This window comes from Chelonoidis abingdonii, chromosome 10 (genome assembly GCF_003597395.2).
Source record: "Chelonoidis abingdonii isolate Lonesome George chromosome 10, CheloAbing_2.0, whole genome shotgun sequence".
In the NCBI taxonomy this organism is placed as follows: domain Eukaryota; kingdom Metazoa; phylum Chordata; order Testudines; family Testudinidae; genus Chelonoidis; species Chelonoidis abingdonii.
In genome coordinates, this window is record NC_133778.1 from 30,693,336 (window position 1) to 30,765,424 (window position 72,089).

The window sequence follows — 72,089 nt, forward strand, 5'->3', positions numbered from 1 at the left end:
CCTCAGTCTTGTTTTGGTAAAACCTAATAAAGTTACTTAGCCTCACTATGCCTCAGTTAGCCCACTTGTAAAGTAAGGATTAATATTATTAATCAGGTTTATTATGGTAGTTCCTAGAAACCAACCAAGAAAGGGCCCTGTTGTGCTAGGCACTGTACAGAATAGTAATCAGTCTCTAACCCAAAGAGCTTATCCCAAAGGAATAGTTACTGACATCACTGGCATAGTAGGAGACCTAACTAGATAAGGCTTGTAAAGTTTAAGACCTTCCTAAGGTCACTGGTTGGAAGAAGACAAATTCTATTCTAATCTATCTTGTATACATTCTTATACCACACTTATCACCATAATATCTGAATACCTTCCAGAAGTGCATTATGATATGTTTGCACTACAGTCAGGAAGTGTGATTACAGCATATGTAGATGTATCAAGCTAGCTTTGATCTAGGTTGCTTGAGCACCAATATTGCGGAAGTCACGGCAGCACACGTGGCAGCTTCTTGAGGGTCCTGGGTGAGCAAGGCTAGCCAGTACTGCAGCAATTTCACTACTAGTGTTACTCAAGGTAGCTTTGAGCTAGGGTTTATCTACACTTCAAACTGGAGGTGTAACTTCCAGCTCAGGCAGACATATGCATGCTAGCTTTGATTAGACTAGCATGCTAAAAGTAGAAGTGTAGCTGCAGCAGTGCAGGTGGCAGGATGGGGTAGCTGCCCAACTAAGTACTTAGGGTCCCAGGTAGGATTGTACTTGGGATATCTAGCTTGTCCCACTGCTTGCATCTCCAGGGCTACACTTCTAATTTTAGCATGCTCACCATAGGGGATTTGGTAGCCACAGATTTATGAAATGCAGGCTTTTCTAAAACATTTGCTTTGATTGTTTGCCAGGTTTGGACCAAAGCATGACATCCAACATTCCACTCTACTGTTATATCACATTTGCATAGGCACTGCATCTGAAGTTAACACCAGACTTTTCATATTGAACGTCCATCAGGATACATTTTCAAATATTCTCATTTTTTTTTAATATGTCCAGATTTTTCAAAGAATAGCAAAGGTTCAGCTACTTTTAGTTTTCTTTTAAATGCGAGAATATTTTTTGTACCAGAGTATTTTTCCCCATTCTTCCATAACTCAAAAATGGCTGAATACATTTTGCCTGTAAGTTAATACACAACCACCTTTGCACAGAGACCAAATATAGAAAATGCCAGCCAAATAGGGCAGTATTTCCCAAACTTGGGATGCCGCTTGTGTAGGGAAAGCCCCTGGCAGGCCCGGTCAGTTTGTTTACCTGCCACATCCGCAGGTCCATCTGATCGTGGCTCCCACTGGCCGCAGTTTGCTGCTCCAGGCCAATGGGAGCTGCTGGAAGCAGCGCGGGCCGAGTGATGTGCTGGCCACTGCTTCCCCCAGCTCCCATTGGCCTGGAGCAGTGTACCGTAGCCAGTGGGAGCCGTGATCGGCCGAACCTGCGGACGCGGCAGGTAAACAAACCAGCCCGGCCCGCCAGGGACATTCCCTACACAAGCGGCATCCCAAGTTTGGGAAACACTGAAATAGATGAATGTTTTGGAAATCTGAGCATATGAAAACAAAAGGAAACTGTTTATCAGTCTTATTGTTGAAGTGAATTGTGTGCTTAGGTCTTGAGGTCTTGGTCCTTGACTGGGGCCTTTAGTAGCTACCATGTACAAATAATAAAAGAATAGCATACAAAATCAAGCAAACACTATAATATCTTAAGAACAAGTTGTTCAAACATTTAAGTTGATATTTTGGTGTGCCCAAAGTTTGTTTCCTGTACAGTCAATACAAACAAGGATCCAGTTTTCAAACACATCCAAAAGGTTGATTCCCAGCTGTTGGAATCTTGTGTTACCAAAATTATAAATACAGACAACAGAAAATTATGATCATGCTTGAAAAAATCAGAGCTATTTTACAACTAGAGAGTAATTGTTAGAGTTAGTTACACACATTTTTGTTGGTTTGTATAACTTTTACATCCAAGCAAATTGAACATACTGCTGGCCAGAAATATTGATACAAACATAAAACTCTCCTTTATGATTGATTCAGAGCAAATGTGTTTCTGTAAGCAACTTGCAAAGCTAAAATTTACAAAAATGAGAATCTTCCTATCTGAATTAGCAATTATAGTTCATCCCCTTAAGTTCACACTTATGTCACAAGAGCATAGAAAAAGAGCTACTTTTTATTATTCTTACAAAGTTATTACGTAGTAACAGGGAGCAGGAGTAGCAGAGGACACTGGGGATACAGAGCTGGCAGTCTGTGGTCTCCTGCTGATCCTCTGGAATCTGTGCAGGCAAGACTCCAGCCTGTCCTACCACTAAAAGGAGAGCAGTATCTGCCTGCCTCCCAATGGAACAATTCTAAACCGAACGCTGTCAGATATGCTCACAACATACTTGAGCTAATATTGACACAAGATGGTAGGAATTGTAATATCATCTGAATAGATACAATTCCATCGTAATTACTTTCCTGTACCTTCGGAGAGGTGATGAGCAGATGGTAAGAGAGATTAAATCACTATCTAGCTACAAAGAGGTCTATTATTTTTGTTGTTGTTTATTTTTCATTGAAATGGGATAAGCTGTCCATTTTTAATATTATTGGGTAAATTGATTACATAAGGATGCCTAAAGTATGAGATTGGTAATTAATCTAAAAGAAAGAGATACATAAAATAAGAACACTAAACAAATAATGATCATCAATATTTATGTAAGGACTAAGGAAGAAACAAAGTGCAACAGTTCCCCCTGTTGGCTCCACAAAAAACAGGTTACTAACCAATACTGTTCCCAGACCAACACTCACATTTCATTATATTACTGGTACATAAGCATGAAAAAATTAAATACAAAATACCAGATTAATTTCAGCTGCATAAGAAAATAATCAAGTTTTGCCAAATGTAGAGGACAAAGTGTTATCTTCAAACTTTTGAGGAAATGCTGCAGACAGTGAAGAGTAAAAATAATATTGAATAAACCACTTAGAGTTTTTAGGTTTATTTTTAGTTACTCATAATAAAGAGAGAAATATAAAAATAATATTAAAGAGAGGTAAAGAGTTAACACAGGATTTCAACTAAGTTCTAAATTAGGGCTGCTATTTTTGGGCCAGTTACCTATGATGATGTGAATGATTTTGGCACAAGGCAAGTATGCACTCCCTCCCACCTGATGTTGTAAACACTGCCCCTGACCATTCCTTAGGTTCTGCTGCAAACAAGCATCCCTTCCTTATCCAGGTTGAACTGCAGCCAGGTCACTTCCACCAAGCTTTTACTTCAGTGAAGCAGACTCTGCAGTAAGATTATAAAAAGGCAGAGTTAGTGAAGAGAGAGCTAAGGCCAAACATTAATAAAGCTGCAGCAGAAGACATCTTACAATGGCCACGAAAGATTAAACAGAAAGGATAAAGCCCACTGGTGAAAGGCCCTGCAATAAAAGAGCAGTTACACACTGGGAAAAAGGGTTTGGATGCTGCTCCATAAATCCCCATTATCTACTTGCTTGTTTGCTCCAAACCCCTCCCAGATGCCCCCTGAAGATAAATCTATTGTGTGGGAGGCTGTGGGATGTTGTGGTGGTGGTGATGGGTCATAGTTCTACTTATATGTGATTTTTTTTTTACAACTTTGAAATAACACAAAATTAGATGAAAAAAACCTGGCAGTGGAGTCCCAGCTAGGTTGACCAAATGTCCCAATTTTATAGGGACAGTCCTGATATTTGAGGTTTTTTCTTATATAGAAGCCTATTAGCTCCCCACTCCCTGTCGTGATTTTTCACACCTGCTGTCCGGTCACCCTAGTCCCAGCACTACTCTGGTTTGGCCTGGCCTCTGCCCCTCCAGACAGGCCAGCACCAGCCTTGAGTAGTTAGGGTGAGCAGCCACCAAATGTGAAAAATTGGGACAAGGGGTGAGGGGTAATAGGAGCCCATATAAGAAAAACCCCAAATATCAGGGCTGTTCCTATAAAATCAGGACATCTGGTCACCCTATGAGCGGTGCTGCAAGCCTGTGCACCAGGTCACAGCACCCAGGTGGGGACCGAGCCAAGTCTCTGCCTGCGGACAGTGTGGGTGGATTTATTCTCCAGCCTCCGAACTTGGAATTCTGTTTTAATCCCCCAGAGCCCAGGACACGCCCCTAGCCTCTTATCCCCGGCGGGGCAGGACCTGACCTGACCACCCCCCACCCCCAGGGCAGGGCCTGGCCCAACACGGGCAGGTGATAGCATGAATTAACACGAATTTCCCGAAGAACAATCGGATCAGTCCAAGCCCCAGGGAGTTGCGCGGCTCGCCACAGCAGCCCCGGGGCCGAGCACGGGCAGAGACCGGACCGCGCAGCACGAACCCCCCGTGGCCTGGAAGGGCTTGCGGCTCTGACCCGGCCGCCGCGCGACACACCAGCAAATAACGGCTCCTATGGAGCCAAAGGGCCGCGCGCGTCACACCCAGTCAGTCCTCCTCCCCGCGTCGCTTTGCCCCCACCCCCACGAGCGCGCGCCATGCTCGCGGGGACGCGCCGTTTCTATGGGGACTGGCATCAACGGCGCAGAGTCTGCGGCGGCGGTTTTGGCCCCTCCACCTGCTCCCAGCCATGTCCCGGCGGCGGTGCGCAAGCGCCGGGCTGAGCTGGCAGCAGGACCGGGCGCTGGGCAGCACCATGCGCATCGTGCGGGAGCTGGGCCCCACCGGCTTCGTGCTGCAGGAGGAGGGGGGGCCCGCGCACCGGGTACGGAGATCGGGGGTGCGGGTGCTCTGAAGCCCGCGGTGCTGAGTGACCCCCCGCCCGCAAAGGGCAGCGAGCCCGGCCGCCTGGGTCTGCCGGAGAGTCAGTCAGGGGCGCCAGCCCCCGCTACCAACGCCGCTGTGTGTCTGTTTCTCCAGGTGTTCCTGGGGGAGCCTCACTCCTGCACCTGCGCCACGTTCCTGAGGGAGAAGGACCTGTGCAGCCACATCTGTTGGTAAAGGCGCTGTTCGGGGGCAGCTCCCCCTCTCCACCCACCCAGCCCTGACGCCTTCCTTTCCTCCAGGGAAGAGGAAGCACTGGTCCAGATCAGGTGTCCAAACAACCACACTTACCTTTTAGCTTCATAGTATAGGTGAAAGAGCAGGGAAAGAAGCTAAGAATTAGGTGGCTGAAGTGCTCGCAAAAACGTGCAATTTCGCATTAAAATTACCAGTTTTAAATGTAGAATGGAAGGTAACAAACTTTGTAACTATCTGGAAGAGAGTAGTAGGAGTGAATCTGGAAGTTACAGACCAGTGTCTTACTTCAGATTCAGGTAAATTACAAACCCCCTAGGTTAACATGAAATGTTGGGGACACACTAGCTGTGGCTGCTGTAAAGGAAATTGGTTGCTGTCTAATTTATCAGTTTGCTCTAGCACCTCTTCCTTGATACCCCGATCCCTGAGAGCACTTCATCTTTATTACCAAGAGAATGTAGGCTCAAGATAGGTATCTCCACCCACATCCTCCATGCTGAAGACTGATGCAAGGAAATGATTTAGAGTCTCAGCAATGTCCTTATGTTGCTTAATTTCTCCTTTTAAGTCCTGGTGAGTCAGCAGACCTATCAATTTTATGAGAGGCATCATAAAAGAATTTCTTGATGGCTTTGACACCTTTGCATATTTGCTCTTCAAAATCAATTTGAGCCTCTGGTTTCCCTCTTTTTACCTGCTGTAACTTGTGTGCTTTTTATTGGCCATTGGTCAGATTTCCAAGGTTTGAAGGATTTTTATCTAGCTCCAATGGCTTCTCTAACCTTGCCATTGAGCTAATTGGCTCATTCCTCGCCTGCTTGGTTCCTTATTTGTTCTGCAATGCACAGGCCTTCTGAGATTTTTAAGCAGCATTAATGCCACCTCTAAGACTTTATTTGCAACGTTAAGGCCTTTTTGCTTAACAGTCTCATTTTATTTAACTGACTTTAGAAACTTTAGAAAGGGAATTATGTTTGGGTATCATATTTCCTCCTTCCCCTTAGGGTGTTACTATTTAACGCCTATTTCTACTTTTCAGATTAATGCTTGCGTGTCACATAAGACTCAATCAAAAATAGTTTCTCCTCACGTTTGCTCTAGAATTAACTTTCCCAAGAAGCAATCCCTTAAAGCATGAAATTGTTTCTCTAAATGTTGTACCGGTGTGCAATTTAACCAGTTAGATGTAGTCAATTATGTATTTCCAATCTAAGAGAATTCTTTGACTGTGCAAACAAAATAGGGGATGAAAGAGAACAGGTGGATATAATTTTAATTTGGATTTCAAAAATGTCCCTCACAAGAGACTCTTAAGGAAACAAAATAGATCTGGGGTAGTAGCTAAGTATTGGCATGGATTAGAAAATGGCAAAGAAATGGGGAAAGTAGTAGAAATAATTGGTAATTATGAGGCTTTCAAACAACTGGCAGAGACACAGAGGACCTCAGTTTGGATAAGAATGCATTTGTAACTTAGCAGTGTAAGCTTTTGTTCTTACAGTTTTAGTCCTAATATTTTCTCTCTGAAGTATTTAAATGACTGTTAAGTATCAGAGGGGTAGCCGTGTTAGTCTGGATCTATAAAAGCAGCAAAGAATCCTGTGGCACCTTATAGACTAACAGACGTTTTGGAGCATGAGCTTTTGTGGGTGAATACCCACTTCATCAGATGGCTGTTGTCCATGAAATGTAAATGTGACGGGTTCAGTCACAGAGACCCCCTTGGGACTGTCACTTGATGTGCTGGAATTACCTCTGAGCCCATTTTCCCTGCAATCTTAGGACTCCAGAACCCTGCCTTGTTGAGCCAGACACGCTAGTGTGCTGCAACATAAATCCAGGTCTGGTCCACGCCCCCCAAAAATGATTAGACTCACAGATTAGACTCCTTTCTAGTCTGGGCCCAATCCTTTCCCTGGTACAGTTCTTGTTAGTTCCAGAAGACATCTTAGGTAGAAACTAGGAGTGTTTTCATGACTGGCTGCCCCCTTTGTTCTGTTCCATCTCCTTTTATAGCTTTGGCACAAGGCGGGAATATTTTGTCTCTAGGTCTCCTCCCCTCCTTCTTAATGGAAAAGCACCAGATTTAAGATGGATTCCAGTATCAGGTGACATGTTCACATGTCCTGTGAGACCCCAGCCTCCATTTTTCCAGGGCTGGCCTACAGGTACCCAGAAAAGTTTGCAAGTAAACAGTCATTTACAACTAATTGTACTAGTCAATAGGAGCCATCAAGATTCTAAATCACCATTAATGGCCCACTCTGCACAATTAGAATAGGATCCTAGTTATAGTTCATATTTCTAGCTTCAGCTACAAGAATGATACATGCATACAAATAGGATGAACACACTCAGTAGATTATAAGCTTTGTAATGATACCTTACAACAGACCTTTTGCCTAAAGCATATTCCAGTTACATCATATTCACACTCATAAGCATATTTCCATAAAACATTATGGAGTGCAATGTCACAGTAAAGTTGAAAGTAATAGCCAGTAATTAGCTTTAGCTGACATCCACAAGCACCACCTGATGGTTATCTTATCATTGTTAGGATATTGTTGAAAAAATTCAGAATTCCAAGAAACCATGAATGTAAGTATAATTATTTTTGCTTGCTTGTTTTATCTTGCACATAGAGTTTAAATGTACAAAGGCAAAGTTCTCAGGAGGTTGGATAAGATCATCTTTTAGATCAATGACTGTTTTCCCCTAACTAGCATATCAACATGTTAATGCTTTGGGACATTGTCAGGATTCTGAAATATGACACCTTTTTCATATCTGTAACACTGCTGCTAAAGGTACAACTGTAAAGTACTTAAAGAAAATAACAGTCATTTGCAACACTGTCAGGGCCTTAAAGTAGAAGATCGTGTGATTTAATAAAGTACCTATCCCACTCAGGGTATCATAAAACATTTTCAGATCCAAGTACTTTATTGATTTGGCAAATGTATAATCCATTTTGCACTTGGACAGATTCTGCACTGCACCTCGTACTACTCATTACAGAAAGTGCAACTCCCTTCTAGCCATGTTTGTGCCACACAGATTCTGGGGATGATGGGTCTCCTCGAATAAATTAATAGCTGCTATTTGGGGTTGCTTCTGATCATAGTTTAAACATATACACCACCATATTTTGGTAGTGTTTCAGGAAACCTGACTTGAGTTCTTATAGAAAAACCTTTGAACCAATTTTGCCATAAAGATCAGTTTTAGATGTGAAGTTGTACATGCAAATAAGAAATGAAGATATACAACATTTCTGGCACTAGAAGCACTGACATCGTTAGTTCACTGCAGATGATTTACCCTGAAAGTTATGATAGCTGAGTATAGTAAATGTTAAATTTTTGCCAAAGAGCTTTAATTTGAGTTTTCTGTAGATGCTTTTCAGCTGGGTCTTCTGGAAGGAGAGATCAATGATATTCTCCAGCAATTACAGCAAGAACAGACAATCCCCCCAAGAGCAAACACTCTCTCCACCAAAACATTACAGAAAGAGGATGATGGATACATTAATCAGAAAGAAATTGATGCAGAGGATGTCTGTCCTATTTGCCAGGAAGAGCTACTAAAGAAAATGTTTCCCATCACTTATTGCAGGTTAGATGTATAGTTTTTCTAGTTTGTTTTCATAGTGGAAACTCAGAAAAAGTTTTCTGTGTTAGCTAATGATAGAAAGTTTCTGCACAGTTAATGGTGCAGGGATCCCATTGGAGGGCTGGTCTTGACATGTAAAAATTGTAATTTTAAATAATTAATTTTTAGGGATTTTTTTTTTATAAATGCTCTTTGAAACAAAGCAGGGCTGTTGTGTTGTAGCTGAAAAACTATTGTATTAATGATACTGGGTTTTCTAAATGTTTATGGACAGGGTACAGTAATTGATGCCTGTTTCAGATCTTGTCTACACTCAGTAGTTTTTTTTGACAAAAGTCAGCTTTCATTGACAAAACAGTGGAAAAGACGGTTACTCACCTTTATAACTGTTGTTCTTCGAGATGTGTTGCTCATATCCATTCCAGTCAGGTGTATGCGCGCCGCGTGTACGTTCGTCGGAGAAACTTTTACCCTAGCAACACTCGGCGGGTCGGCTGGGTGCCCCCTGGAGTGGCGCCGCTATGGCGCCGAATATATACCCCACCGGCCACCCTTCAGTTCCTTCTTGCCGGCTACTCCGACAGTGGGGAAGGAGGGTGGGTTTGGAATGGATATCAGCAACACATCTCGAAGAACAACTGTTACAAAGGTGAGTAACTGTCTTTTCTTCTTCGAGTGATTGCTCATATCCATTCCGGTCAGGTGATTCCCAAGCCTTACCTAGGTGGAGGAGTCGGAGTGAGATGTGGCCGTATGCAGGACCGCAGCACCAAAGGCTGCATCATCTCTCTAGATTGCTGGACCAGCGCATAGTGCGAGGTGAAGGTGTGGACCGATGACCAGGTCGCAGCACAGCATATCTCCTGGATGGGCACGTGCGCCAGGAAGGCGGCTGAGGAAGCTTGAGCCCTTGTAGAATGCGCCATGAGGGAACATGAGCCAGGTCATAGCACGTGCGGATGCATGCTGTCACCCAGGAGGAAATCCTCTGGGAGGACACTGGCAGACCCTTCATCCGTTCCACGACCGCCACGAACAGCTGGGGAGACTTCTGAAGGGCGTCGTCCTTTCAATATAGAAAAGCGAGCACTCTAACGCACATCTAAGGAGTGTAGCTGCTGCTACCCCGTCGAGAAAGTGGGGCTTCGGAAAGAAGACCGGGAGGAAGATGTCCTGGTTGGCATGGAAAGCAGACACTACCTTAGGGAGGAACGCCGGATGAGGTCGCAGTTGCACCTTGTCCTTATGAAAGACAGTGTATGGGGGGTCAGAGACCACCTGAGCGCTGTCTCAGCTCAGAGACTGTCTTCCCATGACAGGTAACAAGAGCGAGAGCAAGTTGCTAGTGCTCAAAGGGCGGTTGCATTAGTCTGTTCAGGACCAAATTGAGATCCCAGGTAGGGGCAGGGCGACGCGTGGGGGGATAGAGGCGCTGTAGGCCCTTAATGAACTGAGAGACCACTGGGTGGGAGAACATGGAGTGACCACCTTCGCCTGGATGGAAAGCGGATACAGCCGCTAAGTGCACCTTCAGAGAGGATGTTGCCAGGCCCTGCTGCTTAAGGTACCAGAGGTAGTCTAGGACCGTGGGAATCGAGGCCTCCGAAGGAGTAACGTCCTGTGTCGTGCACCAGCAAGAGAAGCGTTTCCACTTGGCCAAATACGTAGAGCGGGTGGAAGGCTTCCTGCTACTGAGGAGAATATGCTGCACCGGAGCGGAGCAGTGTAACTCCACTGTGTTTAGCCATGCAGGAGCCACGCCGTGAGATGGAGAGCTCGCAGGTCTGGGTGGCGAAGCCTGCCGTGGTCTTGCGTGATCAGGTCCGGAAGGAGAGGGAGGGGAACTAGGGTGGCCATGGACAGGTCTAGCAGGGTGGTGTACCAGTGCTGTCTGGGCCACGCAGGTGCAATCAGGATTATATGTGCTTTGTCCCTGCGGAGCTTCAACAGGACCTTGTGCACCAGAGGAAATGGAGGGAAGGCATATAGCAAGTGGTGCCTCCATGGCAGGATGAATGCGTCTGTGATCGACCCCAGAGAGAGACCCTGAAAGGAACAGAACTCCTGGCACTTCCTGTTCGAGCGGGAGGCAAACAGATCTACTAGGGGAAATCCCCACCTCTGGAAGATCGAATGGATGACATCTGGTCTTATTGACCATTCGTGACAGAGGAAGGACCAGCTCAGCCGGTCCGCCAGGGCATTCCGGACCCCCGGGAGAAAGGACGCCACTAGGTCCACTTCGTGGGCTATACAGAAGTCCCAGAGTCGAATGGCCTCTTGACACAGGGGAGACGAACGGGTCCCCCCCGTTTGTTGACATAGTACATGGCTGTTGTGTTGTCCGTGAATACAGAGACACAACGGCCGTGAAGATGTTGCTGGAACGCCTGGCACGCGAGGCGGACTGCCCTCAACTCCCGGACGTTTATGTGGAGCGTTAGCTCCTGGGGTGACCAAAGGCCCTGGGTACAAGGGTGACCTAGATGGGCCCCCCAACCGAGGGATGACGCATCCGTCGTCAAGGTCAGAGACGGTGGCCGTGGGTGGAACGGCATCCCTGCGCATACCAGGGATGAATTCAGCCACCAGTCGAGGGAGCGGAGGGTGCTCGGAGGAACTGTGAGCAGGATGTCGATAGGGTCCCTTCCCGGGTGGAAGACCGAATGGAGCCACGTTTGAAAGGGGCGCATGCGGAGCCTGGCATACTTGGTTATGTAAGAACATGCAGCCATATGCCCCAGTAGGCCTAGGCAGGTGCGAGCCGAGGTGATTGGGGAGGCCTGCAGACCCCGGATGATTGAGACGATCGTCTGGAAGCAGGGCTGGGGCAAGTAGGCCGTGGCTTGAGTGGAGTCCAGGGTTGCTCCAATGAAGTCCAGCCTTTGTGTAGGGACCAATGTGGATTTCTCGGTGTTGAGGAGTAGGCCCAACCTGGAGAATAGGTCTGCGATTATGGTGACGTGCTGTTGGACCTGAGACTGAGAGGTCCCCTTGATGAGCCAGTCGTCGAGATACGGGAACACATGTATCTGCTGCCTGCGGAGGTGGGCGGCGACGATGGCCATGCACTTTGTGAACACCCTTGGGGCCATGGAGAGGCCGAAGGGGAGGACTGTGAACTGGAAGTGTTGGTGGTTGATCATAAAGCGAAGGTACTTCCTGTGCGGCGGAAAGATGGCAACACGGAAGTACGCGTCCTTCGTGTCGAGGGCGGCGTACCAGTCCCCAGGATCCAAGGACGGGATAATAGTTCCCGGGGAGACCATGCGGAATTTCAACTTGAGCATCCATTTGTTGAGCCGTCGCAGGTCGAGAATAGGTCTGAGGCCTCCCTTGGACTTGGGAATCAGGAAATAGCGGGAGTAAAACCCCTTCCCCTTCTCTTGTAGTGATACCTCCTCTATGGCTCCTGCAGCGAGGAGAGACTGCACCACTTGTAAGAGGATTTGCTTGTGAGAGGGGTCCTTGAAGAGGGACCGGGATGGGGGGCAGGAGGGCAGGGGTGAAGCAAATTGGACGTGGTAACCTTGCTTCACCGTGCGCAGAACCCGAAGGTCCGAAGTCAGTTGGGACCACGCCGGGAGGAAGTAGGAAAGACAGTTGGAGAAGTGAGGGAAAGGATCCTGCTTTGAGATTGGTACGCCGTCCCCGGGCGCCTTAGGCCCTGGTGGTGCCTTCGAGGGTCCCTGGTTCTGGCCCCCTTGGGGGCCAGATTGGCACCTATGGCCGCTCCGCCCGCACCTCCTACTGAGGTCCTGTCTATTCCTAGGCGGAAAGTACGGGCGGCGAGGTTGGGGTCTGAAAGGTCTGCGTTGGGTCACTGGGGTGTGCATGCCCAACGATCGCATGATCACCCTATTGTCCTTCAGGCTCTGCAACCTGGGATCAGTCTTATCCGAGAACAAACCCTTGCCCTCAAAGGGTAAGTCCTGGATAGTGTACTGCAGCTCGGGAGGCAGGTTAGAAACCTGGAGCCAGGAGATACGCCTCATGGTGATGTCTGAAGCCAAGGTCCTGGCCGCCGAGTCAGCCGCGTCCAGGGAGGCCTGGAGAGAGGTCCTGGCCACTTTTTTGCCTTCCTCCAGGAACGCGGTAAATTCCTGGCGTGAGTCCGGGGGTAGCAGTTCGGTGAATCTACCCACCTCTGCCCAGGTATTATAGTTATACCGGCTCAGTAGAGCCTGCTGGTTGGCCACTCGGAGCTGGAGGGCCCCCGCTGAGTGTACTTTACGGCCTAGTAGGTCCATCCACCTAGCCTCCTTGGACTTTGGGGCGGGTGCCTGTTGACCATGGCGCTCCCTCTCATTGACCGACTGGACCACCAGTGAAGAGGGGGGAGGATGTACATACAGGTACTATGTACTTTCTCTCAACTTCCTTTGCCGTCGGTGGAATGGAGGCTGGAGACTGCCAGAGAGTGTCAGCAGTGGCCTGGATAGTTTTAATAAATGGCAGCACCACTCGGGTGGGGGCATCCGCGGCCAGGATGCTCACTACAGGGTCCTCAACTTCCGGGACTTCCTCCACTGGGAGGTTGAAATTGAGTGCCACCCTGCGAAGGAGGTCCTGATGCACCCTGAGGTCTATCGGTGGAGGCCCTGAAGATGAGGTCCCCACCACAGCCTCGTCCGGGGAGGAGGAGGATGATACCCCGGGAATGAGAGGGTCCTGGATAGCCCCTTGCTCCTGGGGTGGTTCCTGCTCCAGCTATCCCGGGGAATCCGGAGGATGGGCCGTGTGCTCTTCTGACTCCGCCGCAGAGGGGCGGGAAATGGTGACCTCTGGTGCCCGATGTTCTGAGGCAGCAGAGTGGGTCTGGACTAGGGGAGCGCCCTGGGCTTGATGGTACGCCCAGGGTGTCCAAAAGGACCACTGTTGAGGCCCTATGTCCTGAGGACGTGTGTCCTGAAAGACCCCCGTGGGCACCTCCGTATCACGGTCCTGGTCGTAATAGCTGTCCGCCTGGGAGGATATGGACGTCTGTCTGGATGGCCATGGGGGAGCAGAAAACTCTGGAGCTGCGGTGCCAACAGATCTCACACCCCGGGACCGTGGGGACCGGTGCTGGTATGCAGAGCAGTACCTAGAGCGAGACCGGGACCTGCTACCGGGCTGGTGCCGGGAGGTCGACCGTGATCTCGAGTATCTACGGCGTGATCTGCTCCGGGAGAAACGGTGCCTGGGTCGGTGCCGGGAGCTGGAGTGGTACCGGGAGTAGCGGGATGAGGTGCGAGATATTGATCGGTGCCGTGAGGTTGATCGATGCCAGGAGCTCGATCGGTGTCGTGAGGCTGATCGATGCCGGGAGCTCGACCGGTGCCGTGGAGAAGATCGGTGCCGAGAGTTAGGAACGACGTCTCGACCTGGAGCGTCTGCAGGATCATGACCGAGAGCGGTGCCGTTCCGCTACACTGACAGACGACGGTCTAGTCAGGGCCGGCTTGCCCATGGAAGGTGGTACCCGCACCGGCGGTGCCGGGGGTAGGGGCGGTGCCAACTCGGTCATGGCGATCAAGTCTTCCGCCGCAGAGAACGTCTCCGGAGTAGACGGCAAAGTGAGCTCTACCACGGCAGGTGCCGGGGAGCTGTCAGGCACCGGACTCGACAGCCATCGCAGGGCTGGAGTCGACGGTGCCGGTTTAGGCGGTGCCGCGGCAGGTGTGGTGCCGGGCGGTCCAACCGAGGTGCAGTCTCTGGCTGCGACGCTGGTGTTGTCGAGCCCATCTGAGCCTTCACCGTCTTCGACCTCGGGGAGAGGGAGCGGCGCGAGGTCGATTTTGGTGCTGGCTGTGGTCGGTGCCGGGAGTCTTTAGGCGTACCGGCGGTGCCTGGTGCCGTAGGGGTGCCTTTGCTCACCGGCTGGCTCGAGCTCGATGCCAAAGGCGAAGGCATTAGTGCCGCTTCCATGAGGAGCTGCCTTAACCTAATGTCCCGCTCCTTCTTAGTTCTAGGCTTAAAAGCCTTGCAAATTGAGCACTTAGAAGATAAGTGCGATTCCCCGAGGCACTTCAAACAGGAGTCGTGGGGATCTCCTGTTGGCATTGGCCTGTGACAGGCCGAGCACTGCTTGAAACCCAGTGAGCCAGGCATGAGCTCCGGCCCCGGGTGCGGAGACGGGGCTACTCCCCGAACCCCGCTACAATTACTAACAAACTATGACTATGAACTATAAGTGAATCTAACTAACTATATATATAAGAACAATTAACAACAACTATGAATACAACAACTAGAGGAAGAAGAACTACGAGTAGCTAGGGAAAGGTGGAGGTCAGCTAAGCCACGCTCCACTGTTCCAATGACCGACACGGGCGGTAAGAAGGAACTGAAGGGTGGCCGGGTCGGCTGGGGTATATATTCGGTGCCATAGCGGCGCCACTCCAGGGGGCGCCCAGCCGACCCGCCGAGTTTTGCTAGGGTAAAAGTTTCTCCGACGAACATGCACGCGGCGCGCACACACCTGACTGGAATGGATATGAGCAATCACTCGAAGAAGAAGTGTACACCCTGAAATGCTCCTCCCCTGATGTAACTCCCCTGCTATGCAGACATAATAAAAGCACCTCAACAAGAGGTGTAGAACTTATGTCGGTGTAGTTAAGATGATGCAGTGTGTGTGTAGACACTGTGTTCCTTACATTGACAAGAAAGCCCGCTCCTGGCCCCCCAGCCAGGCTGCTGCCCTGTCTCCGCTCCAAGCTGGGTTGCTGCCCAGGCTCCCTGTTTCCCGCTGGGAGCCCTGCTGCCACTTGGGGTCCTGGCTCCCCGTAAGGAGCCTGGTTTCTAGGCACGAATCTCCCCACTAGAAGTGAGAAGCCCCTCGTGTCTGTTCCCTCCCACCCCCTGCTCCCAGCTGAGAGCATGGAGGTGAGAAGCCCCAGGTAGCAGCTGGGCTCCCTGTGTGTGGAGCTGACAACTCTGACTCTCAGTTCTCCACACTGCCCCTCTTCCGTTGGTGGAAGCACTCCTGCTGAGGACATGTCCACACTATCTTCCTTCTGTCGGTGGTGCATCAGCCACTGCAGCAATTAATGTGATGGTTGTAAGTTGACCAAAAGTAGTTTGACTTAAGATTGTATTATAGACATAACCTTACTTTCTGTAGGTATGGCTGTGGAAACAATGTTCACATCACATGTATGAAGATTTGGGCTGATCACCAGGGTGAATTAGAGAGTGACTCTGTGGTAAAGTGTCCCCTCTGTAGAGAAGAATTTGCACCATTAAAGCTCATTTTAGAAGAATTCAGGAACTCCATTCAGCTTGTGACTGCAGCAGAGAAAGTGAGACTTGACAAACACCTTGGACTCCCCTGTAATAACTGCAGAACATTTCCAATTGAGGGAAAATGCTACAAGTAAGTACTTTTAAAGCACTTTTAATTTAACAGTACAATTCCTTGTAACAACCTATAAATTACTACTTATTCCCTTTTGTCTTTACTATAACTATACAAACAACGTTTCTCTATGGGATAGATTACATTGGTTCTTATAGCTCAAGTCTAATTATATTGGTGCTGATTTCTGGTCAATTTACATTACGGTGATTGGTGTAACAGATTCCTAATGGGATCTTTAGCTCAGTGATATATGAGGTTGAGTCAGCACCTCCGAATTCCTTAGTGTAATGCATTTCATCTGAAGACGTATGGCTATATTCACTAAAAGCACACAGGTAACTTTACTCACACAAGAAATCGCATTGCCAGTGACGTGAGTAAAATTATTCATGTTTGTGGTGGCTGTAGGTCAACCTAACTTAAGTCTACTTAATTTTATAGCATAGACATGTCCTTAAAAGCAAGTAAAATTGAAAACACATCTAAAACTTAATCTAACTAGGTACAGGCTTTGTTCAAAATGGTTGTCTCTCACCAGTATTCTTCTCAGTTATGACTGACTTTTCCTCGGTCAGGATCTTCCACAGAAGTATAAGATGCTGGCTACCCTTGTCTTCCTAGGTGAAGGATCTTTGCCTAAACCTATTTTCAGTTTCCAGAGACTTCAACCCCTCCTTCTGTTGGTGAAACAGACCCCCTCCAGGGGTCTGCAGACTACAGGTTGAAAATCACTGTTCTGTGGTAATGACAACTTTTCGCTGACCTCCTTGACATAGTCTGTGGACCCCCAGGGGTCCGCAGACCACAACACCAGCATATACAATTCACTTTTCTATACAATTCAGCCAGAAACAAAGCAAAGCAAAAGGGTTTTATTTTATAAAAAGTTTCACAGATTAAATGGGCTTGAGTTAAGATAATTTTATACTGTAATATGGGACTTCCTGATACTAAATAGTAGAATTTTCAACAAAGGCTTTTCATACATTAATAAGTTATACTAAACTGTTAACATTCCACTCTAACTACCTTATATTTTTATTTTTTAGGTGCACTGAGTGTAGTGAATATCACCTATGCCATGAATGCTTCACTAGCTTTTGCCATCCTCCACACGTCTTCACCTTTCGACAGGTACAACTATATTTTATAGCATCATATCCAAAGCTATCTAATGGTCAGGCATAGAAAACATTTTACGTAGGAATGTAAAGCTGATCTTGTTTTTTAAAAATAAAAACACCATTACAGTGACAAGGATTACCTGTGATTGAATATAAACCACTATGAAATACTTAAATAGCAAGGAAGGAGTAGAACCGTAAACTGAAATGGTACTTCAAAATAGGATCAGCTGTGTGGATGAGGAAGGAGACATGACAGAAATGTCAGCTGCCCCTGTACTATTCATATTCTGTCTTGCTCTGGACCTTTCAAATTACTGTCTGCAGAAACGGAACAAAGAGAATGGGTCATTTCGGGGTAGGGGACTGAATGTTGTCATCCCCTCTCCTGGCCCTCATGTCTGGTGGTTTTTTCTATGGAAAAAATAATACAGAATATACTGTATTAACTTCTCGGTGCCCTACTCTTTGGTAGGATCACCCTTCAAAAATGCTCAGGACAGCCACTAGCTGGAGGATCCCTGTCAACATGGCTGTGTTGGAACCACAGTGCCAGGGGAGTGCTGGGAGCACAGACCTAAATCAAAGGCATGGGGTTATCACTGTGAACTACCTTGGCCTTCCACTGTTCCCTAGTCCCAGGATCTAAAAGGCTTGGGCAGTGATCTAGCCTTTTATCAATTTGTCCACTTCCATAGTTAACTAATTTTTATATCACTAGTTCACTGCATAGAGTCAAGGTACATAAACCATGTGAATGAGGATTGCCATAGCCTCCATAGGTTCAATGGCAGGTTCTGCAGTTTTACGTCTTAAGGCCCAGAAATATTAACTCTTCAAGTTTACCATCCATAAGGATAAGTTTGTTTTTTTTTTTGGTTTGTTAGACATAAGGGCCAAAATTGTCCTGCACTGCTCTGAGAGACAGCACAGCACTTCAGAGCTTTTGCAAAACCTCATACAAGAGAGCCTCTTAAAATACAGGGACTTCAGTCAGAATGGCGATTAATCTGTGTTTGTTGCTACAGCAGTTTCTAGAGAACAAATTTGTTAAATTGTTCATAGTTTCTCTTCATGATTTACAAAACCCATATTTTGGAAATTGGAGGGCTTTTTCTCAGTTACTTCTTGCACCATATTCTGCAGTCTTTCATTAGCTTTTTCTGTATTCAGCAGAAGAGAAATCAGAGGTGGAGGTCACTTGACCAAGTTTCACAATTGTCAACTTCAGGAGGAAATTTAAAAAGCGTTAATCCAGGTGATAATTCTAAAGAAGATCTGTTACATCTTCAAGAGAAGTAAGATACAATTTTTTTCATACTATTTTTAATGTAATCAAATTCAACATACTTTAAAAACAATTTTTTCAATTCATTAACATTCACTTTTGTTTATAGAAATGATCCTGTAAAGGGTAAAAGGAAATGCTTTAGAGAAACCAAATGTATATTAATTTCATATCTTCTTTATCTATATGAAATAAAATTTTAAATGCATCTTGAAGGTGAGCGTGATTCTGCTCACCTGTGTTTAGAAACTAATGGCATGAGCCTTGGAAAAACATTTTAAACCATCACATTATGAACTACTCTTTGAATAGCAGTTAAAAAAAAAAAAAGACAGCAAAAAGCAAAAACTACGCATTTAAAAAATTAAATGTGTTTGTGGAATTTCTGAATGGAAAGAGAAACTACCAGCAATATCGTAAGAAAACGGTATGAAAATAGGCTTACCATCCAGGTTTGCAGATGAAAAAGATTTGAATAAATATGAATTGATGTGCTTATTGAAATCAAACTCTCTGCAGTTCACTGATAACGAAGAGCTAGCATCACGCTGCTTTGTACTAGAACAGAATACTGTTTTAGTGCACTCTGACTGCAACAGGATCCACACATGCAAACAAAACCTGTAATACCTCACAGAAAGTCTTAGTGAGGAAGGATAGCCTTGTGGTTAAGAAACTAACCTGGGCCTCAGGACATAAGAATTAATTTCCTGGCTCAGCACAAGCTCCCTGCATGACCCTGAGCAACTCACGTGACTCCTTTCTGTGCCTTGGTTCTCTCAGAAATAAAAAGGAGTTTATAATCTTTCAACCAAAAGTTATAGGCTTGATGCAAGAATTACTTGAGTGAAATTTTCTGGCCAGTTTAATACAGAAGGTCAGACTAGATTATCATAATGGCCTCTCTTCTGTGGAGAGTAAGGGTCCCCTGATGATGGTTTTGTAGCAAGATCAGGGCCTCCGTAATAGTGGCCAAACACATTAATCTGCTGAACCATCAGCCTGTAAAGTGATAGGACTATCACCAAAACTAGCCTGCCATTTTGAAGGTTTCAGTTTCTATTGCTATTTTCCTACTATGTACTGAAAAAACATGATGTGTATTTTCTATTGTTTAGGTCCAGTTGCATCCCAAAGCACATCGTAAAATCATTACCTCTGATGTTGATTAGAAAATGTAGCAACTTTCTTGCTCCAGGTCTGCAATGTAGGCTCTGCTTGAAGATCTTTTGTCTTGGTCAGTATGCAAGACTCTTGCCATGTAATCACAAGGTAAAGAAAACTAAAGGCTCTAAATTTTACTGAACCCAAAATCCCACTGTTAGCCTGTGTGTTCATGCTTGTGGTTCAGCTCTTTAACATAGTCTAGACACTTAAAATTCTCTTCTACAAAGTTGATGAAAATGTAAGCATTGGAGGGAATATGTGAAGTATGCTGAATGCAGTGTTGTGTAGTCGTGTCAGTCCCAGGATATTAGAGACGAGGTGGGTGAGGTAATATTTTTTTATTGGATCAACTTCTGTTGGTGAGAGACACCAGCTTTCATGCTTACACAGTGCTCTTCTTCAGCTCTGGGAAAGCTTACTCAAGCTATGTCTACACGACAGCTTATGTCGGCATAAAAAATGTTACTCGGGTATGAATAAGCTCTTTCCCATTGGCTTAAGAGCATCTGCACTGCAGCATTATAGCTGATTCAGGGCAGCTGTGCTGCTGTAAGCTCTGTAGTATAGCCGTAGCCTCAGTGTCACAACTATATATCAGATGGAACAGATTGTTTGTTTGTTTGTTTAATATAAGTAGTTAATATATTTCAAGGAACCATTCAGGGTGAAGTGGACTGTTAACACCCTTCCGGTCAGGGCCAGCTCTAGGTTTTTTGCCACGCCAAGTGGGGGAAAAAAAAACACCTCCGAGAGCACAACTCTCAAAGCAAAAAAAAAAAAAAAAAAAAGGTGGCCAGAATGCCGCCCCTAGCATATGCTTGGTTTGTTGGTGCCTAGAGATGGTCCTGCTTCCAGTCATAGGGAGGCAAAGAAAGAGGGGGAGAACAGCTGTGGGGAGTTGTCAGTGGGCTATACATTGTTGTAATAAGCCATAAATCCAGTGTCTCTATTCAATGCTTGATTTTTGGTGTTTAGCAAAGTTATGAATTTTAGGCTCTCAGGCTCGCCTTTTGAAGGTGTTGTGCAGGTTTCCTTTGAGGATGAGGACTTAGAGGTCAGATATAGAGTGATTGTTTTGTGAAAAGTGTTCACTCACAGGTGGTGAGGTAGTTTTGTGTTTTATCACTTTCCTGTTCAAGTTCATACAAGAGCATAGTGATTGTCTAGCCAGTTGCTGTAGGGGCATTAAATGCACTGAATGAGGTATATCACATGTTGTGATAGCTATGAATAGGACCCATGGATCTTGAAAGGTGTGTTGATGGGGCAGCTTCCTCCAGGACACAACAGACTTCCTTCACAAACTCCAACATTAACAGCTGCCCTCAGAACACCATCCTTGTCACCATGAACATCACCTCCTTATACACCAGCATCCCTCACAATGATGGCATAGCTGCCTGCCTCAAATATTTACAAGACAATGAGCAACCCTCAGCTGTCCTCCTCAAACACATCTATTTCATCCTCACCCATAACAATTTAACATTCAACAATAAACACTTTGTCCAAGCCATCGGAACAGCTGTGAGTACTAGGATGACTCCCCAGAATACCAGCCTCTTCATCGGTAACTTTGAAGAATAATTTTTAGACAAATGCACCACAAAAGCAATGATACACCTGAGATACATCAATGATATTTTCATCCTCTGGACAGACAAACTCCCTCAGAGATTTCCACCACAATTTCAACAACCCCTCAGTACTCCATTAAACTCTTTTTGGAACACCCCCACACCAGCATCAACTTCCTGGACATCACGATCAGCTATAGCAATGGAACCCTATATACAAGAAACCCACAGATCATCACACCTACCTTCATAGATCCAGTAACCACCCCAAACATACCAAAACAGCTGTGATCTACAGCCAGGCACTCATACGACAGAATATGCTCTGAGGAGAAAGTCCAGGATATACACCTTAACACATTCAAAACTGCCTTCACCAAACAAGGATACTCTACCAGAGAAGTAGATCACATCATGGAATGGGTCACTCAAATACTCCAAGAGAACTTGCTTCAATACAGAAATAAAACTCCCTCTGACCACACACCCCTAGTTATCAGCTGCCCTCCCACACTGGAATGCATACATGGTATCACTAAACAATTACAACCCATATTTGATGGGGATTCCATCCTGAAATAAATCTCTCAACCCCCGCTCTTCTGGCCTTCAGAAAAAAAACCCCCAGCCTCTCTCTCCAAGTTCATCGTCAGAAGCAATCTCCCCACAGACCAGGACACGCCAACTCAAAGGGGCACCACACCCTTCCAGAACAAACACATCTGCACTGCTACAATGATTAACACCCCCCACAACACACTTTTCAAGATCCATGGATCCTACACGTCTCACAACATAAAGTGTACCTCATCCAGTGCACTAAATGCTTCTATAGCAACTATGTGGGTGAAACCAGACAATCACTACACTTTCAAATGAACTTGCAGAGGAAAATTATAAAAAACAAAACTACCACATCACCTAGGGGTGAACACTTTTCACAAAGTGATCACTCTAAATCTGACCTCTTTGTCCTCATCCTCAAAGGAAACCTGCATAACACTTTCAAAAGGCGAGCCTGGGAGCTCAAATTCGTAAAACTTTGCTAGACACTAAAAATCATGGACTGAACAGAAATACTGGATTTATGACTTATTACAACAATATATAACCCATTAACAACTTCCTTCCACTTGTTTCCCCCTTTCCTTTCCATGTTATGACTGGAGGGGTGCTCACTGCTCACGTCACCTTGAATGGTCCCTTGAAATACAAGTTAACTACTTATGCTAAACAGTATGTTCCATCTTGTATTTAGCTGTGACACTGAGGCCAGGCCTACAGTACGCCCTTACTTTGGAATAACCATGTCGCTCAAGACTGTGAAAAATCCACCCCCATGAGCGACATAGTTATACCAACATTAACCCTCCCTCCCCCGTGTAGACAGCGCTGTGTTAGTGGGAGAGTTTCTCTCACCGACATAGCTACCACCTCTCATGGAGGTGGACTTACTAAGCTGACGGGAGAGCACTGTCCCATCGGCTTAAAGCATCTTCACCAGAAGTGCTACAGCAATGAAGCTGGGTGGAGGGGAGGGATAGCTCAGTGGTTTGAGCATTAGCCTGCTATGAGGGAGGGATAGCTCAGTGGTTTGAGCATTGGCCTGCTAAACCCAGGGTTGTGAGTTCAATCCTTGAGGGGGCCATTTGGGGAACTGGGGCAAAAAATCTGTCTGGGATTGGTCCTGCTTTGAGCAGGGGGTTGTACTAGATGACCTTCCAACCCTTTTCTATGAGTAGACCTAACCTGAGAATGTTTCCCAGACCTGAAGAAGACCCTGTGTAAGCTCAAAAGCTTGTTTCTCTCACCAACAGCAGCTGATTCAATAAAAGGTATTACCTCACTCCCCTTGTCTTTCTAATACCTTGGGACTGACACAGCTACATCATTGCAACCCAAGTTAAAAAGCAGAATTGCCAGGTCTTCATTGCTATTTCAATGCTGGTTAGCTAACCTGTGTTAGGATTTTTTTTTTTCCTGCAGTGAAGACATACTCTGTGTCTCTAACAAATGAGCAAACCCCTTTTCTTCTTTGGAGAGAGGAACACCTCTGACCGGTGCTCTGAGGGGTTTCCTGAAATGGAACCTATAGTATGTCTTGACTTTGGACTGCTTAGACTTGCTACTTTAGAGTTCTCTCAAAATACATTTGTAGAAAGGAGCTTCACACATCTGAAACTGATGCCTTGCAACAAATTGGCAAAGATTTCTGTAAATGCCATGGCTTGGGACTACCTATCTGATTAGACCACTCTAGTACCTTACCACGTGCATTATAGGCAGGTTACAGGAGAAGTTTCTCTTCTCCAGCACACCTAGGAAGCTCATAGAAGACATCCTTTTTCAGATCTGTATAACTGCTGGGGATCTTCTAGTTGACAAACATGATGAACTATTTTTATAGCAATTCACACCATCCTGTAAAAAGAAAAGCCAGTGTTACCTGAAAGTGCACAAATATTAAACGAAATTAGTATCTTTTTATAGATTTCTAGAAAGAGGGGCAAGCAAAGTGCCAGGAGAATTAGGCTGAAACAAAAATACTGAAGTCAACGTTGAGTCTGTAGATCAGTGAACGTAGGTACACCTATTTTCTTCATGGGAGGTGATTAAAAATTTATTTGAAATCTGAAGCACATCAATAAATGTGCTTCAAATGTATTGATTTACAGCAGCCAATCTAAGTTGAGGTAAGGCACTTTCCATAGTAAATTAGAGTTGGCACTTGATACATGAAAGGAGCATGCCAATTATACACTAATCTACCTCCACTGAGACCCAGTGAAAGTACTTGTGGTTTATAATGATAAGAGAGAAGAATCCGGCTCCTCTGAATGTTGCTTTTGCATGCAAGAATAATTTCTTCTATAGTATTCTTGCAAGTTAGATTAATTATTATTATATTGTTGATAATTATCAGGACACAGATCCATATATCTTAACTGACTCTCTTTTTTAAGTTCCACAGAGAATGTATTGACAACTGGTTATTGCACCAAAAAAATGCATGTCCTATTGATGGATATACTGTGTATAATCCATTAACCTGGAAGGATAGATCAGCCAATCGTGATATCAGTCAGCCAGGATCTCAAACAAATACTACCAAACTTGCAAAGCAGAAGGAACCAGAGCTTTTCATACCTGGAATTGGATTGTTCTTCAAGCAAACACTATTAGGCTATACACGTGAAAAATCTCAAGATAGCCTCCAAAGACTTCGTAACAATAAAGATCCACCACATTCTCAACGGGGTTTAACTTTAAATAGTATAAGTGACTTTCATTTAGGAGATTCTGATTGTAGTCAGCACAGCATTGATAGAAATTTAAATCTACAATTTTCCAGGCATGGTAAGGATTTAGCCCATAAGCCTTTCCAGAAAATACTCTCTCAAAAATCCTATTCTGTTACATCTAGAAAAGATGCAATTTCTGATGGTACGAGAGGCTTAAATGGAACTTGTACTAATAAAGAGAAAGGAGCAAAAGTGTGCCACGCTGACCATGCTAACACGAACAAAGTAGTTTCTTTTGAAGACAGGCATAACCATGAAATTTCAGTATGTGTAAGATTTCCTGGGAAATTGAACTTGGAGGATAATTTGGGGGGTACAATTGACTATACGTTCCCAAAAAGGGACAATAAGTATGTGGGAAAAGCCAGACAGCAAAGAAGACTTCTAGCAAGACCACCTAAGCATAAGCCTCTGAGCCTTAAAACTACAGAAGTAGCTTTATTAATGGAAGGAATTCCACTGAATAACAAGTCATAATATAAAGGATGTATGAAATGTTTAGAAAACAGCTATATTTTTATAGTTTTAAACTAATGCTTTTTTCTGAGATTTTATTTTCCATTAGTGTATTCCCTAGAGGCTGTTTCTACCAAGTTTAAAGGTCCTTTACACCACTGGACTGGCTTAATGGAGTCCAAGAATCAGATCCAATAACTAACCTGGGGTGAATAAAGTGAAGCTAAAAGCTAAAGTATTTATTGAAGTATTATTATATTGAAGTATTTATTGCAAAAATACTAATAATTTTAAAACGAATAATTTTAAAACTTACAGCTCTTAGTTGGCTAGTCAAGGATACAATGCAAGTCTTTCCTGTTCTCTCAGAAATTCTAAGTTACTATATTGAAATAAAATATTGAAATTTTAATTGAAAGACTACGAAGTCGGCTTCAGAGTACTGTAAAGCAGATTTGATATACACATCTCACTTACACTAAACATAGAAGTCCACAATACTATTTTTAGTTGCTTTTCGGAGTAGAATTACACCATTAAAGATCAAAGTTTGAGGCACCATTTTTTAACCTCTAATTAACTTCAGCCAAAAAGAGAGGAACTTAATATGCTGCAGGGGGCCAAATATCAGGGTCTTTAGTTTCTTTGAAATTAATGGGAGCAAGTATTTTATCTAGTTATATCAAATTACAGTAACTTCACTTAAACTTGCTCTGCTTAATGTTGTTACGTTGCTGATCAATTAAGGAACATACTCATTTAAAGTTGTGCAATGCTCCACTCTTATGTTGTTTGGCTGCCTGCTCTCTCCACAGCTGGTAGCCTTCCTACGTGCCTCCCTCCCCCTCCCCCCCCCCGCACCTCCCATCTGCTGGCAGACCCGCAGATCAGTACCTTTCCTTGCCTCCTGCCCACCGCTGGCTTGTGGTGTTTTGGAGGGAGGAGCAAGGACTCAGCACACAGGCTCCCTCTCCCTCCCCTGCCTCCCAAATGCCGCAAGCCAACGGATTGCCCTGGGCAGGAGGGAGTGGGGAGGACTCAACGTGCCTCCCCCCTCCCTCCCCTGCCTTCTGAATGTGGCAATCAGCTGGCTTATGGCATTCAGAAGGAAGGGGATGGAGAGAGGAGGAGGCAGGACGCAGAATGTGAAGTAAAGGGGGAGGAACTAGGGGAGGAGAAGAGGCAGGTCAAGGGTGGGGGCTTGGGGGAAGGGGTGGTGTGGGCAGGCTGAGGGTTGAGCCCCCTGCCCCTGGTGCTTGTAGAGTACGGAAAGCTACTCTGGAACCTAACCCCCCATTTACATTAATTCTTATGGGGAAATTGGATTCGCTTAACATCGTTTCACTTCAAATAACATTGTAGTTTTGTTCCTGAAAAATGCTAAGTGAGGAGTTACCGTACTTAAGTAATAATTTCAGTTCTGCCTTTGGCTGCTCAGGAGTCAGGGACTGAGACCAATACAATTGATATAATCGTGGATACAAAAGCTTTTCACCTTTGAAGAAAACAGAAAAGATGAATATGAAGTATCATCCTATCCACGAAAGCACCCATCAGTCACATGAGAACAACACTGTATAAAGAGATATTGTCCCTTCCTAAAACTGATCTTTGCAGCCATATGGAATTTAGAAACAAATTCAAATACCTCTAGCCAAAGTTACACAAACATCAAGTCCTAAACAGCACTTAAGATCAGAATTTCATGGCAGTAATCTGATTTTATGTAAAATGATGGTAATCAATACAGTACCCTTGGGAAGCTGTTGCTTGACTAAAATGTACCACAAAAAATTCAGTTCTCATGAAATTGCTAATTTTGCTCCCCTTCTCTGGTCCTCTTTATTCTTTTCCTAGTTTTATGCAATTTAAGCTTAATTTATATGATGACACACACGCCAAAATCTCTTTAGGATTAGTACCTGAAGCCATCCCAGTGGTATCAGCCAATATCTTGACATTTAATTAGTTACTGCTGAATACAACAAACTAGAACAGCTTAAAGCACATTCTCTACAAATTTGGTTAGGTGAATCAATCCTGCACAAAGACAGCACTCCTTCATTTGAATCCCAAAGTATAACTAAAAAACAATTCTTCACCTGTTAAGCGAGAAAGAGAGAGAGAGAATGAGCATACTGGTACTGAAAAACTGAGTGTTTTCCATTCCTCTGGCCATTGGATAGGTGGTATCCCATCAGAATACAGAGGTTTTTTTTACTTTGCTGTACGTAGGTAAACTCCTCAGTTGATGACTTCAAAAGCTGCAAAATATGGATCGTTGACCCTACTGTCCTAACTCAAGTTACTCATACCAGGCCTCCTAGCTAATAAAACATTTGAGTAGGGTGACCAGATGTCCCAATTTTATAGGGACAGTCCTGATATTTGGGGTTTTTTTCTTATATAGGCACCTATTACCCCCACACTCTGTCCCAATTTTTCACACTTGCTATCTGGGCACCCTACATTTGGGTGAGTCTGTTACTGGTCAGACCACAAAAAAACAAGAAATTTATTTTCCTTATGGTGTAATTGCCAAAGGTTTATGTGGATAGGCCTGACACACTAGTTATTGGTCCAAGGAACCAGAAACCAAGAGCAGGGTCATTGAGGTCATAAGGGCTACTCAAGCTCTTGAAATAGACATGTATATGCTCCACAGATTACATCACCTGGGGGCATTAGATGATTTTCTAGGGGGTTAAGCAAACGAACAATCTAAGGCCATGTGTATATGTACAACAGTGCAGCTGTACCAATGCAACTGCATCGCTGCAGTGAATGTAGTGAAGACACTCTATGTCAACTGTAGAGAGCTCTTCCATCTGCATAATAAAACCACCTCCGTGAACGGCAGAAGCTATGTCAGTGGTAGAAGCTCTCCCACCAACAGTGTGCTGTCCACAGACCTCTTTGGGAGCCGGTAGCAAACATTTGTTTAAAGTTACAACAACAAAGTATGTACCAGAGAGAGCGTGAGAATGAACAGGGTATAGTCTCCTCTAATTTCCATTATAATGTTACATTTGTGCATCAAAAGCACTCTATGCACCTGCTGAAGAGATAAAATATAATTGTAATTTAATTGTTAAATTGTGGGATTATAGCTCATACTTATTTTCCAATTTCATTTTCTCAGGGAAGTGGACTATTATGAAATGAGAAACTGGTTGAGGCCCTGCACTGTCAAAATCTCAGTTCAATTCCCAGCTCTGCTACAGATTTCTTATGGACCTTAGTCAAGTCATTTAATCTCTTCATTCCTCAGTTCCTCATCTGTAAAATGTATTTCCTCTTTCACATCCTGTGTCTTGACATTTACACTGTAAACTCTCGGGATTGTCTCGTACATCTGTACAGTTCCTAGCCCAATGAAGGGTCTGATCACAGACAAAATACATGTGAGAGATGGGCAGGACAAGGGAAGATGTCAAATCTTAGATTTATTGATAAATCAAGTACTTCTCTTTAGGTATTGTCTTTGTGATGTTCCAAAACAATTACAATGTTTTTCTTAGACTTCCAGGTTTGTCAATAAAGCCAGACTATTTAGATAACATTCTGTGGAGTGCATTTCAGATCTTCTTTAATCCTTGTCTTGGCTTGTCTGTGAACAGTCAACATTCCACTGACATTAACAGAAATTAGGGCTTATCCTTATAGTCATGAGCAATCTAGTGACTAAGGACATTTAAAAAAAATTGTACTGACCCCAAAGATGTAACTCGAGACCAAAAGAGAAGGGAATAGGTGTAATAACACGACATAGACTTCAAAGGACATGCTCTGTGCTGGAGGTAAAATCCTGAGATTCTCTGAAGCAGAGCACATTATGCAACCAGGACTGCAATGAGCCAAAAAAATTGGGCTTGGGTCTGAGAATGTTTCTGCAGTTCCCAGCGATGTCAGTAGAAATTGTGGGTCAGCTCCTTTCAGAATCACGCCCATTGTAAGGACTCAGTCATGCTCTAAATATAGTCAGTAGGGGGGTTTATTAGGACATAAGGTCTCAATCCTTTAGTGAGCTCTTTGAGGACACAGTTGTCTGCCTACACAGAGCTTAGGATTTGGAGCCTAAGTAAACAAATTAATAGTAAGTGCAGTTTTGGGGACCCATGACAAGTTCTTAATATAGGAGTGATTTGGTGGGAAAATTTAATTTCTTGTTATAAACCTAGCAAAGAAAGTTCACATGAAATGAGTGTGCTCCTGAATAATATGCGCTTCTTAAAGAAATTCTAAATGTAAATTAAAAATAAGGCAGCAATAACTTTTAAAAACTGTTTTATTATATTGCATGAGCTATAATGTTTTACAAATCTTAATTACATTTTCAGCAATAAATACAGTAGTACTGTAGTAAATACTCTGAGACATGAAGACACCTGACAAAAGGATACAAAAGATAGAAACACTTAAAAAGAGGGATGCAAAATGTCAAGTATGGTTGAAATGGAAAATAAATGTTTACAAGAATATGTATTTGAAAATGATTGCCAAGGCAATGAAGTGCTTGTTCAACATTTAAGGCGCAGTCCTGTAAGATGCTCAGCACTTCCTGTGTCATCAGCTCCATGGGTTTCATCATCTCACAGAACTGGGCTCTGTGAGCTTCATGTGCTAGCGAGCATTAAAAAGGGCCTTTTCCCTAACACAGCTGCAAAGAGGCTGTAAAAATATTGTTACAAAAGACTTGAGATCATAATATGCATTAAAGTCTGACATCATATTGTGCTTTAACTGAATCTATCAGTTTAATTGAAGAATAATGTATCCAAGTACTTGGAAAACATGTATAGAGATTTAATAAATCTTAATTTGTGACTGAAATTACAGAAATTTCAGTTGGTAAAACTAAATTTTTAAATTTTAAAATGTTGAGAACATGAAATTACTGCACAAGCTTTTTTTTTTTTTTGGAAAGGTTTACTACAAAGGGGTGAATGGCTTCAGATTTTTAGCAGGAAGTATTTAATGCTTCTCTTAAAAGTAAATAAAAAAGCTTGGATAAAAGGTTTTATCATTAAAAAACTGATATAGTATCCCAAATCCTTGCAGAATGCAGAGTGGCTATGGCCAAAAGAGTAACACACATTTACATTTTAATACAAACAATTTCAAGAATAGCATCGTCACTTTTTAAACATGACTGGCCTAGTCCTGTATCTCTTGCATGCCCAAAGGCCCACTAAAGGCAACGACTGGGAAGTCAGCAGCAGAACTCTTGAGTATGTAAGCAAGGTGGAGTCAGGCTCAACAGTGTGATTAAAATGAGCTCCCTCATTCTAAGTCATAAAATACCTGTCTCCACGCTGCTTCCACCTCCTGCTAGCCAGGTAGCTCAGCACTTAAACTAGGATGTACAATTTTTTAACTATGTGTACATTCCATTTGAGATAATAAATGTATTAGATCTGATATTGATCTCATTTTAAATCAGTTTTATACTTTGACATCAATGGATTTCAACACATTTACTCCCTGATTTAAGGAGATGAGATCAGAATTAGGCCCCCTGTGTTGAAAAAAAAATCTTGACTGTTGAAATCCCCGAAGAGATGTGATTTCATTGATAATTTCTAACTTCTTTCCAACAAACATTTTCTCAACAATTCCTGAACAGCAAATGTAAAAACATGAGTTACAGCAAACAAGTGTTGTTATCTACATGCAGAAGTCAATGTTCCAACATGAAACACTAGATTTGGCTTTCAAAAACTACAGAAACGACAGTTTTAGCAATGATCTTTTTTGGCTAACAGAAAAAAATTACATGTGCTTTTTATATAGTGGAGTGTCCTACCGATAAAATAATTCTCTGGGAAAAAAGGAAGGCACTTTAGCAGGCTAGTTTAACTTTCTTCAGCTTTTCCATGCTTAGGTTGTTTATTCTATCAGTGTAAAGTGTTCCAAATACAGTACTAGTCATTGAAAGTTATCTTATTACAGAGGTAATTGCATTTTAACTTACAGACTGCTACATTAAAATCTACCATTAACCTACTTTTTCATTAGTTATAATAAAAACAAAGACTGACAATGTGAGGATGAATTCAATTATTGTGGAATATCCACAGGCAATTTCTTCCTCTTTGGTACAAATCACTTCATGTGAGCAAGACAGTGGAACTCAAAGTATTTTCCTTCTTGCGTCATGGATTTTGTTACAAGGGTCTGGTTGTGAGAAGATTCCCCAGATCTGCATTGCTCGAACATGCTCACTGTTTGACTAGTAAATCTGGCCGTACACTTAAGTATTTTTTTCAGGATGTCAGATGCAGACAGGATGCCAAACATAGTTGTGTTCTAATCAGAACCCTCTATGTACATTCTTGAGAACAGTCCCCTCACATCAGGAATAAACAATTCCTCTCCTCTGGTGTTTGTCTATATATGATGGTGTTTGACAAGTTAACGGAAAACTACCTCCATTTGGCTCCTAAGAAAACATCAGTAAGTTTAATATTCTCAGTTTACTCCAACAGAGTCACTTATCTTCATTACAAAGAAGTGCTTCATCTGAGAAATGTGCTATATTGCATTAAAACACATTATGAGTAAATTACCTTTTTTGGGGGGACAGAAGAGATTTGAAACTGGTGTGCTACTCTAAGGTGGGAAAATTCTGGAGCTCCGCAAGTCACACACTGCAGCCACAGGGGGAAAAAGGCTATAAAGTTACTTATTTGAAGTCTGTCCCATGCATCTGACAAAACTTGACCCTCAGGGAAGGGAATAGCTCAGTGGTTTGAGCACTGGCTTGCTAAACCCAGGACTGTGGGTTCAATTCTTGAGGGGGTCATTTAGGAATCTGGGACAAAAATCTGTGTGGGGATATGTCCTGCTTTGAGCAGGGGGTTGCACTAGATGAACTCCTGAGGTCCCTTCCAATCCTGATATTCTATGAAATACAAAGTACATTTGTGCACACACATTCTTAACTCTTTGTGTTTACGCTCAGAGTAAGTGATACCTAGTTTTTCACTACATGAGGCAACAGCAAAAATAATCTTTTGAAGAATCATGCTTCTTCGAGAAAGTGAAGTGTTCTTTTTACAATGCCCAACACTGACCACTCTGATCACAATTGTGAACTCCACTGTCCAGGGGTCATGGAGACTAGAAGCCCTCCCACCTTTAAAACTCCACGAATTTTTGAAATGCCTTTTCTCAATTGTCCATTAAAAAAAGCACACCTAGCAGCTCTCCAATTGGTTATGCCAATTATGCCAGCTACAGGCTCCAGACATGCACCTGCCAGAGTACACAGGAGATATTGGATCTCCTGGGCCTGTGCGGAGAAGAAGCTGTGCAGACACAGCTATAGAGCAGCTGTAAAAATTTGGACAATGACAATGTTTTGTTGATAACTTTAGGGAGCAAGGGAAGGAGGTCTGAATCTCAACTCTCGCTTTCTGTTGTAACTATCCCGACAATGCTGCGTTTTATCTGCAGCTGCTACCACTGCAGCCTTGAGGGGTCCTCCCTCCACACCGCACAGCCGTTACCCATCTGACAGGCTTTTTATAGCCTACACCAGCTCTGCCTTGCAGGCACAAGCATACTGCTTCACTATGGTACAAAGTGGCAATGACATCATTCTTCTCGTCGCACGCAGCCATTACCCATTCTGACAAGCTGTTTATAATGCTAAGTTTACCAGTTTTCAGAGATTGCTGACTAAGGCTATTTTTGTTGAGTTGTTTCAATCTAAGACTCTGGCAACTGCTGTGGCATCATTTCGCTAATACTTTGTGTCAATTGTGTGTGTGTGTGTTAAGTATTTGAGTGTATATGTTTATCATGTGCAAATATGCATGTGTAGGTTGTTGAAATTTGTCAGTGATATTGTCAGTTGTTGTATGACGGAGTATCCGCCATTCTAATTTTATTAACAATAATTGGATACTCCATAGGTAGACTAAAATGTAGATTTTGGATTGAAAGACTGAAGGAAGGAAGTATACGTAACTAAAAAGGGTGTATTTCTGATTACAATCAACACTGCTTAATTTTAAGGAAAAGTCATCTTCATCTCTTAATCGGTGTTTACGTCAAACAGTTAATAAAATTCAAACAGTGACTCATAGTTAGTAAGTGACATGTATTCTCTATCCTTTACTTTTAATAGTGAACAAGAAAAAGAACTGATAGGAATACAATTTCATGTTTTTCATTTTCAGTTGATGCAGCCTCCTGGTAGATAGAGAAAAACTGTCTGGGGCACAATTTTGTAAGCGTAGGCTGATAAGCAAAAAAAGGAAGAAAGCAAGAAGGTTTGTTTCTGAAGTATCTATGTCCTCTGGCCAGAGACGAAGGTAGTCCAATGTCAAAGGATCAAGCAGAGATGGAGGTGGGGATGACAGTTTCACAAGTTAAAGAAAAGTTTGAAGAATATAATTTGAATATTGAAGACGAATCAAATGAGACACGTGAGGATCAAAACTTGGAAGAACGTGAAAGCGAAAATGTCACTTGTTTGAATTTGAGCTTTAGCGATCCTGTTACTTGGGCCAAATACGATGATCAAGTCCGACAAATTTTGGAGGAACATGGGCCAGAACAGGTTCAGCAGTTCGATTTCCCCAAAGATAGTAAGCAAAGAAAATTCTCAACAATTCATTACAAACATAGGCTTGTTAATGGAGAAGAAATGCACAGTCAGTGGCTGCAGTATTCCACATCAAATGATTCTGTCTTTTGCTTCCGCTGCAAGTTGTTTGCCAGTAGTATTATTGGCGCATCATCTCTTTCTGAAAAAAGCTCAAGGGATTGGACAAACATGTCTGCAATTCTTTCAGGGAACGAGAAAAACAGTCAACATTTGACAAATGTTCAAACATGGAAGGAACTTGAACTGCGATTGAAATACAACAGAACAATTGATGAAGAACATTTATGCTTCATTAAGCAAGAAGAAAAGTATTGACAACAAATACTAAAACGTCTGATTGCTTTGGTCAGAGTTCTTGGTATGCAAAACCTGGCCTTTCAGGAAACACAAGAAAAACTGCACACTTCTGGTAACGGGAACTTCCTCAAATTTGTCAAATATCTAGCTTTGTTTGACCCACTTATGATGAGCATCTTTGCAAGATTAAGGACAAGGAGATACATGTACATTACCTAGTGAAAGACATACAGAATGAGCTTATTCAGCTTCTAGTCAATGCCATCAAACAAAAAATCCTAGCATCTGCTCATGCTGCTAAATACTTTTCGATCATTCTAGATTGAACATCAGATGCAGGCCATGTTGAACAAATGACCATGATCATTCGATTTGTGGACAGGCCTACTTCAGAGACAGAAAATGAGACTGAATCGGTATGCATAAAGGAACACATCTTGGGGTTTGTGTCGCTTATGGAGACAACTGGAGCTTGTATGACAGAAACTATTCTTCACCAGTTAGAAGAGATGTCACTGCCTATAGAAAACTTACGTGGTCAAGGCTCTGACAATTGGAGCAATATGAAAGGGAAAGAAAATGGTGTCCAGTGAAGGTATATACAATTTTGAATGATGTGGAGAAAGTAGATAAGGAAAAGTTATTTACTTATTCCCATAATACAAGAACTAGGGGTCACCAAATGAAATTAATAGGCAGCAGGTTTAAAACAAATAAAAGGAAGTTCTTCTTCACACAGGTGCACAGTCAGCTTGTGGAACTCCTACCTAGGAGGCTGTGAAGGCTAGGATTATAACAGCATTTAAAAGAGAACTGGAATAAATTCTGAGGCTAAGTCCATTAATGGCTATTAGCCACGATGGGTAAGAAATGGTGCCTAGACTCCCGTTTGTTTGTCAGAGGGTGGAGAGGGTGGCAGGAGAGAGATCACTTGATCATTACCTGTTAGGATTCACTCCCTCTGGCACCTGGCATTGGGCACTGTCGGTAGACAGAGTACTGGGCTAGATGGACCTTTGGTCTGACCCAGTATATGGCCGTCTTATGAAAAATTGTGGATATTAATCCTGAGCCTTTTTCACTCCTTGAAGTGCACATTCATTCAATTTGTGTGTTAATAGATGCTGCAAGTGTTGCTTGGAGGCAACTGCCTTCTTGATTAGTTTGTGTTTAATGTGTATTCCTCAGTTTCTACACGTGTGGGAAGTTCTAATACACCACATATCACAGTTAACCAATGAGTGAACAAGATGGGAAAGTCGAATTGATGCCTTGAAACCTCTTACTATCCAACTTGGTGAATCTATGATGCTCTGATAGAGATCTATGATGACACTACTCTAAAAGGATCTGGCAATACGTCCGAGTTGATGCAAAGGATCTTGCAAAAACTATTTCTAGTTTCAAGTTTCTGGTTCTTCTTGTGTGGTATGACATATTATTGAGATAACATGACTAACAAACACTTCAGGTGAAAGAATTTGACATATGTGACGCCATTGAATCAACTTGGAGAAACCAAGAGTTTCTTGTAGGCGCGAGAAGTGACGCAGACTTTGAGAAAACATTGACAAATGCAGGTGAACTTGCGGAGAGTTGGAGTGTACCGGCACTTTTGAACCAGATCACAATCCGTATTAGAAAAAAGAGGAAGCAGCTCACATATGAGCAGATGACAAAGCTATTTATATAATCGAAAGAAAAATTTAAAGTGAACTTTTACTTTGCAGTCATCAACACAGCAATACATTCGTTGAAGAAAGATTCACATTGACGCAGCAAATTAGTTCAGTATTGGCTTCCTATATGATTTATAGTTTGCAAATACACAAAGCAATTATGAAACATTGCTTGAATCTGGAGCAAGCTTTGCAACAGGAATCCAAGATATTGATGCCTTTTGACTTGTGCATGAATTGGACGCTATTGCAGGACAAGTCAAAAGAATGCATCACTGCAAGATGTACTGAACTTCAATGAAAATAACTGACAGATAGTGTCCCGTCATAAACAGATAGTTAAGGTTAATGTCTCTTTTACCTGTAAGGGTTAACAGCTCAGTGACCTGACTGACACCTGACCAAAGGACCAATTGGGGGACAAGATACTTTCAAATCTTGGTGGAGGAAGTCTTTGTTTGTGCTGTTTGTTATGTTCTTTGTTCGCTCTGGAGCTAAGAGGGACCAGACGTGCAACCAGATCTGTCTTCCATTCTTTCTAACAGTCTCTCATGTTCAGAACAGTAGTACTGGCAGAAAGGTGAATTAGTTTTATGTTTGTTTTCTTTAATTTGCAAATGTGTATTTTGCTGGAAGGGTATTTACCTCTGTTTGCTGTAATTGTATCTTAGGCTACGGGGAGGGAGTCCTCTAGTCTATGTATAGCTTAGACCTGTAAACATTTCCATCCTGGTTTTACAGGATAATTTTTATTTTTTCTTCTTAATTAAAAGCTTTCCTTTTTTAAGAACCTGATTATTTTTTTTCCCTTGTGTAAGACCCAAGGGGATTGGGCTGAACTCACCAGGGAGTGGTGGGGGAAAGGTTAATTCCTCTCTGTTTTAAAGAAAAAAAAATCCCCCCCCCCAAGGAAAAAAGTTTTTTTTGGATCACAGTGATCTCTCAAGGAAAGTCTGGGAGGGGGAAAGGAGGGGGAATGGTTTATCTTCCCTTGTTTTAAGACCCAAGGGGTTTGGGTCTTGGGTCCCCCAGTGAAGGTTCTGGGGGACAGAAAGTGTACCAAAACACTATATTTTTGGTTGGTGGCAGCGTTATCAGATCTAAGCTAGGAATTAAGCTTAGAAGGGTACATGCAGGTCCCCACTTTCTGGACGCTAAAGTTCAAAGTGGGAATAATACTCTGACAGTCCCCAACACAGTTATTGCTCTTCAAATCCTCTTGAGATAAAGTGGGATGTCTATGTATGTATGTTTGTTATTATGTACAAAGTACAGTATTTGACTAAAATTACGGTCAGCATCCTACATCTGTAGAACGAAACCACTTAAGCCACCTCCAACTATATGACACTATAGTATTGGGTACTTTAATGTACATACTTGTGTTCATAGAATTTGTATTTCTGTTTCTTAATATATGCTTTTAAGATCTATTGTATTAAGGAATATTGGTGCTTTAAACAGAGAATATTTTGTTTTCAATGATTACTGCTTAAGTGTCAATCCTTTGAGCGGAAGGCTGTCTCTCTCCCCCCTAAGGGTAAACAAAGTTAGTTAATTCTGGGGAGTTTCCTGAAGCTCATAGGGGAACCCATGGTAAAACCCTGGCAATTCCTCTAGGGTGGGCCACCTCCTTTTACCCACCAAAACAGACCATCGAGTTACCGGAACAGGCAAACCATTGTAGGGGTGCCCCAAGTCTGATTTTGGGGGTATACTGCTTGTCAAGGACATTATATTAGTAGCAATGGAAACTTTGAATCCGTGTTTGAAGGACTGAACAGAACTGGTGCAACAATGAAAGCACTGACAGTGACAATAATTTATAAGCTTGATATTCAAATAGTCTTTTAAATGTATATCTGGTTTGAAGTGTGGTTGATTATTTAACTATTATGAATCCATCAGAGAAAAAAAATTCCATCCAGAAGGTGGAACTTGATGAAGGACACGTTATAAACATTTTTATATGAATAATTAGTTACATGAATCAAAACACATTCCTGAAGGCAGGTGAACATGGCAAATACTCACACTCACCTGTAAGGCAGATGACTTGTGTAATCTTTCAGATTTATTTTTCTGTTGGCCAAACAATAATCTACTTACCATATTTAATATTTATCTCTGAACATTTTGTTTTTCATTGTTATATTCATGGGATCGATAAGGATTTCATATGTTCATGAAGCAATGGCATACTAGGAAGAGTCAGAAACATGGTATGGTTTGCAATTTGGTTTGCAAATTCTTCTAGTAAAAGAAGGAATGATACCAACGCCCAACAGTTCACCGAGTTTGATGGTATTGTTTCCTGAGTGAAGGTGACAGCAGCCCAGGTCCACAAAGCGTACACATATTTTAGTTCTGTTACTTTAACCATATATACTATATAGACATTAAAAAGCTTTTTTTTTTTTAAAGGAATTTTCTACTATAACAATTTTTAAAGCCATCCTTTATAATCAAATTGCTAAAGCCAAAATGCTGTGACTTATTTCTTCAGAGAAACATCTTAAAGGTCACAGGAAATACTTTATTTCATGTGAAGCACATTAAAAAGTGTGAGAGTCTACTTTTCTGTTAGCCAAAGCTAAATCTATCACTTTGACAAATGACCATTTAAAACAAAAAATATATTTTGATAGACATTTCCTTCCTCTATACATACGTTACTTACATTTCATGCATTCACAACTTCTGGTAGCTGTTTAACTTAGTAATAACTCATAATCAAGTGTCTCTGTTGTTCTGTGGACCAAGTTTGGAGCTCAGTTTCCATATGCTCAAAAGTCTAAACAATAAGCAATCAGTTTTTAACACCTCTGTGCTGCATGGCCTACGACCAAAAGTAGCAAAAAAAAGTGGCACATTAGCCAATGTGATCAAATTTACTATTTGTTTTTAAAAAACTTTTAAAAGAGAATAAATGCAACAGTACAGGTCATCCCTTCTAAAAGTATCTTTTCTGCAAAAGGTATCATTTGCCCATGTTTATGAAGGTATTTTCATTAGACATCAAGTTTTATCCTAAATGCACCCATGTGAATCAGGAGTAACTCAATAGCCTATGACAGAGAGCCAAATTTGACTCAATATGCATTGAGTAACACATGAAAGGGAAGATTTTTGCAGACTTTTAACAAGTGTCTGGAGTAGATACCAAGTCCCTGATTATTTCCAAGAACACAATGAGACTAATGTAGTGAAACTTTCTACAAAGTAGGAATTACTATGGTCAGGGCACCAGTAAAAGTTATGTGTAAATGCTACACAGTAGCCTGCTGGTCACTCCAGTGAGGGACATCATTTTGGAAACACTTTAACATCGCTACCCAGAACTATGCCTACAAAAAATAAAAGTGACTAAATTTCTAGCTATGCACCCCCAGAGGTGTACCCCAAGAATGAAAAATTTAAACAAACCATAATAGCATTTCTCAGTGATAAATTCACATTTTATATCCAATTCTCCGTTGAAATCATAATCCTTGGTCTGCACATTAAGAAATGTAACTTTACCTGATACTAGAAAACCATTTTGACTGCTCCTTATAAATCCAACATTGCAAATTTACAACAAGCAGCAAAGAGGAAAGACTCCACAAACTGCTAGAAAAAGCAAGAACACTGAACACACAGTGTTTCAATTTATAGGAATCAGTGGTCTCTCCTCCCTCTTTTTCCAGATATTAGTTTCACTATCTTTCTTAGCCATAGGGGGTCTACCTCTTTTTTTAGCTGGTGGAGTACTGGACTCATGACCTTTTGTTGTGGGTTTTTTTTGTGGTGGTTCTTCAGTGTGCTGTTCTATGATCGGCCCACTTCCTCCATTCAATAGGTGTCTCACAGACTGATCATCAGGGCTACAAACAGTGGTCCCACTTTCGCTGCTACTCAGATCCAAATCTTCCAAATAAAGGATCTTAGAATGATGCATGCTTTTAATGAAAGTTTTCTCTCTCTCCAGTTTTCGACTGGGATGATGCTCATTCATGTCCACGCCAGAGTCCAGGCTGGTGTCATTACTTTCTGTTTTCCTGCCCTTTTTCAGATCTATAAAAGAGTGCCTCACTTGAGCGACTGGCTTTCCATCTAGTGACACGAACCATGCTCTGGGGTGTGGGGATGGTTTTCCTTTAGAAAGCTCCAATAATGTTTGCTCTGAAATACCTTGAAGTTCAGAGGAAAATGGTGTCATAACTGCTTCGTTCAGTGTCCCAGGAACAGAAACAGACTCCAGCAAATTATTAGTATATCGACCCCAGTTTGAAGTTTGTGAGGATAAGCCCTGTTGACCATCTAATGTGGGTTTCTCATCTCTGCAGGTGGGGGGCTGGAGAGGAGAGTGCATTGGCATTTTGGGCAATGTCTGTGTATAGCTGTCTCGATTCATGGGCTCCATCACTGGGCTATAGACTACCTGCCCTTTTCTTGGCAAAGTAGCTGACTTAGCAGCATGTAATTGCTCCGGAGAGTGGAAAAGGTCAGAGGTTTGAAGGATGGCAACAGGCTGATTATAAATATGCATTAGTTGTTCTGGGATATGGGAAAGCCCATACATCTCTTCGTTCATTGCAAGATATCTGTTTTGGTCTTGAATGTCCCTGGGAGATTGAGAAACACTGCTGTTAAAGTGCTGTAATTGTCTAACTCCAGCATTAGGCTCCAAGGGCTGGGTTGAATTTCTTGCGTGACCACTCTGATTGGATTGATATGAAACATTTTCCGTGTAGATTTGAAAACTGTCCCAGGCCTTTTTGTCCTCTGTTTCCATAGAAGTCTTTCCGTGAGGGCTAAAGGAGGAAAGCTTGGGCGTGTATGATTGTGATTTATCCTCTAGCTTTACTGACCCCTTCACAGCACTGACATGGTTTATGTGAGTTGTTGATGTTGTCTGGTCCTTTTTTAAGACCTCCAGTTTAGTTGTGTTTTTTCCCCTCTTACGTGATTGGCCACATTTATCCCTATGGGAAAAAAGGCGGGGGGGGGGCGATAATTGGAGGACATATGATTAAAATACTAGTGATGAGCACAGACTGCACTTAAGACTTCACAGACTAAAAAGGTACGAAGTACAATTTGAAAGCCAGTAAGTACAAACTTAAACCTGTTCAAAACCCACTGAAATAATTTGTGATTACACTGCATATTAATATAGTGTAGATATTTACATTAGTAAGTTTGAAAAGGCTTTAAACACATGCACTGCCTAGATATTACTAAGAAAACAACTATTTTGTCTCAAAAGAGCCCCATTTGTTAATTTTAAACTCAATTCATATTGAGCGTATTAAAGCTTTTCTTTTTCCTTACCTGCAGTAACAGAGAAGAACAGTGAAGAATCCAATGATAATGACTACAGTACCTCCAAGTATGGCTGCAAGGAACACTGTGTGATAGGCTGTTATGTCCTTGGAAACAGCACTAATAATAGAGTCTAGATTTTTCAAACACAAAACCAAACAAATTAGATGTCAAAAACTAAGAATTGTATTTCTGATGCAAAACTGCATTTGATAAATTGCACTGTAGTTTTCTAGCCACTGTTCTGCTCCCTTGCACTATCCTGCTATTTGGTCACTTTAGCCACTATGGAAATGTGGGAACCATCACCAAAATCAAATCACACTTCAGGGGCTGATGTCACAAACAGTGACATATTGCCTCTGCATTTACTCAGTTCCAGCCAAACAGTGTTCACGCTGTATGTCCGAATTTATTTCAAAATCCTAGTCCCCGAACAGAGCTGCTGTCACATCATGTTACTTTAATTCTAAAATTCTGAAATCACATTTTCTCATTCAAAAGTTGTCCATACAAATCCACACTCAGGGATAAGTACAACTTTAAATGTGAAAGCTCAGATTCTTCTATATAAGCAGTAACTACTGGGCCAATCAATCCAATCCAATCTTCCTCCTCACATGGTTCTAGGAGCTAAAACAGACAGAAGGTTCCAGCTGCTTTTCAGTTCATTATGTTGATAACTTCTCTTCTAGAGTACGCTCAGAAGATGGCAGTAATATATATAACTAACAGAGCTTGGCTCTCTCTCGCATCAAAAATGTTTCTGACAAGAGATCTAAAAATGGGGAAGATGAGGGAGACCATGTCTGTTCTGAGGCACCAGCTGATCCAGAATAATAGTTTTTCCAACTTATTGGAAAGGATTCCACAAATCTTATTTCCTCTTTCGAAGTGATGCTGGGTTGCAGGGCCGTCCTTAGGCAAATGCAGCACATGTGGCTGCATAAGGCATCTGAAAATTTGGGTTTTAGTGTCCATCCTCCTGTCTCTTGCTATCCCTGTGCTGACCCTTCCTGCAAGCTCCCACCACAGCTGGCTGCTGCAGCCTGGTGACCTTCCTCCAAAGGGGAACTAGTAACTTAAAACTGAAAAAGCCTTCCAGCCTGCCAGACAGATTAGCACAACATTGAAACTGTTACAGAGCCATTCAAGTGGTAATGAAACCATTTAACAGGCATTTGCCAACCCCCAGGTATATACTGTCATTTTCTGAATTTACTGACAAAAACAGTTGTGCATGACTGTAATATTTACTCAAAATGTGTTAGTCTACAAGACCTTAGTTTAAAATTTGCTTTTAAAATATTTCATTAGCGAGTTGGTGAAGATTATAAAATCACATCTTTAAAAAATCCTTGCACAGATTTTTAGATGCACAATCATCTTTAGCCTTGAATGCTTGGATCTTCAGACTTAATTGTTTTTTAAATAAATCCTTCAAAAGACCACCCTTATCTAAAATACATATTTTAATTTTAATTACTATAGTAAAAAAAAAAAAACTTGCTTCCAAAGCCCTCCTGTCCTTTCTGTCCATCTCTTTCTCCCTTCACCTCTTCCTCCCCTCACCATACCCTTGAGGAGAGCGCTTGAAGGGACAACACCCCTTTCCTTCCAGATAGGTGGACAAAGAGTTTCCCTTTCTTTACTTTACTTCTGACTATCTGATGAACTAGTTTTAAGAGAACCCTCCAGCAAATTTAGTACCTAGTAAGATATAAAATCCTTTGGAAACATATTTTTTAAAGTTGGTGAAATTTCATAAACATGTCTATTGTTATGGAGATCACATACAGTAAATCAGTGTTCCCTTTTTCTAAATGAAATAAACATTGTTATGAACACACTAAACCTTTGTGACTGATTAATTTAAAATAATGTCTTTGCTTCAGTGAGTTAAATATGTAGTAATCTGTAATGATTACTTTATGAAGGCTTAAGAGTACATTTAAAATATAAAATCAGCTTAGAAATACTGATTAAGAAAATGTAAAACAGAGAAGAGCTGCATCATGTGTTCCATAATATTTAATGTTGTATTCAGCAAGACAGCTGACTCACCCTCACTACAAAGTTTCTGCAAATAAATCTCAACAAACTTCAGGGCATATCAAAAAACTTGTGACTGACATTTTTTATTCCCAAGTTTAGTGCTTTTAATTCTTCATCATCTGGCATGCAGTGGAAAACATGCCCCCCATTTTCTTTAGAAAGAAATGGCAGAAGAGTGTTTTTTTTTTCAAATGTCATTTGCTTCATTTGGGCTCAGGGATTTGGCTTGAAGGAGCTGAGCAGGAAAGGGGAGGGAAGAGAGGAGGGAGACAGTGGTGAGAGGGCAGGGCCTGGGCAGAGGCGAGTGGAGCCATAGGCAGAAGAGGTGGGGTGGGTAGTTAGTCTCCTCCAGTGGCAGCCTCACCCACTGCCCATGACAGCAGGTAAGAGCAAGTCAGCTCCCACACACCCAGAGCGTGCTGCAGTGTCCCTGGACAGGAGCCATATTTAGAGCCAAATGTGCCAGTGCCGCGCATTCTGCGTGAGGGGGAGGGTACAGGGGTCTCTGCGGGGAACTGTGACTCTTCACTGCCGTGAGATGGGCTGGGCGGCTCGGTATCTTTTGCTACCGCCACTGTGAGGTGAGCCTGGGCTGCTGTTGGGCATAGTGGCCCCATAAATCCTAACGACGGCCTTGCTGGGTTGTGTTCCCTGCAATCCCCAAGCCAGCTGTATCACTAGCAGTTAAAAGACACAAGTATGCACGTGTATGTTGTATACAAAAGCAGAGGCACCCTAAGAATTCCATCTTATTAACAATAACTGTCATCAAATTGAAGCCACCTGCATCCCAATTTTTCCTCTATATTTCAACATGAAAATTATACTGACAAACAGCTATTAAGATATTATTTGGATAATGCAACGATTTTTGTGTTCCAATAATATACAATACCTCTGGTTTCAGGCACTGGAGCTGCTATCCAGTATCCCAAGTGTGGAGCAACGTACGTCCATACTAAATGGTCATTTACATTCTTGACCATTCCCAGCCCACGACTTACCCAAGCACCTGAAAAAGAAGGCAGCCATTAAACATAACACAGGACGTGGTTTTGTTTTATATATGGTTTTACCACTGAAAAAGGTATTACACAAAGCAAGTCATCAGAAAACTATGGAAAATCAAAAAGGAACCATTTAAAATCAAGCTCTTCTGGGACTTTCATATTATACACTAAACCCTGGTCGACACACAAACTTGTAGGACTTAACTAAATATTGTCCTACACCTGATTTAGGTATTTTAGTGCAATTCTACGAGTGGACAGTTATTTTAGAATAAGAGTGACTAAAGTCAATTTAGTGGTTTGTTAAATGACTTTAGCCAGTTTATTCCAAAATAATAATAATTATTAATAATAAAAAAGAGTTCACACACAGACTTGCACCTAAATAATTTTAATTCATATCTTCTACTAATTTAGTGCAAGGCCTAAGTTTATTACAGGTGGGTAATTTAAGTACAATGAATAGAACATCCAGCATTAGTTATTAGCATACAATGGACAAGCCACGGTAATCCATTAAGACTGCAACAGGATCAACAATACCTGCACTGAACATTTTTTTTTTCTGTTTAAATTGTCTAAGCTGAAACAGCTAAATTAGCCCAAGGAAGACTTATTGTTAGGCCACAGATCCCACAACATCTGTCTTGCAGTGCAAACGACAGGTCTGGGGGCTTGTCAGGCTTCTGCAAGGTAGGGTACTGCATTTGCATACTTGTGAAGAGATAGCAAAGAAGTGTACTTAGTAACTGTGGATACGTTTGTTATGTAACCATCTGTGAAACTCTCAAGTGAAAAGAACTGTAGCCAGAATGTAGTGCGGCAGAGTGGGCTCCCTCTGAGCCTGACAGAGAAGAATTGCCCCCTGGTGGGAGGAGCCAGGCCAGCCCTGCCACTCATGACAGAAGGAGAGGGATGGGACATGAAGTATAAGAGGGTAGCCCTCCAGCTCAGTTGGGCTGGAACCAGGGAAGGAGGTAGATGTCTCTGCCTCGCAGCGGGACTCTGGACCAGGGACCAAGTTGTGCAGCACCCTGCCCCTGGAGGAGACTGACTGTGGAGAGGAGCTGTGGGGCCTGCCAGCTGCTGTTTACCCAGAGGAGACTGAGAACTCTCTGGCAACAGAGCCCTGCCAACAGACTGTGGTAGGAAGTAGCCCAGGGAAACCAGACATTGGTCCAGTTGTGCTGCTGGGAGACGAGTCAGCGAGTTTCATTGATTTTCCTCCTGATCCAATGGTGGGATCACCTGCCATTGTTACGGCCCTGGACTGGGACTTGGTAGAGTTGGGGAGCCTGGGTACCCCTGCCACTAACCTCACCCCCGAGGTGGTGGCCTACTCACCCTAGGTGGAGTGCCTGTGTCCCGTTTCGGACCTGCACCAGCCAGGAGGCTGTGAGCCCTAGACTGTGAATTGCTAGGGGGCGCAGGCTAAAGACTGCTTGTTACTGTGCCCCTGCCCAGAAGGGCTTGGGCTATAGACTGTTAATTGCTTCCTGCCCAGCCAGGAGTCTAAACTAACTGCCACGGGGCGGGGGGAAGGGAGGGAAGAAATGGGACGGACGATGGGACAGAAGCTGATGTGGGGCTGCTGACGTGTAACTGTGGCTCTTTGGCAATGTACATTGGTAAATTCTGGCTCCTTCTCAGGCTCAGGTTGGCCACCCTAGTTCCCCAGTTTTAGAAGTAATTTTATGAGAAGTATAACCTAGATTCTCATGAGGATTAATCTTTGTAAAAGTTCTACCTGGAGTGAGAATAAAAATATCTATGCAAAGTAATATAAAGATTTGTAATCACCTTTAATATTAGAGTTAACATTCTTTAAATTTTTACTTTCTATTCCATAGGAAACAGCATGTACTAAGAAAAATGTAGGGATATTTATTTATAATTTAATTGCCCTTTAGTACCTTTTAAACACAGTGATGTAATTTTCAGTTATCTTATAACTAGTCTGAAAAATCAGTTTACCTGTTGAGAACACAAGAGCACTTTAAATATTACTTATGCAAATACGTCAGGATTAGCTCTATATGAATTAGAATAGTATCTATAGTAGCTGGGATACAAATACATGGGCTTATATTTCAGGTATAGGCTAATTGCCAGCGTGAGTCAGGACCCCCTGTCAATATAGTATTGCAAGATGAGATGCATTATGGAGGTTTCTGCCTTTCTGCTGACCCGCTCAGATGCACCAAAGGATCACTGGTCTATTTCAATTTAGTTGTTACTGTAAATATCTGACATGGAGATATTCGTATGTCAGATTACAGCAATTCTAGTATTTCTCCTATATAACGATTTTACTTTCTCAACTGCTTGCAATAATCATAAAATAATAATAATAGTAATAAAACAGACTAAAGCTATGTCAGTCCCTGTGTTAACACTTCTTTTCAAGTGAACATTAAGGGTCTGACTCTGGAGCACAATATATTCAAATAATTCTTAATACTGAATGTCTGTGAAACCATCAGCTAAGACACTATCATCATGCTTAATTTTACATCAGTTTTAAAAATGTATCTTCTCCCAAACAGAATTGTGAAAATAAAGATCAACATGTGATCGATCCTTAAAACTACTCTGATATAACTTATTTATATAAATATGGTTCACAGCTGAATTCATTAAGCAGGGATGCCCTTTTGAAAAAACAAAAATGCAAGTTAAAACATATACAACCAGGAAAATCCTGCTAAAGTATCTATATCCCTATTTTAAAAAAGCAAAACAGAACTGACAGGTTTTAGTGCTATATATTATTCGATACATGCACTCATATTTAAACTACTCTACATCACACTAATATTATATATTGTAGTGTATGATATTCAGCATTAAAGTGAGATTCCAAAGTATATAGCAGACATACCAGTTTTCATGTCAAATGTCCATGCAGGTATAGCATCTCCTGATTTTACCCTACTTGTCGGTAGAAGAGGCAGCGTAATATGAATTGGACCAGTCACTTTCAGTTCTTTCCCAGCTGAAAGGAGGTTTACACATATTGCAGCAAGAGGGGTCAATTCAATGCTTTTAAAACCTAATCAACATAAGGAATAATTTGTCCATAAATAATACACACACTAGAACATATTTACTATTTTTTTAAAAATGGGTTTTCATTTGTAACTGAAGGCAAGCCACCATGAGAATATCTGGTCTGTACCACTAGGTGTCAATATAACTTGAGAAAACTCAAGTTTCAAGCACCTCTTCAATGAATACTTTTTAATAATTGGTAAACAGCAATTCCTATTTAAAGTCTGTAAAAGAGAAATATATCTCTTAAACAGAGCTGATTCGACAGTACTCACAGAATACAATATTAAGCAAATTTGGCTTTTGGGGAGCTATACCTGGTACCAAGTACTTTAAAACTCAGATATCAGACTAGTTATTCTACACTGAATATTGCAGACTAAGTCAAATGATTTGTGAATCCACACATATTAAGGGGGGGGGTGTGATACATATAAATCAAACTGAAGTTCCAGTATTCATGATATATTTGCATGTCTTTTCCAGTATTTAAGCATCTCTGTTAATAAAATTTACTGAAAGGATAGATTTGCGAATTTAGAAGTTTCTGTAGAGTTAATCATGAGGTATAGTACTTATGGCTTGTCAAAATATTCATCGGAACCACTGTGTTTGCACTGCTTTATTGTGTGGGCTGTAAGTTTGTCTCCCTTGGTTCTTCTTGCTCTAATTTGCAATAACACAGATTCTATGTGATACAAATACTTCAGAATCCACAGTGTGACAGGTTGCTCAAGCAAGACAAACAGAATTATTAAGTAGCTGAAGGATATTAGAGCTTTGCACACTGTTAGAAACTAGTTGCGAGACAACTGTCAGTGTATCAGATATCAGCCTCTACCTCCTATAAAATACAGTCCTGAAGGAATAGGCTCTATGAATAATTTAAAAAGACATTAGACAGAATTTAAGGGAATAACACTACTTATCTCTGATGCTTCAAGTTCAAAACTTGTATTATAAACAATTATTTTTAAATCTTCAAATGTCCACACACAAATAGGATACTGGTATTTGTGAGAATTTTGATTAAGTATAAATTATACAAACTGGAATATGAAACTCAGATAAATTGGTTAGAAGCCACGTCAAGGACATCATCCAAATCACATTAACGAAACCATAAAACTGTCGTGAATTTTTAAGAGCCTTGCTGTATAGTGGGAAGAAAAGGAAGAAACATTTAAGTAGGATGGAATAAAGGGTCCAGCATTGTGATCTCCTGGATACCAACATAACTATGTGGATTAGAAAGTAAGCACGAATAAATATTAGTAATGCAGGCGGTGGTTTATTTCAGAGTGCATTAAAAAGATGTAGCACTGCAGATGTACTAAGAATTAATAGTACAGTAGAACCCTGTCAACATTGATATTCCACTCATTAGGTAACTCCCTTCTCTTCGTGTCAGTATATAATGCCTGCATCTGTAATTTTCACTCCACGCATCTGAAGTGGGGTTTTAACCCATGAAATTTTTTTGCCCAAATAAATCTAATTCTTTAAGGTGCCACTGGACTCCTTGTTGTTTTTAAGGATTAATACTACTACTACCAACCCATGAAACAACTTAGAACTGTTTAAAAATGTATTTTTACTCACTGAAGCAGATGTGTGTAGAGAACATACTTGATTTCTGCAATTGCTCTCCATATATTTAAAGTGCCTTACATGGATTGACTGCAAGTAAATCAATAATGCTGCACGGATTAACTGTCTGCAAGTCAAATGACAGTTTATGTGTTATCCTTATGTTGGGTGGGGCAAAGAGCCAACGCCAAGTAGGTAATAGAGTTAAAGTGAAAAATATAGGCAGATCCTCCGCTGGTATAAATTGGTGAAGCTCCACTGACTTCAAAAGACCTAACCCAATTTACACTATTGACGATCTCACCACAGAATTCTGAATACATTCTGGAAAGTTGTGAACACCTTCAAGTCCCAATAAAATCAATGGGAGCTGAAAGTGTTCTGCACATTGCAGAATCAGACCCTACTTTGGTTGCACTTAAGGGTTATATAGCATGTGCGGAACTCCCAGAGAGGGAATCAGCACATGGCCCTCTGTATGACTATTTATGCCTGTGGAAAAGAAGTGTTTATTGTGTTCTTGCTAGTAGATGTGAATGAGATGTAAAGGGATGTGAATTACTTATCTACAATATAACATGTATTGGTTCAATCCAGCTCTTGTGAAAGTCAAAAGGAGTTTTTCTATTGAGTGAAATGGGAGCAGCGTCAGGCCCGCATGACTACAGAATGTATATTTACATAAGCACATACTTACATGTATTATGTTTTAAAAGTGCAGAGTCTAACAAATTTAACATACCTGATTTATTTAGAAGAATTCCTGTCGTATAAAGAAAATTGTCCATTTTCAAGAACTGCTGTGGCACTGTCAAATAGGCAGTCACGTTTGTAATATGGTGGCTTATAGGAAGTTTAATTAAAGTTTTGGGAAACTGAACACTTGGTTGAGATTTGGCATCTAAAAAAAAAAAGTAACATTTTAAATTAGCAATGGTTCAATATGAATTAATGCTTTCTATAGCCAAACTGTCCAGAAATCCTTTGTTCAAGACACTGTTTCAAACCCCTACTCGCCAGTGTTTGCAATTGTCCAGATTTTAGGCCAGTACTTGCTGCTAGCATATATACAACATTATCTGAAAACAGAATAATTTCTTCTTGCTCCCATCCCTAATCCTTGGCTTCTCTAAACACTCTCCACTACAGCAAACGTTCTCCAGCTTCAATCTTTCCTGAGGCAGATACATTTCAAATAACTATCTTGGGTAAACATATTGAAAACTACCAGAGCCTTTCCACGCAGTGGAATAATGCACATGCACACCAGAGCAGTGAGCTCCTCTGAGATTTCTGGTGTTTTTAATTGCGCTGGTTCTCCAAAGGACATGTCTTCAATCCATTAATCTCTCTCCCCCTCCCCCTCCTATCCCTACACGTTCAGAGTGCAAAATCAGCAGCTTTCTACTCAGACTCTCTTATGATTTGAGATGAGAAGGTCAGAAATACAGAATAAATATAGGGATAATAACTTAACATCTACATGGCTGTAAATAACACTCACATCCATGGAAGGCTGGAAGATTTGGAAGGAGCTTTGCTTGCTACAATAAATACAGAATCTGAGGGCCAGCTCTTCAGCTGATGTAAATAGCAAAGCCCCAATTCAGAGGAGCTGTGTCAATGTACACCAGTTTGGAATTTGGCGATAAGTAATATAGCTATTTATTTTTAGTGGAAACTGGTGCCAGAAGCCATTGCTTTACTAACTAAGATTTGGCTATTTGTGCACAAGGTGGAAAAACATTCATGAATAAGCCCCTAAGTGCACAGAAAACAACAACTTTTGGGAGGTCACTGACTCCTCCCCACAGAATTTGTTGGCAAAAAACAGTTGTATTCACTAGTTAAGGCACATAGTTTTACATACAAAAAACATTTACATCTGATCACGTGTGGCACTGTACTTACCAGACAGTTTTCCAGTAATTAAAACTGTATCTTCAAACAACCATATATTAGCTTGGCTTTGTGGGAACAGTGAAAGTGTTACAGATGAGTATACTGTGGAAAGACAGACATTAAGAATATCTGATTACATGTGTAAAAGTTTCAAATAAAATTGTGATCAAACATATGGTTCCGAAGACAGGTAAACAAATGAGGGAAAAGAAAAAAGGAATGGGAAGACCAAAGGACTAAGCGGTCCCGCTAGTCCAGGGATGAATCATACTGGACTACTAGTGTTCATGGTGTACACATTCCGTGGATTAATGGATAGCTGGAGTTCCTGGACAGCCAACCTCTTGTTTTTTTTGAAAACAGGCACTTTAAAACACACCCTAATAGAATTATTAAAAACAAAATGTGATAGTTAAAAGCAGGCCATTCATGACTAAACATCGCTAAAAACATAACGAAACTGACAGATGGAAGAGTTCAGAGCAGTAGCTCTGAGCCACAATGATATTTCAGCCTCTCGGTACCCCATAATCCTAAAACTTTCGATATTCCTAGCTGGCCTTTCACTCACTCTGCTGTGAACATGAAAACTACACACATGTGTGTGTATATATATATATATATATATATATATATTACATGACATATATATGCATAGGCACATGCATTCACATTCTTCAAATCATGTCCCCAATGCAGTATAATCTCTCAGAGTGGACAGATATTTTCAACAACAGTTAATATTATTATTTCCGTTTTAAAAATCCATGTTATAATTTTGTCAAGTCTAAAGGGTCATTTACCTTTAATACATGGCATTCCGTCATGACCTACTTTGACTTCATTCAGTCATGTACAGTTCATTACAATTAGATGGATTAGCCAAGGAAGAAAGAAGCTTCAATTGCACACAGTGTAATAATAGGATTTTAAAAGGTTTACTTACTTGGCATTCTCCCAGTCTTCCAAGGCAATGGTGTTAACATGTAGCCCTCTTTGTAAGATGCAATAGTTAAACTTAGACCTAACTTGTAGGGAACTTTTATTAATACTACTCCATTGTTTCCAGTGAGTGTGGAATTTGTCTTGGTGTAGTTAACAAACACTTCTACAATTGCTTGGGGTAGGTACTGATGACTGATAATGTCGTTTACTTGAACTTTCAGCATAAACACAGATCCTATGAAAAAAAGAAAAAAATGAGATAGGTTATAACCGATAATGACTAAGCATAATATTTAACAGTGCCGTAACAAGGGCAAGGCGAGTGAGGCACTTGCCCCGGGCGTGCAAAGCTGAGGGGTGCAGCTCTACTGCCCAAGCAGGGTGGAGGAAAAGAAAAAAAAAGCCACAATCGGCAGCGGGTCCGTCGGTCCCTCTCGAAGGGAAGGACCTGCCGCTGAATTGCCGCCACCACTTCATTCATTCTTCGGCGGCAATTCAGCGGCAGGTCCTTCCCTCCGAGAGGGACTGACGGACCCTCCGTCAAATTGCTGCCGAAGATCCTGGAGCCAACCCTTGCCTCGGGTGCAAAAATTCCTTCTTACGGCTCATATTTAACTAAGAACCAATATTTTGTCATATTTTAAATTACCAGGCTGACGACAGGCAAAAGTAACCATATTCTGTGGTTTATTGGTTGCCAATTTTGCATATTTCTCCTTTTCCCACATCCCAAATTTTAGCATTCAAAATGCATTTGTCCAACAAGAAAACTGTGATTGTTCAACATTAGCATCAGTGCACAATTATGTTGACGGAATGCTTATTTTCTTTAAAGTCCTTTTCTCTAGGTTTTCTTCTACCATCTTTCAAAGCCAGCTTTGTAGGAAAAGTGATGTCATAGCTCAAAATTGTAACCTACCAAGAGGAAAAAAGATAATGCTAATGGGACACAATATACTGAGATAGGAAACACTGAAGCAACAGAGGCTGCAGTTCCAAACCCAAAATAAATGATAGCTGGACTGGAGCCAGATTCTCCTATACCTTGTATGAAAGAAGTTGCTGTGCCTTTCCAATAGAATCTCAGCAACTCAGAACATTATTTATCCTATGTGATGAATTCAGAGTTGTCTGTGATCATTTAGGAATATTATGTGTTGACCAGGTTTATCAGGATGTTTACTGTATGAAAATGCTGGTTTGGTTTAATAGCAGGGTGTGGGAAAAACAAGCAGGTTCCTGACAAGACACCTCTAGCTAAAGGCTTCAAGCTGTTTAAGAGACAATGGCTGGGCTATTAAATAGGATGATCTCACTTCCTTGGCTCCAGTCAACTTACACAGCTTATTTTGCCAATAGGGAACAAAAGAACTGCAAAATGTTGAGAAGGGGTGCAGTTGTTTGAGGACAGACCCAAACAGACCCTGCTGGAAGACCTAAAGCAGTTAGGTCTTCTTAGGCTTCCAACACAATGGGCAGATAAGCCTTAGATAAGATAAGCATTTGGGGGCAGGGACTGACTGACTGTTTTGTGTTTGTGTAGCATCTAGCACCACAGGGCACTGATCCATGACTGGAGCTCCTAGGTGCTATGCAAAGAGAAATAAGTAGTAAGAATAGACTTGTGTAGATCATTTGTTGTTTTAAAACCCTTTCTCTCTTATCTTATGCTTTGTTCCTATGGTTAAAATAAACAATACTTTTTCTTTTAGAAGGCCATTTTGAGTCACTAGATCCATTGGTCACAGACTCTCAAAGGGATGAACTGCAGCTACCCAAACCCAGTCGGACCTGTTGGGTTAAACATGTTTCATCTACAGAGTACTGTAGAACAGGACCTCATCTAAGAATGGAAGAAATGCATAATTCCATTGAGGATGAGAATACATAGAAAAGTATTTGCTGTTGCCTCTGCTCTGCTAAATGATCCCGATTCAGAGAGATTTTCTGCATCATCACCAGAGTTCATGATGGGGCCCCAAAACCTATTGAAAAGGTTCCTAAATACAAGGACTCGCATCACCATCAGTGCTTATATAGAAATCAGGAATCTCCACCAATTTACAAGCTCATAGTGCAGCTATGTTTTTTGGCTTGAAGAACAGGGTGATAATCCTAGAACAGCCAACAGAGAAGGCTACCAGAGCAAAGGCTTATGAGATTTCTGTACCATAACCAGATGGCTAGGATTCGTTACCAGCCAATCAGATTACAAAATGGCATTTAGTAATTTGAGCTATGTATTATATTGCATAAAATAAATACAGTTCCAAATTTACAAACTAAGGAACTGCAGATTGTAAGGTAACTGTTATTCAAGAGAAGGTCCACTTCTACATACTGATCTCAACAGGAGAAATGAGAATTTTGCAAACAGAACAACAAGACTTCATTGATTTTTTTGTTTTGTTTTGTTTTGGTGAATCTAAAGTTTTAAATCCAGTGAAAAATATTGTAGTTAATTTGTTTGAAATTTTATTTCAACAAATACCCAAAGCAGTGTATTTTCATTCTATTGCAGGCACACGCTATTACAGAAAGAGTACAATTTGACTAATGCTCATATTTTGCATGCCTGCATCTGAGAAGGCTTCTATGTGAAATTTGGTCCATTGAACGCCACGAGTCTATTTGGTGGAATAAGGATAAAAGGGGTGTAACAATGAAGAGACGGTCTAGGCCAAATTCATCCTAGATACACCTGTGCAGATCTTACAAGTGTTTTTAGAGTAGAATTTAGACACATCAATTCCAATAAAGGTCTGCACAATAAAAAGGAAGCTAACAAGACAAGCTGACTAGTGTTTTTTCACACCCCTGAGCGCGAAAGTGGCAGCGCTGTAAAGTGTGAGTGTAGCCAAGCCCTTAAACATTTTGCTGAATTGGGGCCTAATTGATGATACAAAATGAATGTCAGTGGAGGACTCAGGCAGGTCAATTCCAAACTGGACAGCTGAATATCTTCAAGAACAGATCCAAAGCCATATTTATTTTTACACACTTGCTGCGTTCAGACAAATCATTTCAGAATCTATCTAAAGCTCCAGGACGTGAGCCAAATCCCAAGGATTTTGGATTAGCAAGTAGATGATCAACTGCATCAAAAGCTTTAGCTAAATCCATAAAATAAAATAGTACACATTTATTAACCATCCAAAGCTAACCAAATAGCCTTTCAAAATATACTTGTCAAAGTAACAGTTATAGATCTCTTCCTAACCCCAAACAACAATCTCTGAAAGATGTCATTAATCAGAGGCTTTCCATTATAGCTAGACTCTATGATTATTCACCATCTACACCATCACCAAGTACATATAAAAGATTATTTAGTGCACTTCTCCAATGTTTAATAAACTCTTTAAAAACAATGAAAAGATCTACAAACCAGAGTTCAAGTGTAACAAATCTAATAATTTTATTATTGGCTCATTTAAAATATAGCAATTGGGACAGTCGAGATTTTAGCCTGTCAATTTCAGAATACAAAGAACTTCATTGAGTGCTAATTTAAAATGATTTAAAACTACTTATTTTTTAATTCCTCAGACAGAAGTGCAACTTCAATATAACTCATCACTACACTTTTTTCAAAAGACCAGAGTGTATAAAACCATGTTTTGAAACTGCTATTCATAAGTCACCTTCATTATAATCACGACATGCATGTTTGGGGGGGGGGAGGGGTTGTCTGCCTTGCCACTTAAGAGAGGCAAAAATAATGGCTGGTTGAAAGTCCCAGATCTCTACAAAGTCCCATGCAAATAATAAAGCATAGCCATAACATTTTAAAATGTCAGCTATCCACTGAGGTAGTTCCAACCTTTTAAAACCTAATGCTAAATGTCTAAGTATTTCTTTTCTGAATCCAACAAGTCTTAATTTAGTTGTTCGTGAATAATGGGTCTCACTCAACTCCATGAAGCCAACAAATAAATAAAAATATGAAAAAAGGATTTCCATACAATACGCTAATTTCCTTCTTCCTTCATGTACATATGTCCTCCATTAATCCCAATGGCTAGTACATGTGTATCAAGAAAAAAAAAAGACTACAGGAACAAAAAAGCAGCCAGTTTGTTCAGCTTTCATGCAATTAAATATATTGTCTCTGCGGATTATGGATTAGTAATGTTGCCCTCTACCAGTGAGTGGCCTACAGGAAAGAAATAGAACACGCTGTTACTTGTTAGCTAAATGATTTCTCCTTTAAATAGTGGGGGAGGTTTTGGAAATGAAGGTTCAGAGTGCTGTAACTCTGACTCGTGCTGTTTGTACATTATTTACGTCTGTTTATAGGACGTGTATTCATTGCAGTGAGCCCCTCAAAAGCGATTTTACAATGCAAAGGAAAATGCCAGAATACTGAACTGTCTCTTTGCAGCATAGCACTAGAACTATAACCATGAATATAAGGCTTATGATCCGCTACCAGTCTTTTCAGATGTCATCTCTGTAGAACTCATCTGGGCTGGTAACAGAAAAACAAAAAAAACCCACCATACGTTCAATTATCTCCATTTTAGCAGGTAACACAATTGCAGGGTGCTGTGCTGAGGACAAACTACGGCCCGCGGGACCATCCTGCCCGGCCCTTGAGCTCTCGTCTGGGGAGGCTAGCCCTCTGCCCCTCTCCCGCTGCAAACTCCTGCCGGGCAGCGCAGCCCAGCGGTGTGTCTGTTGCTCCCCATATGATTTTCATTCTCTCAGTCTAGTTCTCAACTCTCTGTATCTCAGTGGCTCTCAGACTTTTTTACTGGTGACCCCTTTCACACAGAAAGCCTCTGAGTGCGACTCCTCCCTTATAAATTAAAAACATTTTTAAACATATTTAACACCATTATAAATGCTAGAGGCAGAGCGGGGTTTGGGGTGGAGGTTGACAGCTCGCGACCCCCCTGTAATAATCTCATGACCCCCTGAGGGGTCCTGACCCCCAGTTTGAGAACCCCTGTTGTATCTGATCTGCTGTATTGTACTTGTCTGCTTTTTAAACACTGCTAAGTAGAGGATTTGACATCCCCTTCTGATACCCAGCCTTTTTCAGAAATAATAATTAAAATGACTTTGAGTGTGCTTCAAACTGGGGTTTCACTGATAACGGCTGCATGCTAGACTTATTCTCAAGATGTTGTGCATAACCTTAATTAATCTTGCATCCTAGATTCCAAATAAGCTATTAGGGGATCCCTGGCAGCAGGAACACAGGAGCAGAGGAAGTACTACGCTGTCATCAATATGACCACATGCTTTTTGGAAAATGAGTTCTCCCATCACCACAAACTCAAATACGTATGGACCCTCATCAAGATGGACATTGAATAATCACTTTCAAAGCATTATGCATCTTCGTTACAGAATGGACTGTAAACAAGATGACATCTGTTTTATATATAGGCATTTAAGTGTTTTACCATAAATAGGACAGCATTTTAATTATGTCAAATGTCATGTAATTTTTATTTAAACAGCACTAAAATGGCTAAGATTTTTCAGGATAAAATATAGTTATCTACTGATAAAAAGCAGATACTAGTTCACCATAACTATGCTCTCTTTCCTATGGTCTATATTGTACTGTGATAATTATTACTGCCACTGACCCATAATTTGCTTCTCAATGCCTTTTTTCTTTAAAAAAATAAAAATAAAACCAAGACAGAGATAAGCACACAAATAAATGCTATGTAATGCGGGGATCTGAATGAGAACCTCTGTAGGGATTTAATTATTTCCATTTATTATATCTAAAGTATATACCGTATATTAGTCTGCAGTGAAGAGGTACAATAAAAAATGCCCTGGAGTAAATCGAGTAATAATTATGTTACTTAGGGTGATAATGTGCTAGCCTCTCCTATGTAATTCAACAGAAATGTATACTTTTGAATGTTTTCTAATACCTTCAAAATTACAGTACCAAGAGTGACCACTCATGGGAGTTAACAAAAGTGGTTGCTTGTAAGAGGTGGTCTCTCTTCAAAGGTTTGCATACCAGACTGCAGAGGTGCTCTGTGGCCTTTGCAAGTAGTCACTTGTGACAGGTGGTCTCTCTTCAGAGGTGGTCACTAAAGAGGTTTTACTGTATATGTATGTATGTACATAACTGAGGGATACCATTCTAAATAATCAGATAGCATTTCTTGTATGTGTTTATTAGAATTAAACATATAAGCGGTTTCTTTTACACAGTTAATGTGGAAGTTTTGCTTTAAAGAAGCTACCAAAGAACAAATTTAATACATACATATGTTCTGTCTTTTGCTCTTTACACAAGTAATAGGAAGGAACCACAACACAAGGAAGTTGGGGTTCAGATAACTCTTTACTTAATATACAAGGCTTAGCCACATATAGGAACCACTGCTCTGGCAGGGTTCTGGAAGCTTTTGAAACACAGAAGACGGTGAAAGCCATCAGAGGGCTCAAACTGTTTAAAGGGATACCACCTAATTCCTACACACTACAAAGCACAATCATACATTAATTAATTCTTTTTTCCAGAATATATATATTTTTTAAAACTACAGCATTTTGGCTATGTCAAGGTTTTTCCCCCCACTTTGAACTTTAGAATAAAAATGTGGGGGACCTGCATGGACCCTTCTAAGCTTAATTCCTAGATTAGATCTGGTAACGCTGCCAACAGCCAAAAATATAGTGTTTGGCACACTTCCTGTTCCCCTAAAACCTTCCCTGGGGAACACAAGACCCAAACCCCTTGGATCTGAACACAAGGAAAAATCAATCAGGTTCTTAAAAAGAAAGCTTTTAATTATAGAAAGAAAAAGTAAAAATTATCTCTGTAAAATCAGGATGGAAAATGCTTTACAGGGTATTCAGATTCATATAGACTAGAGGGACCTCCCCCTCCGCCAGCCTTAGATTCAAAGTTACAGCAAACAGAGGTAAAAATCCTTCCAGCAAAAGGAAAAGCATTCACAAGTTGAAAGAAAACAAACATAGACAACCCACCTTGCCTAGCTATACTCACAATTTTGAAACATGAAAGACTGATTCAGAAAATTGGAAAAGTCTGGGTGTACGCTGGGTCCCTCTTAGCCCAAGAGCGAACAACGAACAAAACAAACAACAAACAAAGACTTCCCCCCCAAGATTGAAAGTATCTTGTCCCCACTTGGTCCTCTGGTCAGGTGTCAGCCAGGTCACTGAGCTTCTTAACCCTTTACAGTAAAAGAGACATTAACCCTTAACCATCTGTTTATGACAGGCTACAACTCCTTCTATTATGAGCCACTCTAACTGACATATAACACATAACACTAATGTTGTAATCTCCAAAATGTTCCTAACTCAATACAGACAGATCACTCGAAGGTCCTGATAGAGATGGTCAAAAAAAAAAAAAATCTAAAGTTGCAAAATGGTTTAAAAAAAACGTTTTTGCAAAACAAAAAATCTCAACAACAAATAGTTTTCCTATTTTAGGATTTTATGCCTTAGGGGGCAATGTGACCTAATGCATAGTGTGCTCGATTGGGACTCAGGAGACATGAGTTCTATTCCTACTCTGCCACTGGTATGTTGGGTGACCTTGGACAGTCACTACAGTCCCCATGCATCAGTTTCTCAATCAGTAATATGGGGAATATACTGAATCTCCTTTGTGAAGAGATCTATGATAAAGTGCTATAAAAGACAGCCACTATTATACAGCTGTCATCATTATAGTCACGGATGCCTTACATGTAAAGTGGACTTAGTGACCTAATTTGCAATTGCTTAAATGACAGACCTAGCTACCTCAGATGCCACTCTCCATCCCCATCCCACTGAGGACATATCTACAGTGGGGACAGTCAAACTGAAAAACATGAGCCTACTCTCAGACAGACTGGCTCCTTTAAGAGAGGGAAAAGGACCAAGCAGTACCACAGGAAATCTAAAAGCTCCTTATCTAGCCAGAGGAGATTCCCCAGTACAGAACTGACACATACAGGCAAAGGCTGCCTGCCAAGGACTCCCTTCCAAGCCCCACATAAGAAAATGCAGGGGTTCCCTGCAGGGCTATGGCTGTTTAAGATAGGCAACAAGGATCAGGAGGTGCAAAGGTGGCTAAAAGCCACCTTAGCCCGCCTCCCTCTGGGCTGCCAATTCTGTGCTGAGCTTTTTAGAGAAGAAGAGGATCTCCCCAGATTGAGAACTGAGGCTACGTCCACACTCGAGATAATTTCGAATTAGCTAAAACCGGTTTTATTAAACAGATATTAAAAACGTCGATTGTGCGCGTCCACACTAGGCATTAATTCAACGGTGTCATCAGTCCGATGATAGCGTCCATTTCTGGAGCGGTGCACTGTAGGTAGCTATTCGTAGCTATCCCATAGTTCCCTGTCTCCCCGCCCCTTGAATTCCAGGTTGAGAGCCATGCCTGATGGGCAAAAATCATTGTCACTGGTGGTTCTGGTACACGCTCACCCTCCCTTTGTGAAAGCAGCAGACAACCATTTCGCGCCTTTTCCCCTGGTGAACTGAGCAAACGCCATAGAACTTGCAAGCATGGACCCTGCTGAGATCACTAAACGCAATCGTGGACGTTATAAACACCTCCGCATTTCCGTGCTGTCTATGGTGAACACGAACTGCAAAGGCAGGCGAGGAGGAAGCAGCTACGGCAGCGCGGCGAGAGAGTGATGAGGACATGGACACTGAATTCTCCTAACCGCGGCCCCTGCGTTTTGGAGCTACTGCTGGTAATGAAGAATGCCGATTTTGGGCGCGGAAACAAGCACAGACTGGTGGGACCGCACAGTTTTGCAGGTGTGGGATGATTCGCAGTGGCTGCGAAACTTTCGCATGCGTAAGAGCACTTTCTTTGAACTTTGTGACTTGCTTTCCCTTGCCCTGAAATGCCATAATACAAGATGAGAGCAGCCCTCACAGTGGAGAAGCGAGTGCAATAGCCCTCTGGAAACTTGCAACTCCAGACAACTACCGGTCAGTTCGGAATCAATTTGGAGTGGGAAAATCTACTGTGGGGCTGCTGTGATGCAAGTAGCCAAAGCAATCATTAAGCTGCTGCTACGAAGGTTGTGACTCTGGAAACGTGCAGGTCATGTGATGGCTTTGCTGCAATGGGATTCCCTAACGTGGGGGCCATAGATGGAGAAGTATGTAAAAAGAACATTTCAGAACAGTGGTATACTCTTCACACTATCACCTTACATAGCACAAACATGTGATTTCACTACAAGTTGCATTTTGCATCTTTTAATATTGAGTGTCTGTGGCTCTGTGTTGCAGATCTCACAGACGCAGGTCGGGCATCATACTTCACTTTCATGCGCCATGGTAAGGCTTTATCTTTGACTTCTCCAGCCTTCATATATACAGTGCCCTATGATGCCTTTTTCTGTTAACAGGCAGCAGCAGACGCCACCCCCCTCCTCTTCCCTATGTAAGGATTTCTATATTCCTCCCCCACCGCATGGCTGCTATCATGCTAAACACCACCTCCTCCCCCCCCCCCCCCCACCCGCGTGGCTGGTGCTGGAAAGATTCTGCTCGCAAACGCTCAGCGCCATCATTCTCCCCTCCCCCAGCTTTGCTACATGCAAGAAGGATTTGATGTAGCAACAGCCCCAGTAGAACAGCCCAGTAGAAAATAGCTTTTATACATAAAAAAACTAGCAGATCTTATTAAAGGGACAAAGACATTTGTCACATTATTGTAAATACCATAATAAAATAAAAGATAACAGCAACAACGTTGTTTAGCTACTTCCTATATATCCATTCACACATCATTCATAACACTTCTGGATAGATATTATGTTACCAGCCTAAAGTTGCTTGTGACAGAAATACTGGCCAGGTACCCTGTACACAAGAGTGGAGCCGAGTCCGGTCAGTTGCACCTGATGCTCCTGGGGCTGGCAAGCAGAACCATAGACTCAAAGTCCTCAGTCTTTAGAGTTCAGCTTTATAGGATTTTCCCTATGTTAGTTCAGGAGTTGCTTCATTCTGCTGTGTTAAATTAATCAGCAGTGCTGGCTCCATGTTGGCAGCAGAATGTTACCAGTCTCTTACCTCTCACCCTCTTTTGTACAGGCTTTTAGTTGGATTCAAGTCTATAGTCTTGCTGTGTCACGCTGCCTTTGGTTTGGATTGATCACCCGTCAATTGCAGGCGTGACTTTCAGCCTTGAACCTGGCTTTGATCTCTTCTGTTGTTCTTTTGTCCTTTTCTTTTTAGGGTGGATGCTTTTTACTTTGTTCACTGTTGTCTAGGTCTCAGCCGTTGGTAGTTGAATTTCACCTTATCAGGACAGGCTGGGCTGGAGGTTGATTTTATCATCCATACATGCCTCATTCACACATCTAAACTAACAATAAGATTACAGCAGGGTTTGCAAAAATGAAGGTTGGGAAGCTTTTACAAGATGGAGTGAGTGTTTTAAAATGGGATTGAATTACAATATGCAATGTAGTGATGGTGAACAGAAGTTACATTAATAAAGTGAACATTAAAAACAATTTCATTTATCAGTTTCTACATAGCCATCTCTGTCCCCTTTAATTTAAATTCCTGAATTTCAACCAGGTCACAAATGAATGTATAACTCTAAACTGAGAATCACAGCGCGAGATGAAGACGAATGTTTCTGGAATGCCAGGAATCACCAGGACCATACGCTGCTGTGCTTGGTCACGCAATGATACCCAATTACTTGTACAATGCATAGCGAGGTAGAGTGTCCTATCATGGTGATGTAATAAAGCTGCTTTGCCCAGAAACCTCTGCAAAGGCTTTCGCAGTACCTCCAGGAGCGATTCATGGAGATTTCTTTGAGGATTTTTCGCTCTCATTCCCAGATACATTTAACAAACTTTCCTGTAACTTTACTGCTGCAACATGCATGCCAAAGCCCTGATGGCAATCAAATCATTAAAAAACGCTTGCTTTAAACCATGTTTGATATTTACAAATACACTACACCAGAGGTCGCTTCATGCTTCGCGGCTATGTGGCTTGGGAGGGCTCGGGGGTAATTCGCGTCTGGTCACAAAAAGCTCCTGGCTGTTTTGGACTAGTATCGAAGTGCTGTGTGCCGATGCAAGTCTATCCTCTCTCTCCTCCTCCTCCTCCCATTCTTCACCTCCCTGAAATCCTCCGCCATGTTGATATTATGACCTCCTCCCACCTCGGAATCTACGGACAAGGAGAGGGGTAGTGGTGCGCAGCCCCTAAAATGCTGCAGCTCAGCGTAGAAGCGGCATGTTTCGCCCTGCCCACAGACCCTTCCGTTTGCTTCTTTTGTTTTCTGGTAGGACTTGTCTGAGCTCTCTTAAACTTTCACTCTGCAACGCAACTGCGTCCCTGCGTGGCCTTTTCTCAACAATAGCCCTTTGAGATTTTTCCAAAATATTTTCATTTTCATCTTTAGCAACAGAGTTTCTGTTAGGCATTGAATCCTCTCCCCATATAGCGATCAGATCTAGTACCATCTCCTGCGTCCAATCTAGAGCTCTTTTTCATCCCAGAAGACCTGCAATTGTCTGTGCTGATGACTCTGCGTGGTCACCCTGTGCTGATCAGAAGCTCCACAGCTGGCCCAACAGGAAATTGACATCAAAAGTTCGCGGGTGGGGCTTTTCCCTGTTTACACTGGCCAGTGCCTCTGAGTTCTGATTCTGTCCAGAGCAGTCCAGTGTGCATTCTGTGGGATACCTACCCGCCGAGGCCAATAATGTCGATTTCCGTCCACACTAACACTATTCCGATATAATAAAATCGATTTTAAGCGTTACTGCCTTCGTGTTGGGAGGAGTACCCAGAAATCGATTTAAAGAGCCCCTTTAAAATCGGTTTAAAGAGCACTGTAGTTTGAACGCGTACAGCAATTTAATCGATTTAAACGCTGTTAAAATCAATTTAAACAGCGTAGTGTGGACCAGGTCCCTGAGAAAGAGCTCCTTCCCGCTGTGAAACGCTCTTGGAATCAGCATGGTCACAACAGCATGGTTTCAGAGCCTCAACAAATGTCTCTGTAAAAAACCTCCTCCTCAAAAAAGGAGAGAAAACATGTTCAGCATTTTCACTCCCTAGCATTTCTAACTGAACCTTAACTCAGCAGGATGCCTCTGCGAAGGAAAAAACAGAAAAAAATTGTCCTTACTTGAACTTTTTAAGTATATATTAACCTTTACTCATTTTACCATAGATAAGCACCTAGGGAAATACTAAAATATCTGTTTAGTAGTGAAGAACCAATCAATCTAGACTCCCTTCAAAAATTTATTCACTAAACTCAGTTACTTGTCTAAACCAAACATTTTCTTTACACTTCTCACTGTTTACACCAACTAAAAATCATATTGCATTCACCAACTGCCAAAACGACCAAGTTGTATTAAATGCTAATCAGGCTATGGGTAAAAAGCGATGAAAAAAAACAAGCAGAACAACAGAAGCCAATAAAAAGAAAAAACAGAGTAATTACTGAAGAGCTAAGGAGCTGGTACTTAAGCTTTCCAGTTATTTTTAGTTCCTTGTCCATGTGTAAAAACAATTTTGTTTCTGTGTTAAACATCCTTACAAAGAACATCCAAAATTGGTATGAAAGAATATCATTAAATCCTGGAATCCTCACATTCTCCGTATATAAACACACATAAAAACATATGTCAATCTATTCCCTCTCTCCCTTTATACTGCTGTAAGATTGTCATAGTATACCTTCCTCAATCTGAACCTTAGAGTCCAAAAATGAGTACTGAGCATGAAATCCTCTAAGCTTAATTACCAGCTTAGATCGTACGCTGCCACAGTCAGAACTCTGAGTGTCTGATAAACTCGGTCTCCCCAAAACCTCCCTGGGGACCCAAGACCAATTCCTTGAGTCTACAACAAAGGGATAAACCATTCCCTTCCCCCTCCTTCTTCCTCCCAGGTCTCCCGCCTGGGTACGCTAGAGAGATAGACAGATTCAAGCTCCATGAATCTAAACAAAGGATTCCCCTTCACCTTCCTCCTTCCCCTCACCAGGGCATACAGATTCAAGTCTGTGAACTACACAAGAGGAAATTTATCCTCCTTCTCCCTACCATATTCCTGGTGAATACAGACTCAATTCCTGAGCCTCAACTAGGGAAAAATCAACAGGTCTTAAAAGCAAAACTGTTTAATAAAAAAAAGAAGAAAAAAAGGTACAAGTTACTCTGTAATCTATATGATAATAACAGGGTCTTTCAGCTTACAGACACTGGAGAAGAAAGCTTCCTCCAACAGAATACAATTTAAAATACTTTAGCCAAATACAACATAAAACTCTACAGCAGATACACAGCTGCAAATACAGAAAACAATAAAAAGACTAACTGCTTTCTACCTTTGTACTTACAAAATTGGAACAGAAGATTAGAGAGCCTGTAAGGTATGTGTGGTCACTCTCAGAGCCTAGAGAGAACAGACAAAGAACACACACCACAGCTCCTCCACCCAGATTTGAAAGTATCTTTCTCTGATGTCCTCTGGTCAGTTGTTGCAGGCATTCTTTGTTAACCTTACAGGTGAAAACATTAACCTTAGCTAGCTTTATGACAAAGATGCAATTCGGAACAAAGATTTCTACTTTTGTGGACATTTGTGGACTATTGGTGACAAATCCAGATGTTTTCTCAGCTCAGCCATATTCTGCTTTTTGAATCAGACGCATTGATAAAATCCAGCCAGGGCTTCCTAGTTACATATGTAGGAGACCCTATTTTAAAACATTTTAGCGGTCAAGCAAAGTTTTAGCAAAAATATTTTTTCTGTGGCTGAGATATTATTTGGCAGTAAAAGAGCCATTATTCCTTACCTTCTGTCCTCGTCTCCAATGTCCTTCTAAAAGAAAACAAAACTTAGAGGGGAACTTTGTCACCTGATAGTTAGTCAAGTTTAGAAAAACAAGTTAAAAGCAATGTGATTCTACATTGTGTGTTCCCGCTAGTCTTTTGTGGTTTATTCCAATCACACATTTAAAAATATTTTATCTTTCCCTGGTAATGTTGGAAGATCTCATTCAAAAGAGAGGAAATTGACTGTATGGAGGAAGAGTGTAGCAACATGCTGTCAAATGCACAAAGTAAAACAATATGAAAGGCTATTTCTCTTTCAGTTACAAACAACATCCAAGATGACTGTAACAACAGTAGGTTAAAAAAAGATTTCAAACAGCAAGTATGATATTTGATGTGACAATCTCCCTTTCTATAAACTTAAAGATTGCATACTCAAACACTCTACAGTACTGTAGTGGGGACAGCAGGTAAGAAAGAAGAAGGATGAATGTTGCACTACAGGTTCATGTAGAAGTTGCATCATTCCCCAGCGCATTAGCCCTCCTCACCTTTTAATACTACTTACTACCTTGGCACAGCCAATATTCTGGCTGAAAGGCTTTGAGGCAGAAGACAAAAAGAAAGAGAAACATGCTTTGAAAGCATGTGTACACTGGAGAAATTATTGAAACATAGTGCTCCAGTGTGAAACTATTACTCTCATCATAATGCTACTAGAGGCAAGGTCTGAAGGGGGAGGGAAAGCTCAGTGGTTTGAGCATTGGCCTGCTAAACCCAGGGTTGTAAATTCAATCCCTGAGGGAGCCATTTAGGGATCTGGGGCAAAAATCTGTCTGGGAATTGGTCCTGCTTTGAGCAGGGGTTGGACTAGATGACCTCCTGAGGTCCCTTCCAATCCTGATATTCTATGAAAGTGTAATCACCTGTGAAATTATTCTACCACATAAATAACAGTCAACTAAATTAAAAAAAAAAGAAAAATGTTTGTCTCACCACCTATAAAGGCTAAATCAAGATTATATAGATCCATTCCCAGAAAAAGCATAACTAAAGATTGATACTAACAGAGTTTGTGTGTTTTTAAAAAGTAGGTCAACAGGAAGGAAAAAATTCCTTGTCTCCATACCTGCAGTACAAATATAAATGCTTTAGCTCACACATATTGGGCGTTAGACAGAATTACACTGTGCTAACAAGCTCTTTTGATTTTACGTGGAATGTCTTGGAAAGTTTATTTTAAAAGTCATCCTTTTCTTCCCTAGACAGTACTGACACTAGGACCAAAAAAAAAGACTATACAATATGATGGATCAACATAAGTAAATACAGTGACACAGAAAAAGTGTGTAGTGTCAATATGAGAAATAGCTTCCCCATTTTTTTTCAGAAGCAATTTCAGTCTTGATTTGTGTAAAACCAACTGCAGATAGCATCCTGCTTCAGCACCACCACATTTGAGATCTAGTTAAGACAAATAATTGCTAAGATATACCATCTCAGCTTTTAAGCCCATTGATGCTGTGATATATAGAGCTGGTGAAAAAAATTCAGTTTTGAAAAAAAATTGGATTTACAAAATAGTTTTCTTGCAAACACCCTCCCACTTTTTTGGGCAGCTCTAGTGATATTCCTGATAACACTTTGTTCACCTTCTGGTTGTAAGCAAGTTGTAACGATGACTCTACACCATTAAACAACACATTATTTAGCTACACCCTTTCCTCATTTTTTCACAGTGCTATTAAGGCATGTAATTACCTGGCGTGGTTGGGGACATGCAGATTAAAAATGAAACAATTTCACCACATAAAATGGAAAACATAGGTGCTTACAAGATGGTATGATTTTCAATTTTCCTTGAATACTATTGCTGGGTATCATTTACTAAGAAAATTTTGTATTTTCTTACTTCTCAGAGATCTTAACTAGTTTTCTCTTCAAGCCTCAAATATGCAGGTGCTGTAGTATGAACTTATATTTATCACAATAAAATGGGCTGCACAACATTTCACAACAAATTAACTGCTGTTTAATTACTCTACAACACTGAAGTTTCAGACATAACAAAATCACTCAACTTGAAAACTCATCTGTTCATTTTTGGTGGTGCACATATCTATAGGTTGTATTAGGGTGACTAGATGTCCTGATTTTATAGAGTGAGTCCCAATATTTGGAGCTTTTTCTTATATAGGCACCTATTACCCCCTACCCTGTCCCAATTTTTCACACTTGCCATCTGATCACCCTAGGCTGTATAGACACTGAAGAGATTCAACAGAACTCCCAGGATTAGAAAGATAACTTAATCTTAGCTAATTCAATTTGCACCACTCCAGAGGAAGTGGGATTTGCTTACTGGAAATGCTAACCTGTAAAACGGGTTGCTGCTAAATGGTCTCACAAATACAATTGATATTGATATAGAAGTGAACACAACAGCTAAAGCTCTAATTTATTCAGTACAACCATAATTTTAAAACGTACAAAATCTTATAGGTAATAAAAGATGGAGTTTGATTTCTTGCATTTCTGTGAGCAATAGCATTCCAAGCTACCCTGTAATTCGGGCTTCAGAGTATTGCTCTGCTATGGACATGTCAAATGCCTTGCTTAACTATGGAATTGCATTTATGGAATCCCCATGATGCGAAAAAATGACTCTTCTACAATCCTAACCTCATAATTCTAAACCAACAGGGCACTAGACTGAATTTTTTACATTACATCAACAGCTATTTTCTTTTCTCAGTGGATGTTCCTTGAGGCAAGTTGGTTATATGAGCTATACTCTTTCCTGTGCTGAATACATCAAAATGCATCTTTTGGGGAAGGGTTTGATCAAGGGCATACAAATGCAGATTTCAAACACAGACAACCCCCACACATAGTACCACAAATGGTTTTTATTGAATTTTATCGAATACTAAGAAACTGTGCAAGTCAAAGAACACAATGTCCACTTTATATGCTGTCCTGTGCCACTTCATAGTAATAGCTATTGCCATTGGCTTAAACCAAAGAACTGCTTGGGATTTTAAGAAAATTGGTGTTTATGCTAACTCTGTAGTTTGCTTATACTCCTAATGACACTGCATTGCAACACCTGAACAGCTGGTGCATTCACATCCTCCGCCGTGGCTGACTCTTGGGAAATGGCACAAGGGCATACTCTGGCTCAACATATTCCAGGATGAAGATAATCAGTCTCAGCTGTCACTGGGGACAAACAAAAATGAATCTACTGCTGGAGAAAATGAATAAATTCAGCCAATTACTGTTTCATACAGGAGTCTTGAAACAGAACCTTCCAGAAAAGCCAGTATAACTAGATCCCATGCTAAATTCCCCACTGAATTGTGGTCAGAGGATTTTGAATCTGAATGGAGATGGGATTTCCCCCTCACTTGCTACTAACAATAGAGAATGTTGGTAAAAGAAAATAGTTCTTTTTTGAACCCTGTTATAGTCTTGGCTTTTAAAACATCCTATGGCAAGGAGTTCCACAGGCTGACTACGCATCGTGTGAAAAAAATACTTCCTTCTGTTTGCTTTAAACCTGCTGCCTATTAATTTCATTTGGTGACCCCCTACTTCTTGTGTTATGAGGAGTGAATAATACTTCCTTATTTATATTCTCCACACCAGTCATGATTTTATAGACCTTTATCATATCCCCCCTTAGTCAGCTTTTCTAAGCTGAAAAACCCCAGTCTTATTAATCTCTCCTCACAGGAAGCCATTCCATATATCTAATTATTTTTGTTGCCCTTTTCTGAACCTCTTCAAATTCCAATATATCTTTTTTCAGACGGGGTGACCACATCTGTAAATAGTATTCAAGATGTGTGCACATCATGAATGTATATAGAGGCAATATGATATTTTCTGTTTTATCTTAATGATTTATCTGATTTTTCTTAATGATTCCCAACATTCTGTTCCCTTTTTTGACTGCTGCTGCACATTGAGTGGCTATTTTCAGAGAACTATCCACAATTGACCCTAAGATCTTTTTTTTTTTTTTGAGTGGTAACAGCCAATTTAGACCGCACCATTTTATATGTATAGTTAGGATTATGTTTTCCAGTGTGCATTATTTTGCATTTATCAACAATGAATTTCATCTTCCATTTTATTGCCCAGTCACCCAGTTTTGAGAGATCCTTTTATAGCTCTTCACAGTCTGCCTGGGACTTAAGTATCTTGAACAATTTTGTGTCATCTGCAAATTTTGCCAACTCACTGTTTACCCCTTTTCCCAAATCATTTATGAACATGTTGAATACAACTGGTCCCAGTACAGACCCCTAGGGGGCCAGCAATATTTATCTCTCTCCATTCTGAAAACTGACCATTTATTCCTACTCTTTGTTTCCGATCTTTTAACTAATTAACAGTCCATGAGAGGACCTTCCCTCTTATCCCATGAGAGCTTACTTTGCTTAAGAGCCTTTGGTGAAGGCTCTTAAGCAAAGGCTATCTGAAAATCTAAGTACACTATATCCACTGGATCCTCCATGTCCACATGCTTGTTGACCCCCTCAAAGAATTCTAGGCATGATTTCCCTTAACAAAAATCATGTTGACTCTTCCCCAACAAATTATGTTCATCTATGTGTCTGACAATTTCGTTCTTTACTATAATTTCGAACAGTTTGCCCGGTACTGAAGCCAGACTTACCAGACTATAATTGTAGGGATCATTCCCAGAGCCCTTTTTAAAATTGGCATCACATTAGCTATCTTCCAGTCATTTGGTACAGAAGCCGATTTAAATGCTAAATTACAAACTACAGTTAGTAGTTCTGCAATTTCAAATCTGTGCACTTTCTTCTATTTTCTCTGTCTCGCTAGAAAGGCGAATGGTTTAAATACTAACTTCTGAAGATCAGTACAGGTTCTGGTTTTTAAACAGGTAAATAACTCCATTCTCCTAGGCAAATAGAGGTTTCCCCCTACAGTAGCTGCTTCAGGACTTGAGGGAAGAGAATAAAATTAAGACATTCATTCATTATTTCTTTTCTTAGTAGAAGGCTTTTCCCCTCATTTTTACCTATGGCATGTTTAAATCAATGTAGGAGAAACTATTCTGGCAAGAAAATGCAGAATATTCACGTGAGCATGTTCTACAGAAACTGTCTATAACATATTAACATCCCATTGCAGATGAGAGCACCGTGCTGTGAGATTTATTTGGTCTAAGCTGAATGAACAATCATCATTTTTCCACACTTCAGTACTGCCTTTATAGAACACGGTATTTTCGGATCAATCTAATTAGGGATATGAAAGGTGCACTGACCTGTAAAGAGGAAATCAGATGTTCTGAGAATAAGAGGGCTTACCATGTATTAGCACAGCATGTGTAGAATCACGCAGAGCTCCAATGTGGTAGTTAATTAATTTACATAGTCAACACACATAGCCATGTTCAGTGATGGGCTTTTTTTTTTTTTTTTAAAGCACCAACAGAATAAAAAATTTCTTTCCTGATGTTTCCATAAAAAACGAATAATCAGAATAAAGCAAGAGTGACAAAATAAAGGAGCATGTTCCAACAAAAGCAAAACCTATTATACCTTCAAAGAAGCTTTTTTTTTTTTTTTTAAGCCCAGCATACTTGAAAGTGAATTGTGACAGCAACTAATTTATAGGGGACTGATTGAATGCTGCAGTAAGCCTTCCACATTGCACTGCCAGTCAGGTGTTATCCTTCATTCTTTATTTCAGTACAATGCACTGATACTCTTCAGATTTTACTGAACAGTACATTAAAATGACAAAAAGCTACCTTGAAAATATAGTGAAGCTATTTTATTATTATAGTCTGATAATTATTATTAGCACCTTTGATCAGTTTTCAGTTATCATTCTTTCCAAAGAGATTTGATTACCTGTGAGTCCAAACGAAAAGACTGCAAACTAAAAAGTAGTGCATCAGAGCTAATTCACAATCATATCATGCTATACTGTAGGTATTGCACTATTAGCTGATTGAGCTGAATATAGATTTTCTGTACAGTACTTTGAAAATGGATTGAAAGTAATTTCAGAGTAATTTAATCACAATTGTTATGTTTCAAGAAAATAATATGCTATTTGTGAATGTGTTCATTTTAATGGGTTGCACTAATATTGGATTATGCTATAAATGGTTGCACACAGAGCAAGACATCTCTTTTGACACTAAAACATTATTTGTATTTTATTTTCAAATGGTAGAAGATCAGATTCAGAATCTAATGGTAGGGTTCATTTGAGAAAGAAAGTTTAATATGTTAATCTTCAATGAAACAAGTAACTCACTAACTACGTGGAAAGTAAATTACTTTTTCCTAAAGGATGGTATACGGAAGCCATTAAAACCTGGAAACCACCAACGGTATAAAATGTTTAATATTAGTCAATTTCAAATTTATATTGCACACCATTTACTACTATAATATAAATGTAATATAAATAAGTACACATAAAACCTTCAGTACACATAAAATGAACAGGGAAGGGAATTAGATATCTAATTTGTGGGTACAAGGAAATTATAGAAAACTTCACTGCCTTTTTAGTTGTTGTTGCTAGAAAATCATCATCTTCAGAGTACAAACAGAATTTCAAAGCCTGAACAGATGCTATGGCATGCACAGTTTCATACATGATTAAAAATGCAAATGCTGAAAGTAGAACAGTTCTTCTGGACTTAAAACAAGGTTAACCAGAGTAAAACCCTGGACATGATCACCACTCCCATACAGGACAACTTTTAACCATGGGTAACTAGGTAGGGACATAATGGTTTAACTAGGTCGCTGACAGTTATAGTTTTTGCAGGGCCTTACTCTTACACATAGGCATAAATATAGCATCATTCCACCAACTAACTTAGGGCAAGGGATGACTGCTGCTTGAAA

General features: G+C 41.3%; 2 protein-coding genes and 1 pseudogene across 2 annotated transcripts; 2 read left to right on the top strand and 1 right to left on the bottom strand.

Annotated features, from left to right (window-relative positions):
- The first annotated feature begins 4,587 nt into the window (after nucleotides 1-4,587).
- Nucleotides 4,588-25,151, top strand: ZSWIM2 (zinc finger SWIM-type containing 2). Its single transcript, XM_032791256.1, is given in 10 exon segments — nucleotides 4,588-4,646; nucleotides 4,648-4,789; nucleotides 4,945-5,021; nucleotides 7,607-7,647; nucleotides 8,445-8,664; nucleotides 15,770-16,021; nucleotides 17,056-17,140; nucleotides 18,307-18,428; nucleotides 19,537-19,690; nucleotides 24,126-25,151. Coding segments are annotated over 10 exon segments (1,968 nt in total). The 3' UTR covers nucleotides 24,942-25,151.
- An 8,071-nt stretch (nucleotides 25,152-33,222) lies between these two features.
- On the top strand, nucleotides 33,223-35,608 carry LOC116831352 (zinc finger MYM-type protein 1-like; annotated as a pseudogene).
- An 885-nt stretch (nucleotides 35,609-36,493) lies between these two features.
- On the bottom strand, nucleotides 36,494-51,480 carry FAM171B (family with sequence similarity 171 member B). The gene is made up of 7 exons (XM_032791255.2): nucleotides 51,375-51,480; nucleotides 50,438-50,530; nucleotides 49,269-49,427; nucleotides 46,767-46,937; nucleotides 43,771-43,887; nucleotides 40,830-40,953; nucleotides 36,494-40,480 (listed from the first exon to the last, which is right to left on the bottom strand). The coding sequence occupies exons 1-7, from the start codon at nucleotides 51,412-51,414 to the stop codon at nucleotides 39,160-39,162; spliced, it is 2,025 nt and encodes a 674-aa protein (XP_032647146.2). The 5' UTR covers nucleotides 51,415-51,480; the 3' UTR covers nucleotides 36,494-39,159.
- Between the last annotated feature and the right edge of the window lie 20,609 nt (nucleotides 51,481-72,089).

What these genes read in the sequence shown, in the direction of transcription:
- FAM171B (XM_032791255.2), bottom strand. Translation starts at nt 51,414, where the DNA reads ATGTTAACACCATTGCCTTGGAAGACTGGGAGAATGCCAA. An exon ending in GACATTTGACATGAAAACTG is followed by an intron (nt 43,888 to 46,766) that starts GTATGTCTGCTA and finishes CTTCTTTTTCAG; the next exon opens with GTGCTTGGGTAAGTCGTGGG. An exon ending in TCCAGTGCCTGAAACCAGAG is followed by an intron (nt 40,954 to 43,770) that starts GTATTGTATATT and finishes TGAAAAATCTAG; the next exon opens with ACTCTATTATTAGTGCTGTT.